Source organism: Pinus tabuliformis, chromosome 5_2 (genome assembly GCF_031772625.1).
Source record: "Pinus tabuliformis cultivar Carrire ecotype Pingquan chromosome 5_2, CPIR1, whole genome shotgun sequence".
Taxonomy (NCBI): domain Eukaryota; kingdom Viridiplantae; phylum Streptophyta; class Pinopsida; order Pinales; family Pinaceae; genus Pinus; species Pinus tabuliformis.
In genome coordinates this window covers 384,235,231-384,307,319 of record NC_142306.1, presented here as the reverse complement: position 1 = coordinate 384,307,319, position 72,089 = coordinate 384,235,231, and the positions used below count along the sequence as shown (strand labels likewise).

The 72,089-nt window shown below is 39.2% G+C and overlaps 1 protein-coding gene and 2 pseudogenes across 1 annotated transcript; 1 reads left to right on the top strand and 2 right to left on the bottom strand.

Annotated features, from left to right (window-relative positions):
• Positions 1–13,823: 13,823 nt before the first annotated feature.
• LOC149159086 (uncharacterized) lies at positions 13,824–14,532 on the bottom strand. The gene is made up of 2 exons (XM_089433438.1): positions 14,288–14,532; positions 13,824–14,205 (listed from the first exon to the last, which is right to left on the bottom strand). The coding sequence occupies exons 1-2, from the start codon at positions 14,523–14,525 to the stop codon at positions 13,925–13,927; spliced, it is 519 nt and encodes a 172-aa protein (XP_089289564.1). The 5' UTR covers positions 14,526–14,532; the 3' UTR covers positions 13,824–13,924.
• A 4,546-nt stretch (positions 14,533–19,078) lies between these two features.
• LOC149159085 (BTB/POZ and MATH domain-containing protein 4 pseudogene) lies at positions 19,079–20,440 on the bottom strand (annotated as a pseudogene).
• Positions 20,441–31,636: 11,196 nt separating this feature from the next.
• Positions 31,637–54,565, top strand: LOC149159084 (cyclin-dependent kinase G-2-like; annotated as a pseudogene).
• The last annotated feature ends 17,524 nt before the right edge of the window (positions 54,566–72,089 follow it).

The window sequence follows — 72,089 nt, the reverse complement described above, 5'->3', positions numbered from 1 at the left end:
AATATTTAACAAACCTAGAGAAGGAGTTCTTTGGTCCTATGATAAACTACGAGTCCATCAATGTTTGATATTTTAAAAAGTCCAACAAATTTATAACTCGACATATTTTTCATGTTTATACCCTTTGAAAAAGAGGAGAAATATTCTCTTGAGTATGAGAAGGTAGAAAATCATACTCAGGAGAACCTCTTAGCCATGTTCGACTAAGGTATTCCTTTTTTGTAGTGAATATATCTCAGTTCAAAAAAGAGTGAAACTTATACTCACTAGATATCTTTTAATTTACTTTAATGAGGTCGAAAAGACAAGTGCTCGACAATATTTTCATATTTTGGGAGTCTAAAAAGAACTAAAAGAGGACTTATCCTAGAGGAATGAGTGGAATGTATGGATAAAAATTGGTTTTGGTCATGATGGAACTGCTCAAAACATGCAAAGGTCAAGACACTGGCTTATGAGACCACTCATTGCAGTGGTTCCTCAAGAATAGGTAAAACAACCAAGTGAAAGCATATGATTGGCCAAGTAGATGGTAACAATGGAATTAGAAAACCAAGGCTCATCTGGAAAAAATAGGATGATAAAAAATGGTAATCACACTAGATAGGATGAGAATGGTTTCATTTTTACACAAGCCTAAAACATGGGAAACTATGCATGCGAATACTTGAAGATGGTTTCATTTTTTCACATTGTTTCATTTTTTCAACGAGCTTGACACAAGAAAATGAACTTTTCTCTAGACCTAGTTTCATTTTTTAATGAACTTGACAAAAGGAAAAGAACTTTTCTCTCTACTTGTTTTTTTTTTAACGGGCTTGATACAAGAAAAATAACTTTGCCTCGACACCTTAATTCATCTTTTAAGGAGATTGACACAAGACAATAAAATATTCTTTGGGAACGTTGATCATGACTTGCAAAAGGCCATGGCTTCCAAGAGATTCTCATCATATGAGAGAACGACACTCTAGAAGGGATATATATTAAGTGATCTAATGGAAATATCATGCTCCAATGCCCCAAGTAAATCATTCACCATTTCACCTACTAGATCTAGGTCAAAACAAGTTGAGGAAATAGTGAAAGGATAATATTCATTAGTAGGTATGTGAATGGGATACATTGCCACATAATTAATCTGTGGCAAGATAGATACCACATGAATATAAGGTCCATTTACAGATTTTCATTACTTAGGAGTGAAATTAGGACCAACATATGAAAGTTGGTCAATGGTCATGATTTTTCTTTCATGCGGGAAACACATCACATGAAAGAGTGAAAAAACGAGAGCTCCCATGGTATAAACATAGTCACACCCATGAAGAACATTGAGTTTAGTCAGGATGTGACATTTGATGAAGATGCTTCCTTTGGAAAAGGAAGGGACTTTCCCATCCCCGCCAACACTAAAACAAGAGATGATATTATTGATGTAGATGTAGAGCCATCCATGTCATTGCTTGACCTTGCAGATGAGTCTATGTGTAACCACCCCTCCCATATCTACATAATTTCACTATCTTTTTAGGGTAAACATGAGTTGAGGGCTACTATGACATGACATAACCTCCTAGTTCACCTTAAGGAAATGGGTTTAAAAAATGAAACCCTATTAACCTTCCTCAAGAGCTACAGGACCTCCAAGAGGTAGAGCACCACTGCAGATGACCAAACCCTGAGTCATATTTCTTTTTCACAGACTAATACTTTCAGCCGTAGGAATAACACTGTATCCATGAGACTATACGCCTTCAGTCAAGTTCAAAACCTTGCAAGGTAGCGACTGCAATCCCATTTTCTTAGTTCTAATTTTGCAGCCTCAGAATCAATAGCACCTTTTAAGGGCTTGTCTCCATACCATTTCCAAGAACTTAATGAGACTTTCCAAAATGATAAGATACATCAAGAAAAATATGGATATAGAAATTTGAGCCACAAACTTGACCCAACCATGCCTAACCATGACATTCATTTCGTCGAACATATTGGGAACATGAAATCTATAGTTCACTAATACATATCTGAAACTAGGGCTCTGATACTTATATGAGAATAATCAGGAAGTTATAATTCCCTCTCAAAGTAGATTCCATAACATCTATTAGGTCATGCATTCAATAACCATTAATTTACCAATAAAACATGATGAGAGGCATGACTAGAATCTGTTATAAAACCATGCTTCTAACTTGCATATAACTAGATTAATAAGAATGATAGAACAACTATTAAAGAAACATATTAACAAGTAAATCTACTCATTAAATGCAAGAGGAAATAACTCCTATTAACATATTCAAAATCTAATCAAGCTAGGGACTTCCATGAACCACATGGCCGTAGATTAAGTTGAACTAAACATTTCTTTTAGCCAATCACCCCTATTCTAGATTCCAAGCATGAATGTGGTACCTCATTGTATAAACCAAGAAATAAACGACCAAGGGAATATATAGGTTAAACCACTTCTAGCCTCACACTACCGTGATATCACCTAAACTGGTCCTAAGATCATGAAACCAAACCAATATTAGATGCATTAAAATTCCTTCACCATTCCTTGAGGAATCTTCCTGTCTCTACCGAACTATTAGGGGATTCCAAGAGAAGCCCATCTCCACCCACAACCCTTGGGATTTTCCTTAGTACACATCACCTAGATCCAAAACCTTCCAACAATCTAAAGCTCAACCGAGAATGAATCCCATCACACCATGGCTATCCCGAAATGGCAAGGCAAGGATCAAACCACTGTCAAACTAGACAAAACCCATGCTAATGATAGTAAGATAACCTAATACACACATGCATGTACCATTCATGCCAAAACTAGCAAGGAATCATACAAGCAACTTTATACCTACAATCAATCCCACTGTAGCCTCTTGATCCATCTATTCCTTGCTTGATCCTTTCTTTTCTTTGCTTTCTTTTTCTTTCTTCTCCTTCCTTTGCTTCCTTTGCTTCCTTGCTCATCTTGGTGCTCTTCTCCTCTCTGAAAGCAATTCCCAAAACTAACCTGATAAATACTATGAACTGATCCTCAGAAGCCTTTTTATTCTTGAGGCCTCTATTTCCTTCAATTTCCTCTATTTTCCCTTCAATTTCCTCTCATGCAAATATGTTACTCTTCATCTCTATTTTCTCCTATTTTCCTTTATTTTCATAAATGTAAATAATTTCCATTTTACATTTCCAAAGCGTTTGCCAATTTATTTAGCCATAATAATAGAAAGTGACACCAACTAGGATGTTTTCTCGACATTCAACTTGGAATACGTGCCCTATGACCTTGTTCTTAGTTTTCATTTATTAACCTTATTATATGAAATTTTAACCCAGGGTTGTTACAGATGTGCCCCTTAGGGGAACATCGTCCTTGATGTTCAATGAGACCTATAACTAGCAATATCGTTGGGAACCAAAACATGCTTCCTATGGAGCTTTATAATCCATGTTGTTGTAGTATTTACAATGACCACCGCTGAAGACATGACAATCATATTGTTTATTGGAGATTTATAAAACAACTCATTACGATATTTAGAATAAAAACCACATATATACTCATGCACATTTGTTTCATCCAAGAAATAATCATAATATCTATGGATATTTATAACCAAAACTCAATACCATATTTACAACGATATACAAAGATAACCACCTATCTATTCATCTTAAGATAAAGGACTTTTACTGTTACTAGATGCCACTCTTATTAGTTGCTTCAAAGCTTGAAGTAATGAACCTATTCTTCATTCAAATTAGCTATAATAAAGTTGTACGCCTTTAAAAAACTTAAATTTTATTAAAAAAATTATTATTTTCCTCCTTTACAATTCAACCCAAAAAATTCATTGTCTTAGACATGAATTTTGTTGATTTCTAGGGTAGCTATAGTCGATATTCCTAGCTACTTAGGTGAACCCTTTAAATAAATTAAAAGGAAGAAGTTTAACATTTTAATTTTGAATTTAATTTGACTCCAAAATATTCATTTCAGATCCAAATGATCAGGTCATCCCAGCCATAAAGCTGCACCACTTGGGGCACACTAATACACTATAAATTAGCATTTGAACTCATCACTTGGAGATTGACTCAGATCATGAAAAGGAGCATGTAATATTTTATTCACACATGTGAAGGAGTCTTGGAAAGAGGATGAGATTTATAAGGGAGAATTTTATCTATGGAAACCAAGTTTGTCCATCTTTTGACCAACATTGACCTCACACATATGGAAACACCGACATATTGTTTGACTGAATTTTCTCTTTGCAAGTTCTAGGTAGCTGACCAAAATTCTAGGTAGGTTGAACAAACTTATTTGTTAGCTCCAGGAGGTCAAATTTCAGCTATATTGAAAAAAGGTTGACCGAAATGATGAGTACAAACAAGAAGGATGAAATTTGATTTATTTGACAAGGACTTGTTAGATCTGTGTGGTCAGTTTGACTTAAAATCAAATTGTACCTTTTGTTGAATTGAAGAATTTATCCAAATAAAAGATTGTTGTTTTTCTCTCAAAGTTGGGTTTCCCAGGTCAATTTTTTTATCTCAATTTTGTGCTTGGTTGTCTCTTTATGCTATAATCATTATTGCACTATTATTGGGATTTTCTATTTATAATTGCTTAATATTACATGTGATATAAGCAACTTGATTAATAAATCATTAGAAATTAATTATCAAATTAGAATATTAGATTCTCCTTAGAAAATCAAGATGGTACCAAATCTAATATTTTTAAAGAGAAACCATTAGTTAATATAAACAAGCTTAAAGACTAGTCATTTGATTTCCCCAGAAGGAAAACTTAGATTGGACTATGGAAGAGTCAATTCGCTAACTATAGTTTGAATGAAAAAAATTCTTAATATTGATTTCATGAAGAATGAGTTTTTTTGTCTATAAAAGGTGTTAAGTTTCCATGATTAGGAGGAGGGTCAAAGTCCTAGAAGTAAGCAATAATCCTCATATCTGCCATAAAAGGGTCGAAAGGCCTCAACAAATAAATGAAAGGTTCGAGAAAAGCATCAACCTATTCGAAAAAAGATCAGAACAGAACCATAGCTAGCTTGTTGGCCTAGAAGAAGATGAAAGGTATCATACCCTTGAAAACATAGTTTGAATTACCGATGATAGTAGTCTAGCAAGGTTAATTTGGGGATGTTGTTCTACCATAAAGTGATTGTTAAGTGTGCATGTTGAAGTATAAGACTCACCTTAACTTAAGAAAGTTTGACCGAGACCTAGACCTGGTAGGCTAGTAGAGTTGGGGAAACACTTGAAGTTGATTAGAGTTACCCCAATGAGCTTGTGTCTCCTTAAAAAAAAATACTTATTTAGGAGAAATAAAAGGCTTTGTTAGTGTGATGAAATTGAAAACGTATGTTAGGTGCCTATAATACTAGTGTATTCTCATTGCTGTTATTAGTGTAACCCCCTATTGTTATTGTTGTTTCCATGTATCCCCGATGTTGTTATTGTTGTACCAATGTATCACCCATGTTATTTTTGTGCCCCATAGAAGCCATCCATGTCCCCTTTTAGTTCCTCTTTGGTTTCTGTTTGTGGGAGTGAGATTTTTTGCACATGGTCCGATAATTTTGATATACCTCCTTTGTATAGATAGGAGTCTAAGGGGTCATGATATAATCAAAGACTACATAAAATAATATTTTAAGGGCCAATAATAACAATAGTGGGCTTCTACGAGGCACAACAATAATAACATGGGGGATACATGAGAAAAAAAATAACAATAGGGGGCTACAGTAATAACAAGGGGATTACAGTGCTAGTATTATAGGGACCTAACAAGGTATTTGCTAAAGAATGTGACTTAATCCTTCAATGTCACACGAAAGGGATTACATGATTAGTTTTAATCATCTCTACAATTTCAAGTTGGTGGAAGTTCTTAGATGAACAATCAAAGGGTTCAACAACCAATTTTCGGCACTTTACTTAAGTTTCCACACTCACACATCTCATCAAGGGAAAATAACAACCTAGTATAGAAAGTCCTTTATTAATGCAAAGAATGACTCTAGAGTGGAATTGATGACAATTACGTTCAAGCAGGGAAGATATGGTGGGGCATGGTCATTCACAAATGGAATTATATCATGATTGCAAGTTACTGGCCATAAGTACTTATTGTAGCATTAAATGCATGAAAGGGACATTGCCTTACAAATGGAAATTTGGATCATTTATCTTGATACATTTTTTTGGACTGATATTGGTAGTTTGACTCAGATGGAACATCCTTCATTGATAAAAAAATATGAGAATGATGATAAATGCATCACACAATAAGGTTATGACTTGAATGTGAAAGTCATAAGATACCCAAGAACACAATAAAGAATGTTGAATGCTACTAGGAGTGTGTTTTTGGTAACATGAAGATGTCTCAACTTACAATTGAGACCTTCTCATGGATAGATAACTTGATGATAAACAAACCCTAGCTCATAAAATTCATGCAAGGAAGAAAAGTGAAGCTACATGAATTAATAAAAAAAGATTAGGATGATGATAAGAATTTATATCTTGATGAAGTTGTATATGGATTTCAATGATTTTTTCAAGAAGGAAAGGATCAAGAGGGAGTTGACAATTCCCTAGAATCCTCAAAAGACAAGTACTTTATATAATTTTTCCATGATTATTATTGTAGCTCTTTTGATCGGCCTCTTGTCCTTTTATCTTTTACATGGTCATAATAATATCTTCCATGACCTTCAAATGAGGCTTGTAGGTACATCATTAAGGATGCCAAGTCTTTAATAACATATAGAATCATAAGGAAAAAATAAGCAAAGTTTGTGAAAAGAAGATTCTCCAGAGGATTAAGTTCAAGAGAGCGCACAAGACACGAATAACACATCTAAATTATGCTTCAGTTTTGGGTTATCCTTTGATATTATGGATAAGTAGGAAATATACATCTATCACACTCAACACTATAGAAGCTGAGTATATTGTAGCTAGTTTGGTGAGTTGTGAAGCAGTTCATCTTTGAATCTACTGGCAATATTGTTTCATCACGTGCATAAGATGGCCATGATGAAAAGTCACAACACATTGAGATCAAGTACCACTATTTTTTAGACATGGTACATAAGGAAGCAATGTGGCATCAAGGGGAAGACATTCTCCCTAGGTTAGAATACTGATGGAAGACATTCTCCCTAGGTTAGAATATTGACATTTTAATAGTATTGACTAGGGGACATGTAATGTGGCTAGGGTGAATCGCTTAAAGATCATCAAGGGAGAGAGTGCTCCCTGAGCTAGAATATTCTAACCATATTGCCAAGAGGTACTTGGCTAGTTGGTAGAGTGAGTTCCTTTAGCATTGGTAAAGTGTGTTTCCGTTCAATTTGCATGAAAGGATGATAATTGGCCTAGGGCTTCACCATTTCTAGTTAAAGGAATTTACCTTGCTCCAAGTGACGACTTGTTGCGCTAGTGAGCAAGGACTAGTCTTATTCACGTTAGAAGGCCAAAATGTATTTGGCTAGGGGGTGTCTAGATCTTGATGTTGATGCAAGATGTTTTCCATGTGATTTTATATGACAAAATGAAGTGGATCGATACATTAATGTAGCAAGCTCATTCAACATTTTCAGAGGAAACACATGCTCTTAACCATTAGGCCCACTATCAAAACCTCAAAAATACAAAGAAGATCATGACCTCTAGTTTTCCTCATAGTTTGCAAATAATGCTCTATAAACAATAACCAGATGACCTCATGCAGTAAAAATAACTCATTTTCGACTTAATGTTCATTAAAACCTTCACTGGTTACAGATGCCTACAGGTATGGTAATCCATAATTGAATGCCTCAGGCGTAGAGTATCCATCCTCATCATTTAATCTTGTCCTGTGATCAAGGGGATTAATTATTAGTAAACATGGATAATTATAATTAGAGGTAGGGATTTAAGAATCCCCAACAAAGTTAATCTTGTAAATAATAAATTTATTTTAATCACTACCACTATATTTTTTAGTTAATTATTAAACAAATAATTAATAAATCATTTTATATATATATAATTGAAGTAATTTAATTATATTTTGTAAATTTGTTGAACTAGTTGACTGAGATTTAAACTTGGAATCTCCTACTTTATATATGTAACTTTTGACTATGCCTGTTACACAGTAATTTATCACTGCCTTCCTGTCAGTCACCCTGCTGTGTCCAGAAGTCACAATCACTAAGTGTTTGATCCCTGAACTGGCTTAAAACCCATTTTTCCAAAGTTTTGTGCATCAGCGCGTCTGTTCCTAAAATAACCGCGATGACCAGCGCCTCACAGTGTATTTCGTGCGCTGCCATCGCGGAAGAACATCACTTTTCCGCGATGACGCACAGCGCGGCTTTCCCGTGTTCTTCCGCGCTGACATGACTTGTTCAGTTATTGTTATGTGCTGACAGCGCGGCAGTCTCCATATAATCCGCGCTGATCCAGTTTGGGCGAATTTGTTCAAACAACCAGCCTTCCAGATCTCTCCAGGCTTGGTTGTTAGCTTTGTGAATATCGACTCCCTTCTATGGCATGTCTGTTCGACCCTTTGCAACAACTCCCCTTGAAGATAAGCTCATCCTTCCACCTTTTTAGGAGACTCCTTCTACTATATAAACTTCCACCATTACCATGAGCAGCTAGTTAGAAACTAGTGGGAACTAGCTAGACTTAGCTTGGATTGTACAGAGCTTGTAGTGCTCAGATTGCTGCTATAGGTTTGGTGTGTTAGGATTGGAAGTGATTCATTGCTTGGGGAAGTTTGTTTGTGACATTTGTGTGAGAGAGAGAGAGTTGTTTGTCTTGGGAGAACCATCCTCAAAGGTGAATGCTTGAGATACATGCTGATTGATCCCTCCTGAGAAGTTTATCGACGTCAGAACATTTGGTTGTACTCTTCTCTATTCTGATTAATAATAGATGACTGCTATTATTGTTCCATTCTCGTTTGTTTATGCAATGGATAAATGTGAATTATGTCTTTTCTGACTGGCATATAGTTACTTTTACAAGATTTCACGCTTGCGTTTGCCTTCTCTTCGTGTGTGCAGGTGTCCGTTCGCGGGGATCGCGGAGGACTGTGACCAGCCGAAGCGAAGGGGCGAAGGAGACATCTCTTCGTCCAACGACAGCGCAAGAATCCAAGTAGGTGCTCTTTACTTCTTGTTTAATTGTAACTAGGAACATGCGTGGCAGCATTGTGTGATTGTTGCTAGACCCCTATTGGGCTAGTAGGGATCGCCTCTATCCGTAGAGGGGATTTACCTCTCCAACAATTTGGCGACTCCGCTGGGGAGCAGCCTTTTTGTCTCTTAGATCCACCTTTGTGTTTGGCTTTGATTGATCTCTTTTCGAGTTTTTGGGATTGTCTTTTTGCTTATGAACTTTCTGGGCATTTCTGGGAAGCATTTTTATCATTGAAAAGCTCCTGCCTTTGGTTTGGGAAGTTTTATTTCAGTTTTCCTTGTTTTTTGCTCTCAGCGCGTTTTATTTCGGAACAGTCGCGCTGACATCGCGACTCTGTTCTTTGGTTTTCTCTTCATCGCGCCTGTACGTCTAACAGCCGCGCTGACCTCGTTTTCAAGGGCAGCGCGCTTTATTCGTGTTCTTCCGCGCTGACATCGCGCCCACTCTTCTTTGTGATTTTGGTCGTCGCGTCTGTGTGCCTTATATCCGCGCTGACCTCGTTTCTTCTAGGGCAGCGCGCCTTTTCCCTGACTTTCCGCGCTGACGTCACAAAGTTGCTGAAGGCCTCCCCCTGTCAGCGCCAAGTTGCTGAAGGCTACCCGCGCTGAGCCTGAAAAACTCATTTTTGTCCAAATTGACCTCCTAAACCTCTTGCTGTGACTTTCCCTTCTTCTCCCCACTTGTCTGATGACTTGTTTTTCACTCTCTGAACTTTGAACTGTTTGATTACGGAGCTCAACTCCATAGGGTTTCGTTTTGCTTGGTTTTAAGTTTGCAAACAACTTCCCTTCTAGCTGCTTGGTTCGTGTTTTCATCCTTACTTTTGCGATTACTGGATTGTGTTTGGGTCTCTAATTGACTGGTTGCGACTCTGGTCCGTCGGATGTTTGTTTTTCTCTATTGATTTCGCACTCTGAACCCTAGGACATCTAGTGGCCGTGTGTGTGTCAAGCCTCCCGTGAGGATCCCTGTTTGCTTGATTGACCAGCTCGTTCTAGACTCGTTTTCGCATTTTTTCAGTGATTGTCAGAGTGTATTGGATTGTGCTTCCAAGTGGTCTTTTTCGCTTCCTCCTTGCTTGCGATCCTTGCTTGTTTTGCAGAGCTTAGATCACATAGCTCGTGCATTGCCTTGTTTCCTTTTGATTTCGAGACTTCGGTTGAGTGTTTTTGGGAACTTTGTGTGCTCTCATTAAGTAGTTTACTTGGTGTTCAGGTTCCTCCAAATTCCTTTAGGTGTTTTATGTCACTAAAAAGAAAACGAATTAGTAGCTTGCTTTAAAATTCGAAAAGGAAAAGAACATTTCATTGATTTGCATTTTCAAAAGAAAAGTTTCCTTTTTCTTTTTTAGTTGCATTTAGCTGCTTGTTTGTTTGTATTCGTTTTGTTTAAAAAATTCTTTGCTCTCTCGTAACTAGAATTCATCGAACGAAACGAAATTCTTTTGCATATAGATTGCATCTAAGTAATTGTGAGCGAACATACGATAGAGCTTGAAATCGAAACTTAATCTCAAGATCAACTATAAAATGAACCAAATGAATCTAAAAACGCATTGGAACTAAACGCAAATATTTAGAGGTCTAGGTTAGAGACGTGTTCCGGCGTCTTAAAACATAGTCACTGTTGTTTCACATTAGGTTGGGTGATTCCTCCTTCTGTGACTCGATAGTGGTCTAATACGGATTGCGCTCCCACGTACCGTCGAGTATATAGGGAGACCCCACTAGGCTTTTATCCTTTATCCATAGGAAGCCGAGTCGGCCACCCTACAATTCGCAATGCAGTGAACACAGCATTCACGAAGATTGACCACCCGTACCCTAAAAAGTATTCTGTGGTTTTGCGAAGAGTTTGGCACACCCTCTACCTAGAGTTCCAGAGCAGTCGCTTTTGATCCTTTTCGGACTCCCTAAACGAAAAGGTGCCTGTGAGCGTCTTGTCACTTCGTGCTCATTAAACATTCAAAGGAGACTGGAGTCATCTTTGTCCTTTTCTCGACTCCTGAAATATGAAAAGGTCAAGTTTGGTCCTTGCGTCTTAAAATTAATTTGGCCACGATAACATCACCTGGTTAGATCTTGTGTGCGTTAGCTTGAGTAGGTTTCGTTTTCGTTTGCTATGGCAACTTTTCCAGGATTCACTAACCCAGGTTCCCCTCTGATGGGAACCCAGGACAATTCCCTCCTCTTGGGAATGTTGGTGCCCCGTATATGGCGACGTTGTCCCTACCAGGGTTAACTGTCGGGTTGCCTGTGTGGTTGTTTTCAACCTCTTTGGTCTCTACCGTATCGGCTGTTAGTCCATCAGTCCCTCCACCTGAACAACATCATGTTGATCCTAAGGTGGATCTCTCCCCTTCGACGCCTACCTCTACGTCTTCCTCTTGTACTTCGCCTGGTGAAAGTCTCGATTCGCATAACCAGGTGGCTAAGAAGAAGAAGAGGAAGACCAAGAAGAAGAAGTCCCCTAAGGGAGAGCCTACACACATAGTTCCCCCCTCAAGTCCAGCTATCCACTCCAGTATACCTGAAGTCGGGTCACCTTCTGCTCCTCCGCGGAAGGTCAAGTTTCCTTGTCGATTATGCAAGGAGGACCATCTCCTTCGTGATTGCCCTGGCATTCCCAGGGTATTAGAAGTTTGGTCTCACGATTTGGCCCGCCCTCCATCGTCCACTGATGATCATGGCGATGCTACCTCATCAGCTAGGAATGGTAAGGAGAAAGGGAAGTTTCGAATCCCCTGTCGACTTTGTGAAGGCAAACATCCCCTTCACCTTTGTCCACTCATGGATAAAGCCTCTGTTGTGTTGGAAAGTCTTGCTGCTCCTTCGAATCCACTTCCCGCTGGTTATCAGCGTCTTTCTACAGCTATAAATCGCGCCCCTGTTGACAAAGAGATCACTTCAGATTCCTCTCTTGTCCAGCCCCCTCTTCCCGAAACCGGCTGTTCCCAGCCCATCCCAGACCCGTCATCGGTCGGACAGAGCATTGAATCGAGTTCGCCACTCGCTCACTCTGTTCCGGAAGAGCAAAATTCTCATGTTCTTCTTGTCTCCTCAGATTCTCCTGAGCTTGATAAAGGTTCTCCTGAAACCTCTCCGGAGAATTTAGATTCGGTTCTTTCGGAGCAGGGGGGCAACCATATGGTTCCCCCACCAAGTAGTTCGGTCATCTCCTTTGACTGGAGTCGTTTGACTGCCCCTCCCCTTCCGTCCCATGTGCCTTTCTGGGTCACCGCCTATGCTTGCAGTAAAGCGCTGCCCGGCACTGTGTTAGACGAAGGAGCATCGGTTAGTCTCATGCCCGTTACTACTTGGCGAGCTTTGGGTTCCCCATCGCTCGTACCTGTCGCGCCGCATCTCACCGCGTTTGATGGAGGAATGAGTCAGCCATTAGGGATCCTCCCGAAGTTTCCTATTACTTTGGGAGGCAAGACCGTCTATATAGACGTCTCAGTTACCCAAGGTTCTTTAGACTTCAGTCTTCTCCTTGGTCGTGATTATGTGTATGCCATGGGAGCCCTTGTTTCTTCACTTTTCCGTGTGGTTTGTTTTCCACACGATGGAAGAATCGTGACATTCGATCAATTATCGTTCGTTCGTCCACAAGCCCCTCCGGCGCACTCCTCCTTCCCTCCTGGTTTTCATCCACAAGTTGCATCTGCCTCACCGCAAATCAACTACGTGGCCACCCAACCCGTGCCCGTACCCAGTGACGACACCATCGTACATAGTGTCCTGGGGGCATTAGGTCCTGATTTCCAAGATGTTGGACTCCCCTCCGGAGCCACTTTCTTGGGGGCCTCCACTTCCCGTTCATTATGATGAAGTCCATTCTGAGCACAGTTCCTTGTCTTGTGTCAAGCTCGCTAAAAAATGAAACACGGCGTTTGGAGCACAGTTCCTTGTCTTGTGTCAAGCTCGCTAAAAAATGAAACACGGCGGCCCGAGGATAGTTTTTACCTGTGTCAACCTCGTTAAAACAATGAAACATAAGCTCGTGCAATTCGAGCGCAATAACCATTTTGTCAACCTTCAACCCATTTTCAATGGCTTGAAGCTTGGGGGGCATGTACCTCGAATTGAGACACGATGCTGGGGGCATGCCCGTTCCTTTCCTATCAAGCATAGTTTGCATGTATATACGTGCCTTTAAGCTTGCATCAAAAATAAAATCCATTGTTCAAAGCATAGTTTGCATACGTGATTATCATGTGTGTTTTCAAGCTTTCATAAAAATAAAATATGTGCATATTTCACGATGGGTCGTTTGTTATGCAAGTAGATACATCAGATAACATGTGTGTCGAACAGTCGCGTAACATATGAAACACATCATCATATGTAAAAGATCCATCTAAGAATAAGCATACATAAATCATTTCAAGCATAGTTTGCACGTGTGTGTTTTTAAGCTTGCATTAAACATATAAAATCCATGAGTCGAGTGTCGTGCAAATTCATACATAAGATCACAAATTGTACTGAACAAACGCATAACACAAGATAACACATCATCACATGTAACAACGACTCATCCAAAATCGGTATGTATATATATATATATCGTGTGGCGCACTGAGGCGCTCAAAAATAGAAGTACATGTCCCAAAATCTCAATACATCTGAGTCATAATGTCTCAAAATAAACAGTGGAAATAAAACCTAGGTGACTAATCGGCTGGATGGTGCTCTCTGTAGTACACAGCCGCTCGTGCCACCCGCCTCAGAAGGCGGTGCACTCTGGGTTCCACACCCACTGTGTGGATCTGATGCTCCACAGGAACCTCCTCGACCCCCTGGAAGTCCGGCACCCCCTCCAGCAACCCCTCAAGGTTGCGAGCCACAATCTCTGGTGTGTTGGCCCCTGGAGGGGCTAAGGCCAAAGCTCCGGCTCCCGGGCCCTCTCTCCGTGCCGTGGCAGCCAGGCCAATCGGTCTAGTAGGCCCCACATCTGCATGACAAGACATTCATTAAGACATGTACATAAAAAATTAAAAAACAATACAAAACTCAAAAGACAAAAAGTGTCATACCTGCATCATCCCACTGTTCACCCGGAGGCAGCACCAAGTCAGGATCATTGCGGAAATCCATCCCCGCATATGGCCAATCCTGTACGAAGATCTCCTGCTGGTCCAACCAGTCTCTGAAAAATGCCCCCCAGCTATGTGGTCGGCCGCCACCCCCACGTGGCATAATCCGAGCCCATCGTGAGGCCCTCGTCTCTCGAGGATCTCTGGGGGCATCCACAGCCATAGACTGCAGTCGCATGGCTGGTACTCGCTCCAGAATGAGTGGGACCAGGATCGATCCATAGCCGAACTGCTTCGTCTCCCCACGACGGCAGTTGCTCAATTGCCTCTTCATGTTGTTGACCACTGCTGTGCACCAATCAAACACGGTAGGCTCGAGGCACTCGAGAGCTAGTAGGAGATGGGTCTTGGACGCCTCGTGATTCGCCATGCTACCTGCCGCCCGGGTCACCATGAACAGGATGGTGCGCAGCACTATGTCTCTCACTGTGGGGATCGAGCACTTCCCACTCCGCGTTTTCACCGCCCCCGGGCAAACCTCAGCCATCAGGTCATCCAGAGTACCGCCGCTAGGTCGCTGCCCCTCCAAGATGGGCCTCGCACCTCGGCGCGACAACCCAGTCAAGAAAAAGATATCCATGTGGTCAAACTCAATGTCGTGACCACGGATGGTGAATTTTTGGTCCACCGGGTTCCATGCCCTGATCAGCAGCTCCAGCAGATCATGTTGGGCCCTCAGACACGGCGTAAGGAAGAATTTCATGAATCCGCACGCCCGCATGGCGTTGCAGCAATTTACGTCTCCCCAAGCAGCCACATCCTCTACATCGTGAACTCTCTCTTGCCATTGAAAGGCCATGATGTCCTGCATGAACAATAAAAACCAATCAGAATTGTTTTCATGGAGAAGTTTACGTTCATTTATTAAAAAAACAAAACTTTTCCGTGCCATCGCGGCTGTTTTAGGGACAGCCGCGATGACCATGGCGGCTCTGTGTAAAAAATGCGAGGTCAGCGCGGAAGAACACACCTTTTCCGCGCTGACCCGAAGTTGGTTACATTGGCTATTTTTCGGTCAGCGCGACCCCGTGGGCAATTTCCGCGCTGACCGAGGGCGCACCCATGCAAATAAAAAATGCCCGATTGGGCCCATTCAACCGTTAAAAAACTCCTAAAATGAACCAGAATGCAGGGCAAAGGAATGAGAACCTACCTGGAAGAAGCAGATCTGAAAATGGTCTCCGGATGGGCTGGAAATCGCTCCGTCAACTTTTTGGCTTCTCCACGTTCTTCGCACTCCAAATAGTAAAATGGTAAAAATGACTTATTACCCCCCTATTTATAGTAAAAACTCCTAAATTACCATATTTTTTGGGTTTTTACCATTTTTAGCCATAAAACTAGCCTTGGTTCTGTTTTCAAGCATGTTTCAATATGTTTTTTACGTATATCGAATGGATTTATGCGGGTAATGCCCTTGTGCAGGTACAGGTATCGCAGCTTGGTCATGACAGTCCACAATTCATGTGATTCCCAAAGTGTCGTCTCTAAGCTCTTTTCCGACGTTAAACAAGAGAAGATGGCCGAGCTCCCTTTCAGCTCGTTAAAGGGAACGAAAGGCGGTCGTTTTTAAGCTCTTTTTTCGACCGTTAAACCAAAAAGATCGCCGGGTGTTTGTCGTTTCGCACTCGATATTGGCTCTAAAACGACGTGTCTTCGACCACTTTTTTACTTTTTCCGGTCGGAGACACTATTCATGAAAAGTACTCCTCGGTTGTAATGACCGGGCGGTTCTTTCGAGCACAGTTTTATACTTTTTCGGGCTCGAGAGACACAACTGTACGAAAAAGGACCCCCCTGGAGTCTCCTTTTCCGCATTCTTTTCAGACTCTCGAAACAAGAAAAGAAGCCGAGTTTTTCCTTTGTCAGGCTCGTTAAACACTCAATGACATCGGATATTGTCAACATGACACACATCAAGCATATGTTACCCCCGTCAAGCTTGTCATCCAAAAATAATCGGGGTACCTGCCTGCAAAGGTGGGGAAAATGGAACTTTGATTACAGTCGTCTCGGCAGTACGTCACTCTTGAACATGGCACTCCGCTGTTTCGTGTCTGGGTGGGGTCATCTCATCCCGTTTTCACTAGCCTCCATGGGTTTGGGATATTCTATTTGACCTCTCATCTGTTCATTGCCGTCATCATCTTATCCGCTGCTCATTTGATGTCAAGTACTGCCAAATCCGTTATAGTGCCGTTATATGTTCAAGAGAAGTTGTCCTCTGCCCCAATGCAACCTCGTTCGCTATCTCGTCGCAAATCATTATATCTCTGTCTCGTGTCGATGATGTGGAAATCATCATGGCCCACCTTCGATCAAGGCCACTTCTCGTCGACTTCAACTCATTATCCGAGAAAGTGACTTAGAGACTCCTTCCAGGTGCCTTGGAGCCTGCATGCCTCAATGGCAGGTTCCTCGTGTTCGACGCAAGGTTTACATCATTGACCTACGATCGAATGATTCCGTGGGTGTTCGACACCAGCTCACTGATTCACACGCCACGGATTGTACCTATAGTACCTCGAGGGCCATTGTCATTATTGGTGGTACCTCTCGCGTCTGTTAACGGTTCTCATCATTGGCCGGTAATCAGACGATGTTCATGCATGTTCGACTCCAACCCCTGTATTCACATGTGTGGACTTGTACTCTGTTCGGGTCGAGATGGAGCGCAAGACCCTGGATCCTTGCTCACTGTGGTCCAGGTTGCGATTTTGTGGATAATCATTACATGACTCATTGATGGATGGCTGCGCCCATACCTGAGTCTTCATGGATGGCTGCGACCATACCTTGTCATTATTATGGTCTCTTTAGCTGGGTGGCTGCGTCCATACCATAGACTAGTCTCGCATGTCTTTTGGATGGCTGCGCCCATGCCTAGACTGCATGTATATGATTGTCAGAGATTTTTCGGTACTTCCTGGTGGTGTTCCAGTTCGGCATGTGTTGTAAAGCATTTCACCCCTCCCACTCTCTCGGTCTTCATGCTTTAGGGGGCATCTGTTACACAATAATTTATCACTGCCTTCCTGTCAGTCACCCTGCTGTGTCCAGAAGTCACAATCACTAAGTGTTTGATCCCTGAACTGGCTTAAAACCCATTTTTCCAAAGTTTTGTGCATCAGCGCGTCTGTTCCTAAAATAACCGCGATGACCAGCGCCTCACAGTGTATTTCGTGCGCTGCCATCGCGGAAGAACATCACTTTTCCGCGATGACGCACAGCGCGGCTTTCCCGTGTTCTTCCGCGCTGACATGACTTGTTCAGTTATTGTTATGTGCTGACAGCGCGACAGTCTCCATATAATCCGCGCTGATCCAGTTTGGGCGAATTTGTTCAAACAACCAGCCTTCCAGATCTCTCCAGGCTTGGTTGTTAGCTTTGTGAATATCGACTCCCTTCTATGGCATGTCTATTCGACCCTTTGCAACAACTCCCCTTGAAGATAAGCTCATCCTTCCACCTTTTTAGGAGACTCCTTCTCCTATATAAACTTCCACCATTACCATGAGCAGCTAGTTAGAAACTAGTGGGAACTAGCTAGACTTAGCTTGGATTGTACAGAGCTTGTAGTGCTCAGATTGCTGCTATAGGTTTGGTGTGTTAGGAGTGGAAGTGATTCATTGCTTGGGGAAGTTTGTTTGTGACATTTGTGTGAGAGAGAGAGAGTTGTTTGTCTTGGGAGAACCATCCTCAAAGGTGAATGCTTGAGATACATGCTGACTGATCCCTCCTGAGAAGTTTATCGACGTCAGAACATTTGGTTGTACTCTTCTCTATTCTGATTAATAATAGATGACTACTATTATTGTTCCATTCTCGTTTGTTTATGCAATGGATAAATGTGAATTATGTCTTTTCTGACTGGCATATAGTTACTTTTACTAGATTTCACGCTTGCGTTTGCCTTCTCTTCGTGTGTGCAGGTGTCCGTTCGCGGGGATCGCGGAGGACTGTGACCAGCCGAAGCGAAGGGGCGAAGGAGACATCTCTTCGTCCAACGACAGCGCAGGAATCCAAGTAGGTGCTCTTTACTTCTTGTTTAATTGTAACTAGGAACATGCGTGGCAGCATTGTGTGATTGTTGCTAGACCCCTATTGGGCTAGTAGGGATCGCCTCTATCCGTAGAGGGGATTTACCTCTCCAACAATGCCCAAATAAACCAAATACACTAATAATTTTATTTCAAAAAAGATAATTGATAATCAGTTACTAAAACAACCTGTATTTCTACCTCAGGAGACACCAGCAAAACCAAAAATTGCATGAGCAAACAAATAAATTAGAAAAAGACAAATAGTTTATGCTTCCCCATCTGAAATAGGAGAAAACTTATTAGTATAATAAATTTATGTTATGTTCGAAGAAAGTAGAGGCTGATAATACTGTAACAACAATGAACCTGATATAACCTGCTGCCAACCTGCTGCCAGAGAAGTTTACAAGGCGAAGAAATTTCCTTATAAATTGCTCAAAAATAAGAGTTAAAAGTGTGAACACAACATATGACCGAAGAGCAATAATAGGCTGTACCTGCCGAATGCATATTTCCCCTGCTAGGATTATTAATGGCAATAGTGTAGACATCATTATTAAAAAAAAATCATATACAAGGTCTATCTTAAAAATGTGCATCATAAATCCTCCAGACTTAAGTTCAACTTTCTAGCCATTGCCCTTCTCAGCATTCACAGACAAACACAAACAGTGATAGTCAGCCTCAGTTAATCTTCAACAGTGTCGTTACTTTCATAATCACACTCCACAGAGAAGTCCAAACTCTGAATGCTATTTCTTGGTCTTACTCTCCTGCCATTAATATCAGTACCATCGGAAGGTTGATCGCAGACACGCCTGCGATTTTCTCTGCTGCTGCAATCATCCTCAAATCCAACAACTGCCTCTCTGCTGCTGCAATCATCCTCAAATCTAACAACTGCCTCTCTGCTGCTGCAATCATCCTCAAATCCAACAACTGCCTTTAGAAGTTTTGACACAAGTAAAGGGTATTTCTGTTGCAAACACTCAAAACCCTTTGAACGCATAACCTCAGGCAGATTTTGTGTGGAAAATTTGAGACATGCAGCTTTCAAGCCAGTAGCATGGCAACTTTCAGCCAGAGCAAGAGTGGAGGCAACTGTATTTACAGATATGTTTCTGCATAATTTTGATTCACAGAGTAGCCTCAATCGCCGTAAACCATACGCATCTGCTACGGCAAGCAAGCGCTCTGTCAATGTCCCAGTTGTTGAAGAAGAAGATGAATTGGCTGGGGAAGGCTCTTCATCAAGAAGGGTTTCTGTATAAATATAATGCAGCATAGCCTTGAACACTCTAGGCTCCATCTCTGTAATAAGAACTTCATTATTCTGCTCCGAAGAAGCAAAAAAAATTGATCTGAATACTGGGGATCGTGCAGCTAAAACAAGCTTATGAGCACGAAATTTCTCCCCAGCCACATCAAAAGTTACATCCGTGGCTTCTTGATTTTCTAAAAGTTTACCAAAATTTAAACCTAACTCTGATTCGGGAACAGCTATGGAGTGCAACCCAGCGTATTCGTTGGCAGAGACCACAACACGTACTGTGCAATGTAATATCACGCAATCATCCTTGAGGTAATTTGATATTTCAAGTGCAGCCCGTTCGATGAACCGGTTGTAGCCCCACGTGCTTCCTTGAACGTAAAAAATGTGAGGGCCTCTCTCCCCCCCGGGACGCGCATGGCTGTAGACGCTTTTGTCATTGCCCTCCCCGCTTTGATCCACCAACGTTAGTACGAGGGTAGCGCGAACGTTAGTGCCCTTGCTGGCCAGCCCTATGAAAACCGAAACATAACGCGATTTATCATGGCTACTTATGCCGTCCGGGTAGAAATAAATGGCCCACTGATAACCTCCCGCAAAGAAAGTCTGGCTGGAAATGCGCCTGCCAACGCCAATGCCCTTGACCAGTGAATAACCTTCTATCACGAAATTGTGCGACCCATTGGCAGTGCTGGTAACCGATCTCGAGGTCGAAGCCGATCCATCGCAGTTCTGAATTCCATACTGCATTCTGGACGGAAATATGTACCCAAGTGACCTTTTAATTGCGAAGGGCCAGCCCAAAAAGACAAAACAAAACAAAAAACACAGAAAGAAACGCTAAGCTGCCAAAATCGCCCTAATTCACAGATAACTCAGCCGCTAGAGACCCATTAGATATTCCCTAGTTTATCGTCGATCACCTCCCAATGCCACTTCACCCAAGCGGTTTTTGAACGATTTCGGGGGAAAACTTCCTGAATATTCACAGCCTTTGTAGAATAGCCAATATAGATGTCGACACAGACTCGTGATGGCAGACAAGATAATAATGCTGATTATGACCTCCGAATTCTCTCTATATATATTGCAAGTTATAATCAATCTAGGTCGGTGCGAGTTGGAATATAGGGGTAAAAATTGATCGGTGGTCCTTGAAAATGTGCCATGCTAGTCTTCCATGAGATATGGTTAACTTTCACAATAGGACAATATGACTTTTTCCCATGTAAAAAAAATCTTTAAAAAAAGCTCTAGATTTAGTCCAGGAAAATCTTATTTAATTTTATTGGTTAAAGAAAAAACAAATTAGTAACATTAAATCCTATACAAATTAATTAGTTTACATTAAAATTTTCAAATTTTTAGTTTATTTATAAATAATTATTTTATAGATGGTAGAGATTTAGCTACCATAAAATATTGTAAAATATTTTTGATAGTGTCAATTCAAAGGTTATATGTATTTTAAAAACAATTATATTTTTTTCGTCCTTTTGACTAAATGTATTAATTAAAAAATGTCATATGAAATGCAATAACTTATGGTTTCTTGGACACATAGTGTTGATAAGCCATATTATTGACTTGTAGAATTGTAAGAAAATACCTCCATAGTAAGTGGGATGAATCTCCATTATTAAGAATTTTGATACATTTAAATGTATATTTATTTAATTTATATATTATTTTCTTAACAAATAATAGTAATAATTTAAAATAAAGTTAAAATTTAGTTAATTTTTATGACCTTTTTAACCTCGGTGAAGTGAAATGTATTATAAAGTAAGTGTTTTGGTGCTTCACATGAATGATGCCTATCAACTTTTACCAACTATTTATCTTAGGTACTACAATATTATTAAAATATTTCCCCTTGGTACTGTATATCGTAATAGACCGAATAAACTCATAACAATAACCGCTCACAAAACATTTATAGTTGGTGTACTTTAACCCCTTAAAAGGCATTTATAATTGTTGTACTTTTTATATTGATACCCTTGTATATTTTCAAATAGGGCTTCTCGAATTTTAATTTAATTATCAATAAATAATAGGTGGATGATAAAGGGCTTAAATATATCTCAAAGTTAATTATGCCCCTTTTACATTTCAATTCAGCTAGTACAACTATATAAATTATACACTTGGTGAACATGGAAAAGCATCAAAACACATGCCTCATCATACATTTCATATTGTGAACAACAAAAAATTCACAAAAATTAATTAAATTATGAAATTATTAGTATTTATTAAGAGCATAGATCCATCTTTACTATAGATTTACCAAGTTGGCATATAAAGATATTCGATCCCTCTAGAGGCTTAGTAGATCCAATGTAAAGATGGATCTATGCCGGTTTAATTTGCCCTTTAAATATGCTACATTCCACGTGAATACCATGGGTCAATACCATGTGCCATCTTTAGTTTTATTAATATTAATATTAGGGTTAATAATGTTTTTTTGCATGGTGTTAATGGTGGCCAACTTCTTTTTTTTTATTACGGTTTCTTCCCGATCTGCTCTGCGGTTTCTTCCAGATCTGCTCTAGGGCTGTGGTTTCTTCCAAACGGTGGCCAGCTATACCTCTTTCAAACGTGTGGGCTATATACCTGCGGTGTGAGCTATATATTTGCGTTTCTTCCAAACGATGTCGAGCTTCTTTTATGGGAGATCACCGTAGATTTGGCTAGATGCGCATAAGAAGAATCCAGATCTGTGAGCTATTAGTTATTGGAGAAGTTTTCTACTCTTTCTTCTGTTTTTGCATGAGTAGATCTACAGCTCTTGTTGTGGTGTACAATTTAGTTATTGAATAGATCTGCAGTATATGTTAGATCACCGTAGATTTGGTTAACTCTTATGACCTTCTCTTCAGCAATCTTTTATACGCAGCACGAGAGCATTCTCCAGATGGCTCCCAGCTTCGCAAAAATAGCTGTTGGCTCAGTTCCGTCCACCTCTGGGGGGCAAGCTCCAGCCCATATCGTGAGTGAAGCCCCAGCTCCCACTGTCCAGGTGGTCCAGGCCTCACTCGATGAGGCTTTGAAGTTCTCTGAAAGTGCTCTAATTTGTCGATTCAATGGTTTTTGGCCGCGGCTAACAGCTCTACACAATTGGATCTCGGAGGTATGGAAGCCTCTAATCCTTGATGCAATTAATATCTATCCCTGTGCTAAGGGTTTCTTTATAGTAGATTTTGAAAACCCTGAAAGCAGACAATGTATTCTAGATTCCGGCCCTTGGTTTTGGGAAAAATCAGGCCTATTCATGAGGCCATGGAACCCATCTTTCGATCCCTCAACAACAGTCATAACCTCAGCACCAGTTTTGGTGAGACTGCCAAACCTACCGTTTCATCTCTGGAATTTCTCTTCGCTAAAAGCCATTGGAAATGCAATTGGAAAATTTTACTGCAGGTGCCCAGAAACAGAGGAATATACCAGAACCACCTATGCATGCATCTGTGTGGAAATGGACTTCAGTGCCAGATTCCCAGCTGAAATATATCTAACAAGTAAAGACTATGTGTGGAATCAGAAACTCGATTATGAAAATGTCCTCTTCAGGTGTTGATCCTGCTTTGAGACAGGCCACCTAGCCAAAAATTGCCCAAAAGCCTCCGAGAAAAATTATGCTAGAAAAAATCACCACAGATCTACATGGTGGGAAGGAACACAGAGAGAACACTACACTGTCATCAAAGAGGAATACTCTTGAGAAAACTCTGAATCACAAGAAATCGAGCAAGAGAGAAACATATTTCAAGGCAGCAGGGGTAAAGCCCCGCCCAACAACAAAAGAGTGAACTCAACAACCCCTCAAGCATCAACAGTTATGAGGACTCAAATACCGCACAAAATAAATCTTCATTTAACAGCGATGCAGATCTCTTAGACCAAACTTCTTCTCCGACTATCTTCAAAAAGACGAACACATTGGATCACGAAGCTAAGACACCAATGTACCAAGAATCAAAAGAGATGAAAGAGATGCAAGATAAAGAAAGCTGGAAGACCGTACAAAAAAAAAAAGAAAGCTACAACACCAATCTCGCCAAGAAAGACGAGGAGCCAGAGAATTAGAAACTAAGAAAATTATAGGTCCGATAGAGAAATTTGGTCTGAGTGGACGTTAACCATCATCATCATCAATAATTTGACCCATGGCATTTGGCACATAGGCTTCACCTAAATAAAACCTCTTTTTTTAGTATTCATAAATATAAAGTGAATTTGGATTAAATATAATTTTTTTATTTAATTATTTATCATACCTCTCATTTATTTATATTTTTATTAATTTACCATACCTCTTTTATAAATGTGGTATTTGGCCCATGTTATTTAGCCCATTATATTAAAATCGTATTTGGCCCATGTTATTTAGCCCATTATATTAAAATCGTATTTGGCCCACACGCTTCACCTAAATAAAACCTATGTTTTTAGTCTCCTTATATATAAAAAGATTTATGGAGTAAATATAGAAAAAGGTTTTATTTATTTACCATACCTCTAGTTTATTTATATTTTTATTTATTTATCGTATCATTGGAGTATGTATAGAAAGAGGTTTTATTGATTTAACAAATCTCTAGTTTATTTAATTTTATTTCTAAACAGGGTTTAAATGTTAAACATTACATGTTAAATGTTTACGTTTTCATTTAATTTTACATTTATGTTTCCGTTTACACATGTTTACGTGAGATCTACCCCATAAAATGAAATAATATATGAGTTAAACATATATAAATTTAAATAAAGCTTGTAACAATATTTTTAACCATGAAAATTTACCCTATCTTTGCCCTTGAGATTCTTAACATGTAAATATGTTTTGTTAGCCCCAGATTACTAATACCACATGTCCAAACAACCATAAATCTTATTCATATGCATTTTTTTAATTAATAAATTCAATTAAAATGGAAGAAAAAATATAACCACTTGGGATATAAATCTCAACCTTCTATTTATGACTACTACTAAGAATATTTTATGGAGTTTAAGACTCTATCATGTATCTAATAATTATGATAAATGAATTAAAATTCCTTTATTCCCAATACTAAGAATATTTTATGGAGTTTAAGACTCTATCATGTATCTAATAATTATGATAAATGAATTAAAATTCCTTTATTCCCAAACAGATGCACTTATCTACATATGTTATTAACTTCTGAATAATATTTGTTACAATACCATGGGCTAATATCATGGCTTATGAATACGAGATTCTCAAAAGCCATAACTTATTTCATAATCAAAATATTTTATAACGCTATGATAAAAATCTTAACCATGGATATTCACCTTAACTTGTAAATGGGATTTGTTAAAATGCCATGGGCCAATACCATGGCTTATCAATACCACATACCCAAAAAATATAACTTATTTCACAATCGAAATATCTAGTAACAATATGACAAGATTCTCAATCATGGATATTCACCCTCACTTTACTATGGATATTATTAACGTGTAAATATATTTTTTTACAATACCATGGGCTAGCACCATGACTTATCAATATCACATTCCCAAAAAACATAACTTATTTCACAATCAAAATATCATATAACAATATGACATATTTAGTAACAATATGAAAATATTCTCAATCATGGATATTCACCGCCACTTTACTATGGATATTTTTTTTTTCCCTGGGAAAAAATCGTAATTTCTATTAAGTATTAAGAAATTACATTTTGCAGATGCCGAAGCATATTCATATGGAGGCAGCATTGCCTGTCGAGTTCAAAAACTGTAGTTCTGGAGAGAGAAAATCCAAGATGTCTCCACGCAGGGAGCAATTCCAAAAAAAACTAGTATGTCTATCAGTGTTCAAAATTGTAACTATGCTCTTCGCAGAGAGCAATATATATACTGAATATAAACAAAAAGATTTGAGCTGAACTCATATCTGGACAATCTATGTACATGCTATAAACAAAAAAGTTACTGATAAAGTGTGGGCTTTATAGCCCATCGTCCATATGGTCATCAAATGGTCTGTGGTAGTGCTGGTAGTATGTGCCGTCGATTTCCTCCTGGATCAACCTGTCTTCTCCTTCTCTGTGCGCGGCCTCTTTGGAGAGCTGGTCGGCGACGGTGTTTTGTTCCCTGTAAACGTGATGGAAGACAAATGATTCAAAGGAAGTAGTCAGTCTCTTTGCTTCATCAAGTATGTGTCTCAAAGAAAATGTATGACAATGAGATGCATCATTCAGCCAATTGCAAACAATTTTAGAGTCTCCAAATAGCTGTAGGTGTCTGCAGTGTTTATGGATAGCAAAGTGGATGATATGTTTGGCCGTGCATAGTTCAGCATAATTATTTGTGCCTCTACCAAGATTGATTTGAAGCTTGAAGCAATGCCTCTCATTGAGATGGAGAATAGCACCACCCCCACAGCCCGCTTCTTGGGCCGAGCCATCGAAGAAAGCCCATGGAATTGATTTGTCAATGGGTACAGGTCTGATGATTTGAGGTGGGGTGGGGGGATCCTCTTCAGGTAGCATGTTATAATCAGCAACCGTGTGGAGGATTATAGATGGCCAGTGAGGGGCTTTGAGATTAAAGATTGCCTGATTTCGTGCTATCCAAACGGCCCAGCAGGCCAGCAGAGGCAGGTTGATAGATTTCCCTGTGTGATTATGGCACCAGTTATTCCATGCTTCAGTGAGGTTGTTACCATGCCATTCTTTCAAAAGCGGGACTTGTGAGGTGAGAGATTGCCAGAATTGAAGAGAAGAGCGGCAGAATAGGAACAAGTGATCAGTGCTTTCTTCTGCCCTATGACATAAGTGGCAGTGAAAAGGTCCATAGAAGGACCTCTTCATGAGATTGGTGCCTGTAGGAATTTTGTCAAATAAGATGTTCCACATCAATAATCTTGTCCGGGGAGTTGACTTAAGCTTCCAGAGCGCTTTCCAGGTGGGATGTAAGTCTGGGGGCTTATAAGGTTCCATGAGCCTTAGGTAACCCACCTTTGGGGTGTAAACACCATGCTTGGCGAACGCCGAGATGATCTCGTCAGGTCCTTCTGTGAACCTGATGTGAGCTTGAGTGAGAGCGATAGTATACTCCGTCCATTCGTTTATCCATTGTTCGGGCAGTTCTAAAGCTTGGGCGGTTAACCATGCTTGCTGGAGGAAAGAGGAGTTTGCATGATCTCCAATATGTTTAATGTGAGTAATCCCGCTGTTATGGAGATATCTAATAAGATCAGCAGATAACCTGTGGGCATTTCCACATCTGACCCATGGGTCCAGCCCAATGCGAACGACATTTCCTTCCTTTATACGCCATGTGATTCCTTCTCGTAGCAGAGGTAAGGTGTCGATGACCGCTTTGCAGATATTGGAGATATGGTGATTTGTGCCATGCTGTGTACAGATCCAATCCAAAACGGTTTGTGGCTTGATGTATTTTGCATATGCGACTTGAGACCATAGACCGTTTGAGGTGAGAAGACGCCATCCGAGTTTGGCAGCCAATGCCTTGGAGAAGAAATCCAACCTCTTGATGCCCCAACCACCCCATCTCTTGGGATTGGCGATGGTATCCCATTTTACCCAGGCGAAAAGTCTCCCCGTCTGTTGGCTTTTCCAAAGAAATCTACAGCAAATACTTTGGAGCCTATTCAAAATGCCTTTTGGAATCCAGGCTAGGGCCATCCAATAGACTGGTGTGGCTTCAATAACAACTTTGATAAGAACTAATCTGCCTGCTCGAGAGAGATATCGGTGGTACCATACCTGTAGCCTCTTTTCCACTTTTGCTATTAGCCATAACCAGTCAGCAATTCTGTAGCCAGATGGTTTAAGTCTAAAGCCGAGGTACTTTATTCCATCTGTCAGATTCAAAATGACAAAGGGAAAGCGCTGAGTAGCATAGGCGGATTCATGAATGGTGCAACCAACTGTAGTGATCGTGAACTTATTTTCATTGATCTTCATTCCAGTGGCTTGCTGGAATAAGAGAATGGAATTATGAAGCGAAGTAGAGTCCCCAATGCTGCCATTCAAGAAGATCAAGATGTCATCAACAAATAACAGGTGTGTAAGGAAGAAATTGTCCACAATTTTGATGCCTGTCTCTGGCAGATGTGATAATTCTACTTAATCCTTCCATGATTAGCAAGAACAATAGAGGTGAGAGAGGACATCCCTGTCTAAGTCCTCTCTCTGAGGTAAAGAAGGAAGTAGCTTCCCCATTGAGTAATACACTGTATGATACATCGGTGATACAGCTCATCATCCATTTAATGAAACCATAAGGGAAACCAAGATGAGTAAGCAACAACCTTAAATACAGCCAGTTTGTTCTGTCAAATGCCTTGGAGAGATCCACTTTAAGGATCATTCCCTTCAGTTTTTTGATCTGCATAGAGTGCATGAGTTCTTGAGCAGTGGCAATGGCCTCATGGATCTGTCTTTGATGCAAGAAAGCGAATTGTTCAGAGGATATGTGTTGCGAGAGTATGGGCTTGAGGCGATTGGCAATAATCTTGGCAATGATTTTGTAGAGGCAATTGCAGAGTGAAATGGGCCGGAAGTCATCAAAGGAGTTCGGGGCATCGGATTTAGGTATAAGGGCGATGAAGGTGGATTTGATAGCAGAGGATATCCTACCTCTCCTCCTACTATCTTCCACAATCTTCAGAAGGTCATTCCCCAAGATGTCGAGGAAAGCGATGTAAAATTCTATGGACCATCCATCGGGGCCAGGGCTCTTATCTTTTTTAAACCATTTCAGTGTGGCCTCCAGTTCCTCCATGGATACTTCCTTCTGTAGCTCATCCGACTCTTCCTGTTCAACATATCTGGGAAAGAGTTTAGCCACTCTCATGATCTCCAAGATATTAATGTCTCCAGGGGCTTTATATATACCTCTAAGGTGCTCAGTGGCCAGTCTGGCCAGGTTCTGTTGAGATGAAACAGTATGGACACGATCATCTCTTAATTCCCCAATAGTGTTGATGGCTTTGCGTCCATTGGCGAATTTGTGATAAAACTTGGTGTTATTGTCACCCTCAGAGAGCCAAGTAGCCCTGCTCCTCAGCCTCCAACTTTCTTCTCTTTCTTTCAGAATTTGAGAGCGTTTTGTGATGAGAGTGGTATACAGTTCCTTGCTCTCCTGGGTGGGGAAGGTCCCAGATGATGAATCCTCAAACTCAGCAATGACTCATTCCGCCTCTTTCAGAGTGTGATTATCCTGGATGCGCTTTTGGTGAGCCCAAATTTTGGTGATCTGCTTGAGTTCTGTAAGATTTCTAACAAATCCTGCAGAGAGTTCCTCATTATCCCTGATGGGATTGTTCTACCAGTAATTATGGACCAGCTGAATATACGAAGGGTCCTGAAGCCAAGATGCATTAAATTTGAAGGGGCTCTTGATTTTGTGATTAAGGCCTTCAGCCTCCAGGAAGGTAGGCCTGTGGTCGGATATGCCACCAGATCCAACCCATTGGCGAATTCTGGAGAGGCTGTTATGTAAGGTCTCCTTAATAAGGAATCTATCGAGCCTCCTGGCCAAACTCTGATCCCCACTCCTATTATTAGACCAGGTGTATTGTAATCGAGCAGATGGAATGTACACCCAGTGATGATCCTCTAGTAAGATGGAGAGGGTATCGGAGAGGGAGTCCACCTGTGCCATATGCCCCCATGATTCGCAGAAACCCAGGGAAAAATTTAAGTCCCCTCCCAATATGATGTTATCAGCTTGAAGTAGATCAGATTCCAGTAAGGATCTCCAGTAGTTTGCACGGTCAGTGCAAGGGCCGTAGACGTTGATAATGCGAATATCCCTTTCAACAGAGTGTGCAAAAATGTCTAGGCCAATGAAACCCCTGCCTCCCCAGAAATTCCGGATATCCACAGCTCTGTTGCAGACCCCAATAGCCAATCCACCGGATCGCCCGGACGCATCCAGAGCATGGAAGGTCCAGTTAGGGAGCCAGGAGGAGAGGGTGTGAATTAGGGGATCAGCCAAGCAGAGGGTTTCTTGCAGGAATATTATGTCCAGATGAGTCAAAGTGAGCAGCCTCCTGAGCGCTAGTTTTTTGGTTGAACTAGCAAACCCTCGGCAGTTAAAAGATAGAATCTTCATGAGGGGAGGGGAAGAGGGCCATCCTTTGCTCTAAGGGCCCTAAAGATTGTTTGTTGTCGCCCGAGGGCGACCTCTTCATCGGCAGTGTGTCTAGCTTTGGTAATGCGGGAGGGTCGACCACGGGAGGTCTTAAGTGCGTAGGGGGCACTCACAGAGTTGAGACCAACGACGTCAGGACCCTTGTCTTTCGTCCGAGGTCACAACGAGTAACGAGGAGATGTCTGAGTCGATTGAATGGATAAGGATGCGAGGGTCGATGCGATCAACAAAGGTGGGGCCAACGGAGGAGGGAGTGGAAGGGAGCAAATGAGGGATGAGTGTGTGTGAATAAAATGTGATGCGGGAGAAGATATAGTGGATAGAGGATCAGAGCAAGGTGAGAGTGGAGAAATGCCCGATGATATGCAGGAAGCAGGAGATATTAGAGAGGGGGGAAATAAAGACATACCCGTATTCGGTGAGTCCTCTTGAGGAGGCGCTGAATGCACAGGAGTTGATGAAGTTGGAGGAGGTGCAGTGGAGACTATGGCAGTATCAGCGGCCTCTGGAGTGCTCCGGGGGACACCATCATTCTGATTGTGCATTTGAACCTCTTGAGTCTGTACTGGATGCTGATTAGGGGAGGTGACCTGGGGAGGGTCGACCCGTACTTCAAAGCCGTTCATTGGCCCTTTCCGGAGGAGAGGGCAGTCCCTGTAAAGATGCCCTACTTTGTGGCACCTACGACAGCGATAGGGAACAACCTCATAGTCAATGATCTGTCTGCGAGCTGAGTCTCTCCACTGTATAGTAATGTGCTCATGAAGCCCGCCCCTGGTGTCCATATTGATGAGGATCCTGGCATAAGCCATCATGCCTGTCTGATGATAGGATTTGTCGTAGCCCATGTAAGTGCCAAGTGCATTACCGATACGTTTGAAAATATCTTCAGACCAGTACTGGAGAGGTAACCCTGGGAGCCGAATCCAAACTGGTCCAATACATATCCACTCTGTCTCAGGATCAAATAAAGGGGTCCATCTCTTAAGGAGCACAGGAGCATGCTCAAAGTGCCAATAGGAGGACAAAACCCAATTAGTGTGGTCAGCACGAGCGAACCTCAGTGTGAACCATCCCCTCACGAAAGTCTGCACAAATGGGATGTCCGCTAAATGATGCCCCCAAACTTCAGCTGCCCAAGTCTTCATTTGTGCCGCCGAGTAGTTGCGACCCCGGATGTGACCGACTAGGACCCGATCTGCAAAGTCCATCGCTTCTCCCCACTGAATATCCTCTTCGAGTCTGAGAAAAATATCATCCTCCTTGGATTTAAAGCACTTGTATTTCCTTTTAGGGCCGCGAGGAGGGGGAAAGTTCTGTGGTCGACCGGAGGGCGGAGCTGTAACATTCAAAGGTGCCGAGATCTGATGAGAGGCAGGGTTTCCAGTATCAGTACCAAAAGGGGGGCCCGAGAGTGGGGGGACGGAAGTGAAGCTTCCGAAGGAGGGACCAAGGGAACCCGAGAGTCCGATAGAGGAAGAAAGCAAGGAAGGGTTATGCGGCGGTCGGGAAAAAGAGTCGGCTGTTGGGAGATCTAAACCAGGGTTAGGGTTTAGGCATCCACAGACAAAACCGAGGGTTGCTAAAGAGTGAGGGGGTGTAGAGAGGGCTGGCCAGGTTGGAGGATTATCTGGAAGGACCACAGGCTGAGTCCTCGACGGTTCACCAAACGAATATTGTGAGAAATTTCCGGAGAAGTCTGAGTTGTACATACCTTATGAGGTGGAAAATGGAGTTCGCCAGATGGAGACCCCTTCTAGCGGGTCAGCTGTATAATCAACGGCATCCAGGTCCTCCATGGCCAGCTGCGCCTCGGAACGACGGACACCTTGTGGAGTAGAGAATCCCGGAGAAAAAGATAGGTTGCAGTTAACAGACCGAGCAAGGTAAATTCGAACCGTCACAGGTATTATCGGAAGGCACGACATAGTAAAAACACCTCGGCGAGGAGCTATGAAACCGAGGTTGACAGTGCTATGGTGGAGAGGTAGACGGTGACTGCGGTAGCGGCGGGAGGAAATGGAGGGCGTCACGGTTAAACTGCAGCATCAGGGTTCAGAAAAAACCCTAACCAAACCTTCACGCGAAATTTCCCGGCCCGTCTCCATCAGAGCTCCTCTTCTTTTCCTTTTTCTATTATTTCCATTTTCAATCTTACTATGGATATTATTAACATGTAAATATATATTTTTTTACAATACCATGGGCCAGCACCATGACTTATCAATATCACATTCCCAAAAAACATAACTTATTTCACAATCAGAAAATCATATAACAATATGACATGATTCTTAACCATGGATATTCACCCCCACTTTTCCATTTATATTATGAACTTGTGAATATGCTTTGTTACAATGCCATGGGCCAATAGCATGGCTGATCAATACCTTATACCCAAAAATCATAACTTATTTCTCAATCAAAATATTTTATAACAATATGACAAGATTTTTAACCCTGGATATTTTCCCCCACTTTATCATGGATATTATTAACTTGTAAATAGGCCTTATTACAATAACACAGACCATGGCTTATCAATACAATATTCTATAAAATATTTTAATTTAATTTAATTTAATTTTATGACATTTTTTTAATTGAATCTAAAATAAAAAATGTTCTAATTACTTTTGAGATATATTTAAACTCTTTATAGTCATGGATATTAAAATTTTCTCATATAAATTAAATCAACTTTTTAATAAAATAAAAAAATTTGAATACTTTTATATATAAGGATGTGAAATTTATATATAAAAGTATTAATCTAAGATATAAGTTTAATATTTTACAACCAATTGAGGTATAAACATAATACAATGGACCAAATTTAAGAGATAGGGGGAGAATGGGAAGAGAGATAGGGAGGGAGACACAAAGATGGAGGGGAGAGAGGAGAGAGAGGGAGAAAGTGACAAACTTGGAGGGAAGAGATAAAGCGAGTGATGGGGGATAGATAGAGGGAAGGGAGAGAGAAAGGGAGACATAGGAAGGAAGAGAGAGAGGAATCAGGAGAGGGAATGAGAGAGAGATGGAGGCTGAATGATCCAGGTGGATGTTGGTGGCCACCCACCTATCCCATTAGGACCCCCACAACTATCTCTTTCAGTTTTTCAGTTTCCTTAATTATAGCGTAGTTTACTATTTTTAGCAGTTTTTCAGGTCCTAAACTGCGGGAGCCGTTTTGAGGCCCTAAACGACGTTTTTTGGAAATCTACCTCCACGATATTTTAGGTAAAAAATCGTCTTTTTCGTCGTAGTCCTCGCAGAGATCTTTCCAACAGGGTATCATGCGCGTCAAATGGAGATCGTATGCCAAAGTTATGACCCCGGGAAGTTGATGTACCAATTTACCCAAATGGGGCCCATAGTTTGGTGTTTCATCTTCTAGGGTTAGTTTTTGTAATGTTAAGGGTTTTTCATTGTTTCTCAATAATAAATAGGCCTTCGAGCGTCATTGTAAAGACAATTCAAAACAGTTCAGAGGCATGTAGCCAACACATCTCTTCTCAGAGATAAGCTACCATCGCCCTAGCTAGGTTATTTATATTTGTAAGCATATTTTAGTATTCTCCATTAATGAAATAAAGTATTATTTCCGTTGCATCTCTGTTTTTATGGTTATCGCATCTCTGTATTTATGGTTATCTCTGTAATCTATTGCGTTCCTGCTTAAATCCGGATCAGTGGTATCAGAGCGGTCTGCTTTTTCTCTGTTTTTCTTTGCATGTCCCCAACGAGGTCCAGATATGAGTTAGGGCTTGAATTGGTCGAACCTTTGCAAGACCAGCCTCACAAATCTCGACGACCTCCCATGGCGGATGAGAAGAAAGACGAGGGGGTAGGAGATCCTATCAGAATCTTTCTCGAAGAAGCCCTCAAGCGGTAAAGGAACGCGATGATGGATAGCTTTGCACAGATCATTTAGTGGCTACCCAGAGGCGGCGCATCGGCTTCCAACAGCTACTCTGGAAACACCACACCATTAAGGTACAAGTTAATTTTTAAATCCCCATCTTCGAGGGTCAAATAGACGCAGATGCCATAGATAAATGGTTAAATCTGCTAGATGGGTATTTTTCTGTTCATGAATTTTCAAGTCGGGAAAATATTGTTTTCACTGTTCTCAAAGCAGCCCCCCATGTCAAGGACTGGTGGGAAACATACTGCGAGTAGAAGGATGAAAGTACAGGCTCACTGTTTTCAGTCACCCCCACTTGGAATGACTTCTGGGATGCCATCAAGGAGAAGTACTACCCTGTCAAAAGCTATGAGGACAAATGCATCAAGTGGACCACACTGCGGCAGGGACGAGACCAAGATGTACCAAAGTTCACAAATATTTTTCATATCCTTCGCACACAGTTGCGTATCAAATATTCTCAGCTGCATCTGGTACTCAAATACCACGGCTGCCTACACAGATACATCCAGGAAGAGATGGAGTTCTTGAACATCTCCTCACTCGGCACAACATACTGATACGCTATCAAAATCGAGCAAAAGTTCAAACAGAGGAAGCGAGACTTTGGATCTGCAAATCCGAAGCCTAAAGGGCAAAGCCAAGGCGGGGTGACCCAAGAAAACCCGTCTAAGCTGCAAGAAAAAAACAACACCACGAAGCTGAAGAAGGACACTGGAAAGTAGTGTGAGTTCCACAAGAGTCCCACTCATAACACAAGTGAGTGTCGGACTAGGCAGTCATTGGTGGCCGAGTTGAAGGCTTCCGAATCAGATCCATGTTCTGACTCTGAGCCAGAACCCGACAAGGGGGATGGTAAAGGGAAGAAAATCATTGATGAGGATCCTAGTGCCACTGCTGCCACTGCCAAGATCCAGAAGAATGAGCCCGAAGAGCCAGAGGAGGGGGAACGTCTTTTCCACTCACAGATGTGGCTGAAGGGTTCGCCGCTGCAATTCATTGTCGATAGTGGCAGCCAAAAGAACCTCTTTTCAGCAGAGGTCGTGAAGCGGTTGGGCCTACCAACTACACCACACCCACAACCATACAGTATCGGGTGGCTTCACGAAGGAAGAGATCTCAAAGTTCACCAGCAGTGTCGCCTTCCCTACAGCATCAAGCCCTTCACAGATGAGGTATTGTGTGATGTTACACCTCTGGATGTTTGTGATGTACTATTAGGCCAGCCATACTTGTGGAGGCGACATGCTATGTATGAGTCAAGGCCTTGTGCTGTCATTATTTCTTTGGATAATTCATTATACAGGAGACCAGAGGTAGCTCCACCTACCACCACCTCTTTGATCACTACTAAGAAAGGTAGTAATCTCATCTCATAGACTAGGAAATTTATTTTCTCTCTGGTTCACTCCCAAAGTAAGGGGAAGATCGTTGCTACATCCATGACCCCCGCAAAGGGTTCCTCCATGCAGCAACAGCAATATAGGGATACAGTCATGACAGAACACAAGAACAACTTCTCCTTACCTAGAGGGGTACCACACAAGTTTCAGGTGGGCGAAAAAGTTTAGTTACATATGCAGAGAGAACGCCTTACCAGAACCCATCAGAAACTCAGACCGCTTCGACATGGTCCTTACACCAGTAACAAGGCTGTGGGCAAGAATGCTTTGAAGCACATCATTCCTCCATTCCTTTTCTTTCACCGATTGTTCAATGTGGACCATCGTCGACCATGCTTCCCACCATTTCTGGACACATCAGAGATTGTAAAACAACTCACTGGAGACCCAGCTCAGCAGAAGCTTCCTCATCTCAGGGAGGAACTCAACGCAATGGGGACCATTGCTTCTTAAGGGGGGAGGAATGATCCAGGTGGATGTTGGTGGCCACCCACCTATCCCATTTGGACCCCCACAACTGTCTCTTTCAGTTTTTCAGTTTCCTTAATTATAGGGCAGTTTACTATTTTTAGCAGTTTTTCGGGTCCTAAACTTCCGGAGCCGTTTTGAGACCCTAAACGACGTTTTTTGGGAAATCTACCTCCGCGATTTTTTAGGTAAAAAAATTGTATTTTTTGTCATATTCCTCGGAGAGATCTTTCCAACGGGCTATCATGCGCATCAAACGGAGATCGTATGCCAAAGTTACGACCCGGGAAGTTGATGTACCAATTTACCCAAACGGGGCCCATAGTTTGGCGTTTCATCTTCTAGGGTTAGGTTTTGGAATGTTAAGGGTTTTCCATTGTTTCTCAATAATAAATAGGCCTTCGAGCCTCATTGTAAAGACAGTTCAAAATAGCCGACACATCTCTTCTCAGAGATAAGCTACCATCGCCCTAGCTGGGTTATTTCTATTTGTAAGCATATTTCAGTATTCTCCATTAATGAAATGAAGTATTATTTCCATTGCATCTCTGTTTTTATGGTTATCGCATCTCTGTATTTATGGTTATCTCTATAATCTATTGCGTTCCTGCTTAAATCCGGATCAATGAAGGGGAGAGAGGGGGAGGGAAGAAGAAAGACAAAGAGGGAGAAAGGCGGGGAGAGAGAGTAAGGGAGAGGGAGATATATAGATACAAAGAGAGAGTGTGTGTATGTTTTGGAGGTGAGCTAGAGAGAGGGAATAAGAAAGAGACACATATATATAAATATAGATATTATATAGTATTATATAACCATCATAGATCCATCTTAAACTTGGATCTATCGAGTGCCAAGAGGGATTAAATTTCTTGAGGTGCAAACCTTTCCTCAAGTTTTACAATAAAAAAAATGTTTTCACCTCGAGATATTTGATCCCTCTCGACACTTGATGGATCTTGGGTTAAGATGGATATAGGGTAGTAACAATAAAAATAATTGCATAGTTTAGTGGATGGAAGTTATTTTTAGGCATCTCAAGTCTATTGTAGAGTTTAGTGAAGGTCATTTTTCCTATCTTTATGGTGGATTTAGAAGTAAAGCTCCTTATAAGAAAGGAAATTTATGGAAACCTCGAGATAGTTGTATTCTAGATGATGATGATAATATTCAACCCTAGTTAACACAAAGAATAAGATAATAATTACATTCAAAGAGCCAAAAAAATAACAAGCATAGGCACCCCTTCTAGCCAATGAAGAAGATTGTATTGAGAAAATTATGTCCTAGTCTCCAACCAAGGAGGTAGACTCGAAAGACCAACAAGATTGTGAATTTGATGGGCTATTATTGAAGGAAAGAAATATCTAGTGACATGTCACTTTATTTAGGCATTCATGGAAAACCTATACAACTTAATAGGTTAGGGTGCATATCAGATGAATCATTAGAGTCTCGTGCAAAGTGAGAAACCTTTGATGTTGAATATTTTCGTCAAGCAACCCTTAACTATAATTTTCATGGAAAATGAGAAACCTTTGATGTTGAATATTTTCCTCAAGTAGCCGTTAACTATAATCTTAATTTGGATAATGCTGTTAAGGAACAATGTTTCATAAAAGAAAAAATGCATCTCCTTAATGTACGATGGATATTTGAGTTCAAATCTCATAGGGGGTGTCATGTTGTTCGTTATATCTCCCCTACAGGTCAGAATTATTGTTCTCTTTTACAAGCATGTTTGGCATGGAAGCAAGAAAAAGAATTATAGGGAGTAATATAAGGAAATCATGATGATAATGTGTAGGGGATAAAAGGTCAAGAAAATTATTTTGATGTTGTTTCTTCATTTCCTCGTCTGCAGAAAACTTGGGCATGGGCTCCAAGAAACATGTTTTCAAATTTTGTATGTCCAAATAGGTCATGGAGAATCTATAGTTCTAAGGATGTAGTAAAAATTGAAAACAAGGATAACTAATCTGTTGAGGATGATTTCAAAACTAACATGGGACTAAAGCAATGAGTATTTAGGAGACAATAGATGCATAATTGTGTCAATAAGAGGATGCATGTTTTAGAGGAAATGTTTCCTCTTACAAAAAATATACTAGGATAAAGGAATATACCTTTGAATCAGGGATATTTTGTCGGAAAAATGTGATGATAAGTGAAAGTTCACAAGGACCGGAACTCAACAATTCAAGGCAAGGTCTCTTATCAGTTTCTGCAATTGGTAGTAGAAAGCATAAAGTTGGTTTACAAGATTTTCTTGAAGGTAATTGGAAAGATAAGAAAGGAAGACCATGCCCCCTTATGAAAAGAAATGTTGACAATATGTGGAAGTGGTTGATAAGATGCACAAACTATTTGAGAGCCCTAGAAATAAAAAATCAATTGCATAATATGGTCATCTTGACAATAGATGGAAACCAAAATACTTAGTGCATGGAAAATTTAGTGTCTTTAACCAGATTTCTCCAAGCGACTCTGTAGGAATAAACTCATATGAGTTTGGATCAAAATGACTGACCCCTTCCTTCACACATCAAGGCTGTGAAGGTTATGTTTCTCCATTTTTGGTTGAACTCCGAGCTCCTCACTTTGGAGGCAATGGAAGTGACGTGAAAGAAGAGGGTATTTTTCCAATGTAAGAACAAAAATCTACTCATCATAGGGTGAGAGGGGACCTGGACAGATTTGTGATAGTTCAAATCTTGAAGATGAGGAAGAGCCTTTCCAGCCTCACTACATTTTAGCTTCTTGCTGGGTAGATGAATATAACTCTCTTAGAGAAGCAAGGTCTGAGAATGAGGGCACAAAGAAATGGAAGAGATGTTCAACCAACATTGACAATGAGGGGAGGTACACTTCAGTTTGCAATGACATTTAGAATGGCAATGGTCAAAGTATTTCTCCTGAACCAGGAGAATACGTGGGAAAAAGATCAGAGGGTGCAAGAGGAAAATCAAAAGTTATGAGGATGATAGAGTTGAAAGTATTAGTGGTGTCTCATTTGGGTAGTGTTATATTCTTTCCATGACTACCCCATGCACAAGGGGGTGGTAGCCCTGTCTGTACATTGTACGTTATGTCCGGCACTGCTAGGGGGTCACAAGGGGGTTGGTTGCCCCCTGATGTGAGGGGGCCATAGTCCCCTTCCATGGGGTCTGGGGCAGTGGCATGGGAATTTTTTTTTAGGCACTATATTAGGTGGGTCGACATATCTATGTTTTTTTGCATGGATTTCTCACATGGTTTTGGGCATGTTGGTTTTCTATCCATGGTATTTTGTAGATTTAGTCAAGGGAACTATGGTTATGTTCTAATCCAAGGTTAATGGATTGGGGTTTATAGATGCTTTGACATGTATATATATGTATTCTAACATTGAAAGGAACATAATGAAAAGCAATCTCATAGTCCTGGTTTTGGGATCTAGGGGAAAATCTCTATGTATACCTATTTTATGTTTTATGCTCTTTCCATTTTTTTCTTTTTTTTTTTAGAATTTGCATGCAGGTCATTTATGTATGATGTTAAAGCCTACATTTCAAACGAGATTTGTTTTGGCTCCACGAGGACGCCCTTTCTGTTGAGGGGTTTTTTGCTCGAGCCTATGGTAGACCCTGTTCAGTGGGAGATTCATGGGATCGATTCTTGTGGTGAAAGAAGATGGCGAGCAGTGGAAAGATAAAGATCAAGAAATTTAATGGTCAAAGTTTTGGTTTTTGGAAACTGAATATGGAGGATCTGCTGGTAGATAAAGATTAGTAGATCACAGTAGATCCATGTACTAAACCAAGAAATATGTTATTTGAAGACTCAAAAAAGTTTTATTGGAAGGCAAAGAGCACAATACGATTGTGTGTCTCAGATTCAGTATTTCTTAATGTATCAGGGGTTGTGGGACAATTTAGGGACATTGTTCCAATCTAAGTCTCTGGTTAATAAATTGTTCCTACTGAAAAAGATCTATAACCTGAGGATGAAAGATAGAGACTCTATGAAAGAGCATCTGAAGGCATTTAATAATGGGATTATAATATAGTTTTTATTTGTTGATATTAAAATTTTAGATGAAGATAAGTGCATCAGTTTGTTGTGTTCTCTACGAAATTTGTGGGATAGTCTAGTTGTTGCAATAGGTAGCAATGTAGCTTCCTTGGAGTTTGGTGAAATAGTCTCATCCTTATTATCAGAGTAGATGAGATGGGAAAATATGGAGGGCCAGAATGGTGATGCCTTGTCTATACGAGGAGGGTCCCAGCCTAGAATCAAATGTAAGTCCTTGAGTGGGAGATCTAAATCTAGAGGGGACTTATAAATATCCAAGAAAGCATATAAAGGTGTCTTGGAAATGCGGAAAGCAAGGGCACTTGAAAAGGGACCGTAAATCTAAATCTCTTGAGAAAGGAAAGGGATATTATGATGCTCCTTCTCCAGATTCTTTTTGTACTCCAGAAATGACATGATGATCTAGGTGGATATTGGTGGCCACCTGCCAAGTCCACCTAGACCCCCACCATTGTTTCTCGCAGCATTTTCAGTTTCCTTAATTGTAGCACAACTTACTATTTTTAGCAGTTTTTTGGGTCCTAAACTTCTAGAGCCGTTCTGAGGCCCTAAACGACGTTCTTTGGGAATTCTGGGAGTGCTCAGATAGATCTTTCTAACGAGCTATTGTACGCATCAAACAAAGATCGTATGTGAAAGTTACGACCCCGGGAAGTTGGTGTACCAATTTACCCAAACGGGGCCCACAGTTTGGCATTTCATCTTCTAGGGTTAGGTTTTGGAATGTTAAGGGTTTTCCATTGTTTCTCAACAATAAATAGGCCTTCGAGCCTCATTGTAACATACTTCAGAGGCATGTAGCCACCACATCTCTTCTCAGAGATAAGCTACCATCGCCCTAGCTAGTTTATTTCCATTATTGTTTGTAAGCATATTTCAATATTTTACATTAATGAAATGAAGTATTATTTCCACTGCGTATATGTGTTTATGCTTATCTCTGTAATTTGTTGCGTTCCTGTTTAAGTCCAGATCAGTGGTATCAGAGCGGTCTACTTTTTCTCTGTTTTTCTTTGCATGTCCCTAACAAGGTCAGGATATAAGGAGTTAGGGCTTGAACTGGTCGAACCTTTGCAAGACCAGCCTTGCAAATCCCGACGGCCTCCCATGGAGGATGAGAAGAATGATGAGGGGGTAGGAGATCCTATCAAAATCTTGCTCGAAGAAGCTCTCGAGCAGCAACGAAACACGATGATGGACAACCTTGCCCAAATCCTTCAGCGGCTACCCAGAAGCGACGCATTGGCTTCTAGCATCTACTCTAGAAATGCCACGCCCTTTAAGGTACAAGTTAATTTTGAAATCCCCATATTCAAGGGTGAGATAGATGCAGATGTCGTAGATAAATGGTTAAATCTGTTAGAGGGTTATTTTTCTATTCATGAATTTTCGAGTCAGGAAAAGATTGTTTTCGCTCTTCTAAAAGAAGCCCCCCACGTCAAGGACTGGTGGGAAACCTACTGTGAGTAGAAGGATGAAAGTACTGTCTCACTATTTTCATCCGCACCCACCTAGAAATCATTCCGGGATGCCATCAATGAGCAGTACTACCCTGTTGGAAGTTATGAGGATGAATACATAAAGTGGATCACGCTGCGGCAGGGAAGGGACCAAGACGTGCTGGAGTTCACCAATATTTTCCATACCCTTCGCACAAAGTTGGGTATCAAGGATTCGAAGCAGCATTTGATACTCAAATACTGCGGCTGCCTGCACAAGTAAATCCAGGAAGAAATACAATTCTTGAACATCTCCTCGCTTGGCACAGCATACCGATATGCTGTCAAGGTCGAGCAGAAGTTTAAACAAAAGAAGCGAGACTTTGGATCTGCGAATCCAAAGCAGGGGAAAGGTGCCCCTAAACCACAGAACAAAGGACAAAGCCAAGGTGGGGCAGCCCAAGACAACCCGACGAAGCTGCAAGCAAAGAACAACGCCGCAAAGCTGAAAAAGGACACGGGAAAATGGTGTGAGTTCCATAAGAGCTCCACTCACAACACAAGCGAGTGTCGGGCCAAGCAGTCACTGGTGGCTGAGCTAAAGGTTTCAGAATCAGATGCATGTTCCAACTCTGAGTCAGAACCTAACAAGGGAAATCACAAAGGGAAGCAGATCATTAATGCGGATCCCAACGCCACTGTTGGTACCACCAAGATCCAGAAAAATGAACCCGAAGATCTAGAGGAGGAGGAGCGTCTCTTCCACTCCCAGATGTGGGTAGAGGGCTCCCCGATACAGTTCATTGTTGATAGCAGGAGCCAAAAGAACCTCATTTCGGTAGAGGTCATGAAGCGGTTGGGCTTACCGACCACAACACATCCACAACTATACACCATCGGGTGGCTTCACCAAGGACGAGATCTTCGCGTGAGCCAGCAATGTCACCTTCCATACAACATCAAGCCCTTCACGGATGAGGTATTGTGTGACATTGCTCCCCTTGAAGTTTGTGATGTATTATTAGGACAACCATACTTGTGGAAGTGACATGCTGTGTATGAATCAAGACCCCTTGCTGTTATCATTACATTGGGAAATAAGTTTTACAGGATACCAGAGGTAGCACCACCTACCGCCATCTCTTTGATTACTGCAAAAAAATGTAGTAAGCTCATTTCCAAAACTGGGAAATTTGTTTTCCTAATGATACGCCCTCAAGGAAAGAAGAAGACAGTGGTCGTGACCTCCAGATAGGGCCCCTCCGCACGACAACTACAGATGGACAAGGTTGTGGAGGAGTATGAGGACATCTTCACCTCCCCCGCAGGGGTTCCTCTGCACTGCCAGGTCAAGCACTCCATCGATCTGACCCCAGGTACGCCACTACCCAATGGACCAATTTATCGGCGCTCCGTTCTGGAGAATGATGAAATTAATAGGTAGATTCAGGAGCTCCTGCAGAAAGGTCACATCCATCCGAGTTCATCGCCTTGTGGGAACCCAATCGTGTTGGTACAGAAGAAGGATCGGACGTGGAGACTCTGTATTGACTATCGAGCGCTGAACAATATCATTGTCCGTAATAGGTACTCGATCCCATGGATTGATGACGTCCTCGACCAACTAAAGGGTGCAAAATATTTCAGCAAGATCAATCTAAAGTTAGGATATCAGCAGGTACCAATCGAACCCTCTGATGTGTGGAAGACTGCCTTCAAATCCAAGGAGGGCCTTTTGAATGGTTGGTTATGCCTTTCGGATTGACGAATGCTCCTGCAACCTTCATGAGGCTAATGGCTGACATCTTACGGCCATTCACCAACTCATTTGTAGTAGTATACTTGGATGACAGTCTGATCTTTAGCCAGAGTTGGGAAGAGCACCTCCACCACATCCGACAGGTTGTCCAAATACTGCGGCAACTTAAGCTATGTGCCAATTTGGAGAAATGCACTTTTGGCATGACCTAGGTTCAGTATCTGGGATACATCATTGATCAACAGTGGGTGCATATGGATCCAGCCAAGATCCAAGTCATTCCGGATTGGCCATCTCCAACCACTCTAACAGAGCCCCGTAGCTTTCTAGGTCTTGCCAACTTCTACCACAGGTTCGTGTTGGGGTTTTCTCATATTACTTGACCCTTGAGTAAAGTCACTATGGGAGGGGCGAAAGCAAAATTCTTTTGGTCTAAATCTCAACAAAAGTTATTCATAGAGTTGAAGGATCACCTCTGCATGGCACTAGTTCTCGTGTTACCAGATTTACAAGAACCATTTGAGTTCGAGACAGATGCCTCTGACTATGCTATTGGGGCAGTCCTTACTCAACATGGACATCGAGTGGCATATCAGAGTGAAACACTTTCAGACACAGTCTAGAAGTACCCCACTTATGATAAAGAGATGTATTCCATTGTGCAGGCCTGTCGACAATGGAAGCATTACATTTTGGGGAAGAAAACGGTCATCCACACAGACCACAGACCCCTGCAGTTCATACAAACCCAAGGGAAATTGCAGAATGATCACCATGATAAGTGGTCTACATACCTGCAACAGTTCCACTTGAATATCAAGTATAAGAAGGGTAGAACCAATAATGTTGTAGATTGCCTCAGTCGACCACCGATCATGGCGTTAACCACCGTGCTCAACTTTTGTGGGCACGAGACTTCTGATTAGCCACTTCTCTACAAAAGCGACCCAGAATTCAGCCACACATACCAGACACTCTTGGAGGGTCAACATGTTCCATATTTTCACCTCCAAGATGCCCTGTTATGCCACCTGGGTCACCTTTGTGTTCCTTCAAGCGAGCGTGCCAAGATGATTTCGGAAGCACGCTACAGTCGGGCTGCTGGGCATTTCAGGGTCGAGAAAATAGTGGCAGTACTGCAAAATTATTTCTATTGGCCGAATCTTCGACAGGATGTTTGGAAGTACATCAGATCATGTACTGCCTGTGCCATTTCCAAACCAACCATTAAGAAGCACAACCTCTATACCCCCTTGCCTACCCCTAGTCGACCTTGGGAATCCATCTCCATGGATTACATGTCAGGCCTTCCTTCCACTAAGCATGGAAATGACTGTGCTTTTGTGGTCGTTGACAGGTTCTCGAAGATGGCCATTATGTCAGCTTGCAATAAGAATATCATAGCAGAAGCCACTGCTAAACTCTTCTTTGAACGAGTGTGGGTGCACTTTGGGATCCCATAGTCTATCATCTTAGATCGGGACAATCGATTCCTCAACACATTTTGGTCCAGTCTCTGGTCAATTCTGAACACCAAACTCATGAAGTCCACAGCCTTCCATCCTCAAACTGATGGCCAGATAGAGGTTGTCAATAGGATGGTTGTGCACATTCTACGCATGTATAACTCAAAGCATCCACGCACATGGTACAAGAGCCTCCCCTGTGTTCAGCACAGCTACAACCGAGCTCTTCACAGCTCCACTAGCCGTAACCCTTTTTAGGTGGGTGTGGGATTCCAGCCACCATGCCCCATTGATGTGGCCATGCCACTTGCAGCTACTCACATAAATTCGGCTCATGTCCAGTCCGAAACAGATAAGGCCACCAGCTTCATTGAGTGCATCCAGCATATTCACCAGCAGGTCCATGACATTCTGGAGAAATCAAATGCCAAGTACAAGTAGCGACATGATCAAGATCGGGTGCCACATAAGTTTCAGGTGGGCAACAAATTCTGGTTGCATTTGCAAAAGGAACGCCTTACTGGAGCCTATCGGAAACTGAGACCACTTAGATATGTTCCTTACACCATTACTAAGGCTATGGGAGACAATGCATTTGAGCTTAGCATTCCCCCATTCCTTGGCTTTCAGCCAGTGTTCAATGTGGACTGCCTTCGGCCATACTTTCCACCATTGCTAGACACATCCGACATTGCAGAACAACTCACACCCACAGAATTAAATCCAAATTGCATGGAACAAGCTGCAACTGATCGGATCATGGACACATAGATCAAGAACACTCTCCAACAGAATATCAAACTGTATCGAGTTGTCAAAGCAGGCCAACTCCTTCACCAGGGCAAGTGGCTCACCAGGGAACAAGTTCAGCAAAAGTTTTCTCAACTCATGGAGGAACTCAACGCAATGGGGACTATTGCTTCCTAAGGGGGGAGGAATGATCCAGGTGGATATTGTTGGCCACCTGCCAAGTCCACCTGGACCCCCACCATTGTTTCTCTCAGCATTTTCAGTTTCCTTAATTGTAGCACAACTTACTATTTTTAGTAGTTTTTTGAGTCCTCAACTTCCGGAGCCATTTTGAGGCCCTAAACGAAGTTTCTTGTGAATTCTCGGGCAACATGGCTTGATGGAACCACGTTGCCTCACAAAGTGGTAGTGCTCAGATAAATATTTCTAACGAGCTATTGTACGCGTCAAAAAGAGATCGTATGCCAAAGTTACGACCCTGGGAAGTTGGTGTACCAATTTACCCAAATGGGGCCCACAGTTTGGCGTTTCATCTTCTAGGGTTAGGTTTTGGAATGTTAAGGGTTTTCCATTATTTCTCAACAATAAATAGGCCTTCGAGCCTCATTGTAACACAATTCAGAGGCATGTAGCCACCACATCTCTTCTCAGAGATAAGCTACGATCGCCCTAGCTAGTTTATTTCCATTACTGTTTGTAAGCATATTTCAGTATTTTACATTAATGAAATGAAGTATTATTTCCACTGCATATCTATGTTTATGGTTATCCCTGTAATTTTTTGCGTTTCGGTTTAAGTTCGGATCACATGATAAAATTCATTCAATGAAATAGATGGAATTATTTCCAACATCTTATATGGGTTTTCTTTTCTACTCCAGAAATGATGATCAAATTCATTCAATGAAATAGTTGGGATTATTTTTCAACCTCCTTCCAAAGCTTCTAGGTTTTGAAAAAATTCAATAATGGTTGGAAATATTGAGTGAAATTGATTGAAATAAAAGCCTTGGTGGTTGGGTTTACTTTGAGAATTATTTGCAAACATCTAAAGTCTATTGCATATCTTAGTGGAGGGAAGTTCTTTGTAGACATCTGAAGTTTATTGCAAAGCTTAGTGGAGGTCTTTTTTCCTATCTTGCTGGTGGATTTAAAAGAAAGGCTCCTTATAAGAAAGGAAATATATGCCACTTCAGGATAGTCATATTCTGGATGACGATGATGATGATGATGATATTCAACCCCAGTTAACAAAAAAAAAAAGATAATGACATTCAAAGAGACAAAAGAAGAACAGGAACAAGTACCCCTTGTTCTAGCCAATGAACTAGATTGTATTGATCAAATTATGTCCGAGTCTCCAACCAAGGAGGCAAACTGGAAAGGCCAAGAAGAATGTAAATTTGATGGGGTATTATTGAAGGATATAGTAGTGGATTGGAGGAGACAATGACATCTTCAATGAGGAAAGAAATATGTAGTGAAATGTCACTTTATTTAGGAATTCATGGAAAACCTGTATAGGTGAACATGTTAGGGTGCATAGAAGATGAATCATGGCAGTCTTGTGCAAAAGCATAAGCCTTTGATGTTGAATATTTTCCTCAAGAAACCCTTAACTATAATCTTAATTTGGACAAGACTTTAAACAAACAACCTTATATAAGAGTGAAAATGCATCTCCTTACTGTAGGATGGATATTTGAGTTCAAATCTTGCTAGGGATGTTATGATGTTCGTTAAATCTCTCCTACAAGTCAAAATTATTATTCTCTTTTGCAAGCATGCTTGGCATTGAAGCAACAATAAAATGTTTAGGGAGTAATAGATGGAAATCATGATGATAATGTGGAGGGGATAACAAGTTAAAAGAAAATGCTTTTGGGGGTGTTTCTTCATTTCCTCCTCTATAGAAAACTCGGGCATGGGTTGTAAGAATCATGTCTTCAAATTTCATATGTCCAAAGAGGTCAAGGAGAGTTTATAGTTCCACGGAAGTAGTAAGACATGAAAACAAAAATAATTAAATTGATGAGGATGCTTTCAAAACTGACACAAGACTAAAGAAACAAGTATTTATGAGATAGAAGATGCATAATCATGTCAATAAGAGGATACATATTTCAGATCAAACGTTCTGTTATGAAACCAACTCACAAAAAGATAGAAAAGATCGATCAAAGCCTTAAAATTCAACCTCTTCGAGGGGGAAACCTCCTTTACATTAGACAAATGAAAAATTCATGGATGATTGAAATGACAAAACCTTCTTTCTATATAGAGGGATTCTATGGGGCACAATAATAACAATATGGGGACAATAGGGGCACAACAATAATAATAAGGGATACAACAACAATAGTAATGGGGGAATCACTAGCATTATAGGGAACTAAGATGACCCTCTCCTTCAAAAAAGTGTTGTCCTCAACGCTTGAGTAGTTCTGGATGCTTCTGTATAAAATTCTCATCCTCGCATGTGGAATCTTCAGTAGATAAGTTATTCTACTTGATGAGATACTCCAAAATTGATCGATTTCATAGCTATCAAGTTCTTGTCTATGTGACTACTTCCGATTCCAATATAGTTTTTCCTTCCTCGCCAAGTTCTGGCAATATTGTTTCAACTAGGAGCTTGTCGCCTACAACCTTCGTTAAACATGAAACATGGAAAACTAGGTGCACCCGAGAAGCTACAGGAAGCTACAATTTGTATGCCATAGTACCAATCTCTTGCAACACCTTGCACAAACCATAATACTTTGGTGATAATTTATTATCCTTCTTAGCTTGCTTTAGGGAAATTTTCTTATATGGTTGTAGCTGTAGGAATACCCAATCACCTACATTAAAACTTCTTTCGTTGTGTTGTTGATCTGCCTGTTGTTTCATTCTATTCTGTGCCAGCATGAGGTTACCCTTTAAGAATTGGAGAACTTGTTGTTGATGCTTGATGTGATGTTCTAGTCCTCGAACCTTATAATTTTCTCTTAAATATGATGTGATGGATGGTCACTGATATCCATAAAGTGCCATAAATGGGGTGATTTTTGTTGCAGTATGGAAGGAAGTGTTACACCTCCATTCAGCCAGAGGAAACTATTTGACCCGTTGTGTCTATTGTGTCTAAAAATTTCCAGTGAAAATGGGATCTCTGTCACTTACAATAATCATTGGGTTTCCATGTATCTTTTGAATTGTTTCCATAAATGCAGTAGAAAATGTACTGGCTTTAAATGGATGTGATAATGCACAAAAGTGTGCATACTTGGTAAGTTTGTCAACTATCACCATGATGACTCTTTCCTTCAGACTTTGGTAAACCTGTGATAAAATCCATTGAAACCTCCTCCCAACGTTGGCTTGGAATGGATAAATGTTGTAATAGACATGGGGTCTTAATTGTTTCAACTTTATTTCGTTGGTAAACCAAACATTCTGCCACAAATTTTTGAATATCCGATTTGAGGCCATGCCAAAAAAATTCCTTCTTAATGCTATGCTATGTTTTTAAAAATCCTGAGTGCCCTCCTAATGGAGAAGTGTGCAATTCCATAAGAATCTTTTGTTTTAATTGGGAATTCTTATAGAGTTATAAGTGATTTTTGTACCATAACGAATCATTTTTCCAGCTAAGTGTATCAGATGCATTGGAATCTTGTAGTAACTTTTGAATAAGTGCCCACACTTCTTCGTCATTCTTCCATTCCTCCCTTACTTCGTTTATCCAATCTGGTTGGATAATAGAAATGGTGCACAACAATGCTTCCACATCGTCACCATTTCTTAAGTGCATGTAGTATTGCAAACATTTCCTTCTCATAAATAGCTTTGTGTAAATACTTTCCCTTGATTGGATGACTTTCGAAAGAAATGGGTCTTTCATCTTGCATTGAAACAACAACAATTCCATTTCCTGAAGCATCACATTCCACAATAAAGGCTTTTGTGAAGTCCGGTGTAGCTAAGACCGGTGCTTGGCACATTGCCTCTTTAAGATGTTCGAAGGTCTTTGTTGCTTCTGGAGTCCATGAAAATGCATATTTCTTCAATAATGTTGTTAGAGGTGCTGCTATTCTCCCATAATTCTTAACAAACTTGTGATAATACCCTGTCAACCTAAGAAATCCTCGCAAATGCTTTATGGATGTGGGGATTTTCCATTGCTTAATGGATTTCATTTTTCTAGGGTCTACCTTAACACCTTCATGAGATACAATATGACCTAGATATTCCACCTCTTGTACTCCAAAGAAACATTTGGAGCTTTTTGCATATAATTTATTCTCCTCCAACAGTTGTAGCACCCTGTCAACATGTTCAACATGATCCTTCCAAGACTTGTTATAGATTAGTATATCGTCAAAAAATACTAACACAAATTTTCTAAGGAAGGGTTTGAAAATGGAATTCATCAAACCTTGAAATGTAGAAGGTGCATTGGTAAGGCCAAAAGGCATGACCAAAAATTCATAATGACCCTCATGAGTTCTAAATGTTTTTTCCGAAATGTATTCAATCTTCATTCTGATTTGATGATATCCTGAATGAAGATCGAACTTGGTGAACTGAATTGATCCATGCAATTCATCCAATAATTCGTCAATGACAGGAATGGGAAATTTATATTTAATGGTGAGCTTGTTGAGCTCCCTATAATCCAGACACATGCGCCATGATCCATCCTTCTTGTGCACCAATACTACTAGTACAGAGAAAGAACTTTGACTGGGTTGAATTATACCAGCCTCTAGCATTTCAACAACCATACGTTCAATTTCACTCTTTTGGGCATAGGGATATCTGTACGGCCTGATGTTTGGAGGAACACTTCCTAGAATCAAATGAATAGCATGATCATGATCATGAAGAGGTGGCAGACCTTTGGGTGTCTCAAATACTTTGGAATGACTGTCCAAGACTTTTTGGAGATTTGGAGAAATAGATGATTTCGATGTGGAAACATCTAGCGAACATAATTGTGCAATTACTCCTCATTGTTCATATTTTAGAAGCTTTGTCATATTGTTAAAGATTATTATCTTTCCCCGTTTCCCTGAAATACCCCTTAATTCAACTTTCTTTCCTTCCGTAGAAAATTTCATGAAAAGTTCTTAAAAATTAAAAGCCACTGTACCCAAGGATTGTAGCCATTGGAATCCTAATACAACATGAGCACCTCCCATTGGAATGGAAAGCATTGCGATATTCAATACATATTCTTTCATGGATAACTTGATATTATGGCACTTTCCAGAGAAATTATGGTTGCTCCGCTTGCAACCATCACTTGAAACTCTGGTGTTGAATATAGGAAGCAATTCAATTCTTTTGCTACTTTACAATGAATAAAATTGTGGGTACTTCCTAGACCAATCAACACTATTACCTATTTCTTCTTGATATGTCCTTCTATTTTGATAGTTTGAGGAGTGATAATTCCATCTAATTCATTACAAAATATGGTCGGATTCATTTCTTCTTTATATAGGGTTTGTTCCTGGAGTATATACTCTTCTTTCGACATTTCTATTTCCTTTTCTTCCTCCTCTTCACAATCTATGTAGAATAATTTCTTCTCAACACACTTATGACCTTTAGTGTATTTTCTATCAAAACTGTAACAAAGCCCTTTTGCTATTTTTTCTTCCAATTGTTGTAGTGTCATCCTTATAGGTTGTGGAAGGCTAGGGGCAACAACACTTCCATCTTTATAGTTTTGAGTTGTAGGCTTCCTAGTTGCCATAATTTTTCTTTCCATTTTTCTTGCTAACCTAAATGCCTTCTTCAATGAATCAGGTTCCTACAGGCGAATATCATGTTGGATATTATCCTTCAAAATCCCTTTGAACACATCAATCCTATGCTCCTCTAGAATATCTTTTACTGTTATGTTCAATTTTTGGAAGTTCTCAATGTGCTCCATCATTAAACCCTTTTGTTTGAGACTTATCAATTGGCTAAAAAAGGTGTTGCTTTTGTATCCTCATAATCTGTTGTCATTTATTCCTTAAAAATTGCTCAAGTGTAAATTTGTTTACGAGAGCAAATCCATTGATACCATACAAACTGATTTGGTTCCAAATATAAAGTTTCAATATGTAGCTTTTGTGTGTTTTTCACATTATGGAGATCGAAAAATTACTCCATCTATAGTATCCACGTTGCAGGATCCTTTCGATCAAACTTCCTCATAATGATTTTTCGAATATGGTGGGTCTTCAATCCAACATTAGAGTCTATGAAATCATGATTAACATTTCTTTTGTTCTCATCATGAGTTTCCTTTACTACCCTTTCACCATTAGTGACCATTTCTTGTAGCAACTTATTCAAATTTATCTTCAATTTTCCATCTTATTGTCCATGCCATCCATCTTAGCTTCCATGCCATCCATCTTAACTTTCACGCCATTCATCTTAACTTGCATTCCATTCATATTAGCTTCCACACCATTCATCTTGGCTTCATTTACCTTTAGTGACAGTGAAATTTGTTGTACTTGGTCTTGTAATTTTGATATATCATGTTGCATTTCTTCCTCTTCTTCAAGAGTCATGCAAGAGCTTTTAGGTTGCTTACTAGGTGTTTCCATTTCCTTTCTTTAGGAAATTAATTAATGCTAATAATTCTTCACTATTCCCTTTGAATTCCTTCAAACTAATTTTTCAAACCAAGCTTATGCAAAAATTTAAAAAAATCTACACACATTTTTTCACTCTATAGGAGCTCGATATTGCATCTGATGTATCTCTGTAATTTCGTTACTTCCATTGTGACTTGTAGTAGCCCTCTGCATCCTCTTTCCAATGCCACTAGTCTGATTGAATTTAGATTCTCGAAGGAACAATTACGCGCAATATCCCAAGATGACCTGATTATATACCTTTTAAGAAGAGCGAAATTGTATGAAGTGCCATGTGTCACTGTTTTGACCTTAGTATCTGGAAAATATACAGGAAACTACAGTCCGTCCTCTTTCTGTAAATTCTTACGAAATTTTAATCTGATACTAAAAAAAATTATGACGATTTTCCCCAGGTCACCTATTTGGAATGTAATTCAGGAGGCTGCAAAAAGGCCAACTTCCTTAAATCATATCTCCACAAATATAGTGCAAAAAGCTCTATAATTGGGACCCAAGCTTTAGAATGATTTCAACCCAAATGGGTTTTTTTTAGCATCTGAAATGTTGCATAAAAAAAGTTATAGTGCAAATACCACAATAACGTGTTTGGAGCAGTGAAACCCTAGAATCCAAAGCTCTGATACCAAATGTTATGAAACCAGCTCACAAAAAGATAGAAAAGATAGATCTACACCTCAGAATTCAGCCTCTTTGAGGGGGAAACCTACTTTACATTACACAAATCAACAATTCTTGGATGATTCAAATGATAAAACCTCCTTTCCATATAGAGGGATTCTATGGGGCACAATAATAACAATATGGGGACAATAGGGGCACAACAATAATAATAAGGTCTACAACGACAATAGTAATGGGGGAATCACTAGTATTATATGGACCTAACATGTTTCCTCTTATAGAAAAATGTACTCGGGTAAAGCAATATACCTTTTAATCAAAGAGTTTTTTTCCAGAAAAATATGATGAGAAGTCTAAGCACACAAAGACCGAAACTCAAAAAGTCCAGACGATGTCAATTAACAGTTTATGCAATTAGTAGTAGAAATCATAAAGTTGTTTTATAAGATTTTCTTGAAGGTTAGAAACGTAAGAAAGAAATACCATGCACCATTGTGAAAATAAATGTTGAAAATTCATGGAAGTGGTTGATAAGATGCACAAATTGTCTCAGAGCCCTAGAAAAGAAAAATCAACAACATAATGTGATCATGTTGACAATGAATGGAAACCAAAATACTTGTTGTATGGAAAATCCATTGTATTTAACTAGATTTCTCCAAGTGACTTTGGAGGCAGGAACTCACATGGGTTTGGATCAAAAGGACCTACCCCTTTCCTCACACATCAAGGGTGTGAAGATTCTACTTATCCACTCTTAGACGAACTCCCAACTCCTCACCCTAAAGGCAATTGAAGTCATGGAAAAGAAGAGGATATTTTTCCAACATAAGACCTTCAATATATGTCATCGAAGGATGAGAGGAAACCTAGACATCTGCTTGACATTTTGAAGCTTGAAGATGAGGAAGAGCCTTTATAACCTTTCTACATTTTAGCTTCTTGCTAGTCAGATGAATATAATTATCCCAAAGATGCAAGGTCTGAGAATGAGGGCAAAAAGAAACGGGAGAGACATTCAACCAACATGGATAATGAGTAGGGGAGGTACTCTTCAGAGTGCAGTGGCATTAATCATGGAAGTGGTCAGAGTATTTCTCCTGAACTAGGAGAATACATGGGAAAGAGATCAAAGGGTGCAAGAGGAAAATCAAAAAGTTTCGAGGATGATGCAGGTTAAGGTATTGGTGGTGTCTCGAGGAAAGATGATGTAAGAAGAGATGCACAATCTGACTTGGAATTGAGTTAATGAGAGCTTATGGAACTAGATGATGGCAACAATAGTGAAGATGATAATATTGGACAACAACCAAGTCCTCAATTCAACTTGATATTCCACTCGCACAAGGAATGATTGATATGATACAATATTGTATAAATGCCAATGAATTGGAGAGGCCTACCAGGATAGATGAAGGCACATATGGAGTTGTCTATGGATCTAAGAATAAGAAAACTAGGGAGATAGTCACTCTGAGAAAGGTAAAAATCGAAAAAGAGAGAGATGGATTTCCGATGACTTATCTAAGGGAGATAAATGTCTTTCTATCATTCCATCACTCATCGATTGTTGATGTAAAGGAAGTAGTGGAAGGAAGCAACTTGGAAAACATTTTTATGGTGATGGAATACATGGAGCATGATGTAAAAGGACTCATGGAAACCATGAAAAAGTATTTTAGGTAGAGAAAAGTTAAATGTTTGATGTTGCAGCTCTTTGAGGGTGTTAAATACCTTCATGATAATTGGGTTTTTCATAGGTACAAGTTCCTTATGTTTTCAATTACATTCTCTATTGTTTTTAAATGATGCGCATTATGCATGGCATGTGTGCCTTGATATCTTTTTTTTGGGTGTTTTCTTCATCTATTTATCGAAGATAACATATAAGCGGTCTTTTTTCCATGCCATTTATGCACTTGATATATTTTTTTATGTTCTTTCTTCTTCTATTTATCAAAGATAAAATAGAAGCATACTTATAGATTTTTTATAGAAATCGATGTTGAATGCATCTATCTACTTTGTTTATTTTTTCTAGGGACTTGAAGACCTCAAAGCTTCTTCTAATCAATTGTGGTGAACTTAAGATATGTGACTTTGTTTTGGCTAACCAGTATGGCAGTCCTTTGAAACCTTACACACCAATGGTTGTCACCTTATGGTAGCTTAATAATTGTTCTAATATATAGTTGTGTGGCTTGCATGTTGATTGCTTGCAATACAAAAGCTTGTTGAACATTTAATTTTTCATTTAAAGACCATACCAAATAAAATTTTAAACATTTTTAGTTTACTAATGTTGATTCTTTGTCACTAATTTCTTGTAGATATGAAAAATAGTAAGCTAGTCAAGAATTAATTACTTTAGTGTTCATTAAGTGTTTGATTATTTTTGTACTCCATAAATGAGACGATAAAAATCAGCTGATGAAGTATATGGAACTATTTCCAACCTATTCCATGGGTTTTATTTTCTACTACAGAAATGACAATCAAATTCATTTAGCGATAGTTGGGATTATTTTTCAACCACCTTCCAGAGCTTCTTGGTTTTGCAGAAATTTAATAGTGCTTGGAAATATTGAGAGAAATTTATTGACCTAAAACCCTTGGTGGTTGGGTTTACCTGCGGAATTTCTTTGTAGACATATGAAGTCTTTTTCATAGTTTAGTGGAGGGAATTTCTTTCTAGAGATATAAATTCTATTGTAGAGTTTAGTGTAGGCCTCATTTCCTATCTTGCAAGAGGATTTAGAATAAAATATCCTTATAATAAAGGAAATTTATGGCCACTTCAGGATAGTCATATTCTAGATGATGATGATGGTATTAAACATGAAGTAACACATAAAAAAATAAAATATCACTCAACGAGCCAAAAAAAGAACAAGCACAGGTACCTCTTGTTCTAGCCAATGAAGGAGATTGTACTGAGAATTACCAAGAATATTATGAATTACCAACCAAGGAGGCACACTAGAATTACCAAGAATATTATGAATTTTATGGGTTATTATTAAAGGATCTAGGCACTGGATTAGAGGATGCAATTACCTCTTCAATGAGGAAAGGAATATCTAGTGGCATGTCATTTTATTTAGGCATTCATGGAAAACTTGTACAACTAAACAAGTTAGGGTGCATATGAGCTGAACAACGAGAGTCTCCTGTAAAAGGAGAAACTTTTGATGTTTAATATTTTAATTGAGAAACCCTTAAATATAATCTTAATTTGGACAATACAGTAAAGAAGAAAACTTACATAAAAGCGTAAATGCATCTCCTTATAGTAGGATGGAGATTTGAGTTCAAATCTCGCAGGGTGTGTCATGATGTTCATTATATCTTCCCTACAAGTGAGAATTATTGTTATCTTTTGATATCATGTTTGGAATTGAAGCAACAACAAAATATTCAGGGAGTAATAGATGGAAATCATGATGATAAAGTGGAGGGAGTAACAAGTGAAGAAAATTATTTTGGGGGTGTTTATTAATTTCCTCCTCTATAGAAAACTCGGGCATGGGCTATAAGAAACATATCTTCAAATGGTGTATGTCCAAATAGGTCAAGGAGAGTCTATAGTTCTAGGGAGGTAGTAAAACATGAAAACATGAAATTGTTGAGGATGCTTTCAAAATTGACACAGGACTAAAGCAATGAGTATTTAGGAGATAGAGGATGCATAACTATGTCAATAAGAGAATATATGTTTCAGAGGAAATATTTCCTTTCATAGAAAAATATACAAGGGTAAAGGCATATACCTTTGAATCAAAAATAATTTTCCAAAAAAATGTGATGAGAAGTGCAAGCGAACAAGGACCGAAAGTCAAAAAGTCAAGGCAAGGTCATTTAACAATTTCTACAATTGGTAGTAGAAAGAATAAAGTTGGTTTATAAGGTTTGCTTGATGGTTAGAAACATAAGAAAGGAAGACCATGCCCCCTTGTGAAAATAAATGTGGACAATGCATGGAAGTGGTTGAGAAGATGCAAAAATGTTCTCAAAGCACTAGAAAAAAAAAATCAACTATACAGTATGATCATGTTGACAATGGATGGAAACCAAAATCCTTGTGTGTCGATAATATATATATATATATATATATATATATATATATATATATATATATATTATGTGAGCATCATAACATGAAACATGGAGCTGTATGCCAAACAATTCTGAAAACTTTCCAAAAAGCATACAAATTAACAAAAAGAGTTTGTTATCATGTGAGAATTGGAGACAAAAATAAATTTAAATCAATATGGATGTAAAATACCTGCATAGATCTTCCTATTTGATATGCAAGATATAATCAAATATGTTAATTCACATCATTTGAGGAAGATATAAACCAGAAAGATTCAATTTTCAAAAGTGATGAATGGTATTAAGAGATTGAAATAAACATAGTTATAGTTGTTGTATGATTTAATCAGATAGGATAATTCACATCATTTGAGGAAGATATAAACTAGAAATATTCAGTTTTCAAAAGTGAGGAATGGTATTAAGAAATTGAAATAAACATAGGTATAGTTGTTGTAGAATTAATTGGGGAGGAATTTAAGCTCACACAAAATCATTGTGGTTGATATAATTTCCATGGGCTCTATTGCAACAGAAAATGATAGCAAAACATTACAACCATCACACCAGACTACCAAGAAAAAGGACTTTAAAAAAATAGACTTAGGCATATTTATACAAACAACTGACATGAAAGACAATTTAGGAAAGACTATTGATTCGAGACTATATTGTAAGTATCACTGAGAATTTTACAGAAATAAATTTATATTAGAGTAAAAAATCAAGAAACTAGATAGCCCAAAAGGATATTGTGGTTGGGTATAAGCAAGGGGTTGTGTTTGGGCCTTGAGCTTTTCCCATTCAAAGTCATTTTCCAATATTTTAGTGGGAAATAAGTTCATAAAATTTTGTATTATGTGATACACAACCCCTTCTTGCTTCCATAATTAAGATTCTAAATGCTCATAATTTCTAAAAAGATTAATGTTTTCTAGAAAAAGGGAATAAAACAAAACTAAAGGTACAAGTACATTGTTAAAACTACTAAGAATTCCCTCAATTTTCATATTGCAGTACAAATCAATAGGATAACCAAAGGGGAGTTCACTTTACTTTTAACACCATGTTATTTCTCTCACTGAAATTATAACATAACACATCTCTCTTCATCTATGCTCTTTCTCCATACGTTATTTCCTTATGATGTTCCTTTGCAACATTTGGTGCAATTGCTAGTTTATAACAGCATGAAAAGAATCTTAACCATGGATATTCAACCTGCTTTACTATAGATATTATTAACTTGTAAATGGGGTTTTTTATAATACCTTGGCCTAGGTAAGATGGTTTATCAATACCACATACCTAGAAAATATAACTTATTTCACAATCAAAATATTTTATTACAATATGAAAATATTCTCAAGCATGGATATTCACCCCCACTTTACCATGGATATTATTAACTTGTAAATAGGCTTTGTTAAAATACCATTGGCGAACAACATGGCTTATCAATACCACATTCTCAAAAAACATAACTTATTTCACAATCAAAATATCATATAACAATATGACAATATTCCTAACCATGGATATTCACTCCCACTTTTCCATTTATAATATGAACTTGTGAATAGGATTTGTTACGATGCCATGAGCCAATACCAAGACTTATCGATATTTTATACCCAAAAAATCATAACATATTTCACAATCAAAATACTTTATAACAATATGAAAAGATTTTTAACCATGGATAGTTAACCCCACTTTACCATGGATATTATTAACTTGTAAATAGGCCTTGTTAGAATACAAATGGAAAATACCCTCGCTTATCAATACAACATGCCCAAAATCCATAACATATTTCATAATCAGAATATTTTATAAAATATTTTATTTTAATTTAATTTCATGATTTTTTTTAATCGAATCTAAAATGAAAAATATTCTGATTAATTTTTAGATATATCTAATCCCTCTCTCCTACCACATGCCCAAAAACCATAACTTATTTCACAATCATAATATTTTACAAAATATTTTATTTTTACTTAATTTCTTTACATTTTCTTAATCAAATCTAAAATGAAAAGGATTCTAATTAATTTTGAGATATATCTACACCCTCTCTCCTCATGTCTATTAAAAATATTCTTATATAAATCAAATCAAAGTTTTAATAAAATAAAAGTGCGAATGCTTTTATATGTAAAGATGTGAACTTTATATATAAAAGTATTAATCCAAGATATAAGTTCAAAATTTTACAACAAATTAAGGATTCTTAATTTATATAGAGATAGGGGGTGGGGGTGGAAGGTGGGCCTAGTGACAAAGTTGGAGGGTGGTGAGAGAGAGAGGGGGTGGAAGAGAGAGAGAATGGCAGAGAGAGGAGAGACAAAGAGATATAGGGGGAGAAGGAGAAGAGAGATAGGAAGACACAAACATGGAGGGGAGAGAGAGAAGGAGAGAGAGAGGAAGATAGCGACAGAGTTGGAGGGAAGAGAGAAAGCGATGATGGCAGTATAGACATAGGGAAGGGAGACAGAGGAAGGAGGAGAGAGAGGACTCAAGAGAGAGAAGGAGAGAGAAATGGAGCTGGAAAGGGAAGAGGGGGAGGGCATAAGAAAGACATAAAGGGAGAAAGGTGGACAAAGGGAGGGAGTGACAAGGAAGAGATGGAGAGAGAGCAAGGGAGAGATATATATATACATATGGAGAGAGAGTGTATGTTTTGAGGTTGAGATAGAGAGAGGGAATAAGAAATTGAAACATAGATATAAATATAGATATTATATAGTATTATATAACCATTATAGATATATCTTAAACTTGGATCTATCAAGTGCCGAGAGGGATCAAATCTCTTGAGGTGAAAACCTTTCCTCATATTTTACACTTAAAAAAGAGTTTGCACCTAAAGATATTTTCTCCCTTTTGGTGTTTGATAGATCTGGGGTTAAGATGGATCTAGGCTGGTAATAATAATAATAATAATAATTCCACTAAGAGATGTTGTAAGGTCATGCCATGTTATGTGATGTTATGTTATGTAAACATTTTGATTAGGTAAAGTTAGATAAGAATACAAATAAATGTAAAATACAATTTAAAAAAGAAATAAAATTACTAATTATAATTATTAATTCAAACATTTTGACTACATCAAATCAAATGGAATTATAAATATAAATTGAATTAAATTAATAATTATAATGATAAATTATTAATAATTAAACCATCCTAGATCCATCTTAAATCTGGATCTACCAAGTGTAGAGAGGGGTCAAAGTTCTTGAGGTGCAAACTTCTTTTAAAGTGAAAATAAATTTGATCCCTCTTGGTGCTTGGTATGTCCAGGGTTATGATGTATCTAGGTTAGTAATATTAATTTGTATGAGATAGAATCATCCTATTATTAAATCACACTCAGTGTATGTTTATAAAATTTGTTCTAGGGAGAGTTTCAAATAATAAATATTAGATTATTGAGGTTGACGTTCTTTTGAAATGAAAATAGAAAAAGAAGTAAAAAAAATGCAAGTATTGGGTGTTTCTAAACTTGTGATAGATTAGGTTACCCAAAAGGCTTTGGTGGGTAATGTTAAACTTGAACCCATCCTTAGAGACGTCAAGAATTCTTTTATTTATTTTGAGTGGGTGTCCTGTAATGATATCATTCACAAATTGAAATATATCATTTCTAGATGGTACAATAGACCTTTATGTGTTCATTGATGTGGAGGAACTTGAGACTATAAACTCTTTTTTGTAATGGATGCAGAAGTTAATGTTTGTAGATGCGATTATAAGGATGTCTAACTCATTGTCCATGATTAACTTGATTAATGTATAGGCTGAAAATTCAAGGTTGTGTGAGAATTTTGATTCTATAGGTAAAATTATGATAAATTTATCAAAGTATGGTTGTAGAGATACAAACACATATATATTCATTATCCTCGATATATAATATTTTTTCCAATAATAATAATGATAATAATAATAATTTAGTATGTTTTTGTAGGTGTTGGCATATCTGCTAACTACTTACGTTTCATACATTCAAATACAGAACCAGCTATAGTAGGTATGTATCTCAACATTTATTTGACTTTGCATCGTTACTCCTTTTTAAGGATAACTTGGTTTAAGAAAGACTTGTTAAAATATTTTCTTAAATTAATTATCCTTACACTAATGTTAAATACTTTTAGAATTAATTTTGATGCAAAAATAATCTATTAACATAATAAATAAATAAATTGATTTAGTTTTTAGTTATTTTTTTCTTTATATAATAACTTAAAGTGGATGTTGAACTAATTTATTTGCATTGAAATTTTTGTAAATGTTACTATAAATTATATGTTGATGACATAAGAATTTATACATCCCTCTTATACCAATTTGTGAAAAAATTATTGCAACAAACATTAAGTCTTTTTTCAATACAGAAAACAATATTATTACTTGCTTTGGTTTTCACTAGAGAAGTCGATAAAGAGAAAAATTGAAGTTGTTTCAACATTTAAAATTGACAAAGTGTAAGGATATCAAAATTACAAAAAGTTTGGCTTAAGGCCTTTAACTTTCTATTACCACTATAAATTGAATGCTAAGAAACCAATATGTAAACTAATAAAAACAAGAGCAAATTTTAACCATCATATAGACTTGGGGATTCTGAATTTTTTAATGTAGTTGGCTCAGTGTTGCCCTTAGTGAGCAACATGGGTCTGGAGGGATTCCCATGTTGTTTGAATTGGAAACTAGGGCCAATTCCCACTTTGGAAAAATCATATGATGGAGATGATCATTACATTGAATTCCTCTTTCGAGAGCAATACCAAAATTGACATAAAGATAATCAAATTTGGACAAGAGAAATTGTACTTACGAAGAAAAGCCTGCACATACACATTAGAAAAGGTCGACCCTAATGGTAAATTGGTTACCCTTGGAAGCCTATAGAGACAAGTGAACTCGAGCTCATTTGGACATCACCAAGAATATTCTCCTTTTCTTCTTCATTGATTGGTTGAGACAGGTTTGAGGGTGGGTCAACAAAAGAAGTTCATAAAAGTCTAAAATTATAGTGTCCGAAGCCCACATATTTTTTGAGGTTTTTGGGTTACAGTTGATGGCTCGTCAAAGGATAAATTTGACTGCATTTGCTGGCATGTAGGCTCAAGGGAGCGACTAGAGCCCTTCAGTCACTTACACAAATCCTCCTCCCTACAACTAGGAATTTTGACTAAAATTTGACCATTGACCAAAGTCGATTGCAGTTGACCACACACAGGGAAAGTTGTCTCTGATATATATTGATGTTGGAAACATATTTCTCAATTTTATTGGGTTGTTTTGTTGAATATTGTACATCAATCATTGTATTGTCTACTAAACATTTTATGACAATCTAATAGAAGAAGAATTTCAAAGGGTTCTCCCCTTGTGGGGTTTATCCTTGGTATTTGACAAAACCTTGTGTATCTTTTTGATGTGTTGATTATCTCCTTTTTCATTGCATTTATTGTTCTATCTTCAATTATTGTTGATGACTAAAAAGATTAATTTTTTTTGGAAAGATTGTTGTGAAGTGTTGAACTAAGCTAAAGTAATTGATACAACATAGAACAATCTGAAAATTTAATATGGTATCAAAGCTAAGGTGAAGGAAATCCCAAAAAGGAGACAAGAGTTTAAGCAATCATCTTTGGAAAAGTTGAAGGACCCAATCTAGCTGGGTCAAGATGTCTTCCTTCTTCAAGGAAAATGAGAAGTTGGGTGACTCATCTAACATTGTTGAATGCAAAGTGGTTGGATATCCATTATGGGAGTTTTGAGGTATGAAATGGGCTTCCTAAGAAATATTTAAAATAATAAAATAGGATTAGATTACATCATCAAACTTTAGAGGGAAAAAAGAAAAACATATTTTTTCAACTCGTATTTTCAACTTATCGCTCTATCGATTTACTCAAATTTCAAGAAGAAACACTCGTTGGATGCCCAGTTTGATTCCTCATCCAATGAGTATGCATGTTCCATAATTTTAATGGACCTTACTACACGAAAAATGAGAAATGCATCAAAAATGTGATTTCAATCACGTTTTTCATGTATTTTTCATTTTTCTTGTAACAGGGCCCATCAAAATTATGTAACATGGGTAATGTTTGCATGAGGAATTAAATTTTTCATCGAACAAGTACTCCCACTTGAAATTCGAGTAAAATCTTAGGGAGATAAGTTGAAAATAGGAGTTGAAAAAGTAGTTTTATTTTTTATTATTTTTTAATATTTTAACTTTTTTACTCCAAAAATGGTGAATCATTCCCATGGTTGACATAATCATATTGAATCCTATTTGTTCTTTAAGTTTTATTTTTTTTGTCTACTTTTCTTAGGATGCCCATTTTAGACCTCAAAATTCACCTAATGATAGCTAGCAACAATGATGTTTTTGGCTACATTCAAGGAAAAGTGCCTGAGCCTCCGGAGAATGCTTCTACTGTTATCAAGAACAACAACAAGAAAGGTGAGTTAAAACAAAGACAAATTATAACCTATGGCTTACAAGATAATTTAATTGCATATGTTAGAAATTTTACGAAGTCTAAGGACATGTATGATAAGATAGTTGGCATGTATGAAGTCAACAATTTGAATGAAATCATCTCCTTGAAAGACTAACTCAAAGACACCAAGATGAACAAAGGAGAGTGATCCATATTAAAATAGGAATGAAACGAATTATAGATATAACTGTAAATATAAAGATGTAGGAGAAATAACACTTCATTTCATTAATATCAAATACTGAAATATGCTTACAAACATAATGTAAATAAGGCTAGCACGGGTGATGATAGCTTATCTCCTAGAAGAGATGTGGTGGACACATGCCTCTGAATTTAGTTACGATGAGGGTCAAGGGCCTTCTCATTATTGAACAATGAGAAAAATCCTAAACAACTAAAACCCTAACCCGAGGAGATGTAATACCAAGAGTTTATGGGTCCTTTTTTGGTTAGTTGGGAAACCAACTTCCCAGGGTCGTAACTTGGCCACATTAGCTTTCTTTGATAAATATGATACGTCAAGGAAATATCTCTTTGAGGACTACCACTGCTAATTCCATTTCCAATGAAGTCGCTAGATGCATTTGGGCAAAAAATGTCGTTTAGGGCCTCAAAAGGGATCTGAAAATTGAGGACCCGAAAAACTGCCAAAAGTAGTAAATTGTGCTACAATTAAGGAAACTAAAATAAACTAAAAGAAAAATGTTGAGGGTCCAAGTGGAATAGGCAAGTAGTCACTAATATCCACCTGGATCAGTCTTACCCCCTTAGGAAGCAATGGTCTCCATTTCATTGAGTTCCTCCATGAGATGAGGAAACTTCTGCTGAACTTAGTCCCTACTGAGCCATTTGCCTTGGTGCGGGATTTGGATGGCTTTGACCAATCAATATAGAGGGATGTTCTCCTGGAAAGTGTTCTTGATCCGTGTTTACATGATTCGATCAATTGCAACTTGTTCCATGTAGTCTGGATTTAACTCTGTTGGTGTGAGTTGTTCTAGAATGTCGGATGTGTCCAGTAATAGTGGAAAGTATGGCCGAATGCGATCCACATTGAACACTAGGTGCAGGCCAATGAATGGGGTAATTATGAGCTTAAAATCATTATCTCCCACAACCTTGGTGATGGTGTATGGCATATATCGAATTGGGAGAATCTTGTGGTGGGGCCCAGCGAGGCACTCCTTCTACAGATTTAAACAAGCTTTATTTCCCACATGGAACTTTTGTGGCACCCAATGCTAATCACGGCACTACTTGTACTTAGCATTGGATTTTTCCAATATGTCATGCACCTATTGGCAGATGTGTTGAATGAGTTTAATGAAGCTATTTTCAATGTCAGCTTCGGGCTGGACATGAGCTGAATCTCCCTGAGTTGTTCCAAATGGTTTGGCCACATCAATGGGACATAGTGACTAGAATCCCAAGACCACATGAAAATGGTTGTGGCCAGTAGAGTAGTGGAGAGTCAAATTATAGTTATACTAGACATAGGGGAGGCTCTCATCCCATGTTTGTGGATGATTTGAGTTGTACATGCACAAATTGTGTACAATCATCCTGTCGATTACCTCTGTCTCACCATCAATTTGGGGATGGAAAGTTGTGGACTTAGTGAGCTTGGTGTCCAACATCCACCAGAGACTAGAACAAAATGTTCTAAAGAACCTGTTGTCCCGATCTGAGATGATAGATCGTGGGATCCCAAAGTGTACCCACACTAGTTCAAAGAAGAGTTTAGGAGTGGTTTTTGCTGTGATATTATTCTTATAGGCCGCCATAATGACCATCTTCGAGAATATGTCGACAAACACAAAAACAAAATCATTAGCATGATTAGTGGAAGGAAGACCCAACATGTAATTCATGGAGATGGATTCCCAAGGTCGACTAAGGGTAGGCAACGGAGTATAGAGTTGTTGGTTCTTGATGGTCGATTTGGCAATGACACAGGAAGTGTAGGATCTAATGTACTTCCTGAAATCATGTCAAATATTCAGCGAATAAAAACACTTCTACAGTACTACCACCATTTTCTTTACCCTGAAATGCCCAAAAACCTGACTGTAGTTTGCTTCCCAAATCATCTTTGAGCACTCGCTTGAAGGAACACAAGGCTGTCCCAGATGGCATAACAGAGCATCCTGGAGGTAAAAATCTGGAACTTGATGAACCTCCAAGAGCATATGGTATGTGTGGCCGAATTTTAGGTCGCTTTTGTAGATAAATGGCCAATCAAAAGTCTCTTTCTCACAAGAGTTGAGAACGATGGTTAACGCCATGATCTATGGCCGACTAAAGTAGTATGTAACATTATTGATGCTACCCTTCTTGTACTTCATATTTAAATGGAATTGCTGGAAGTAGGTGGACCACTTCTGATGGTGATCATTTTTAACCTTCCCTTGCATCTGTATGAACTATAAGGGTCGATGGTATATGTGGATGAATGTTTCCTTCCCTAAAATGTAATGCTTCCATTGTTGATAGGCCTACACAATGAAATACATCTCTTTTTCATAAGCGGGATACTTATATATTGTTTATGAAATTGTCTCACTATGATATGCCACTATATGCCCCTATTGATTAAGGATTACCCCAATAGCATAGCTAGAGGCATATGTGTTGATATCAAATGGTTGTTGTAATTCTGGTAATGTGACCATTGGTGTAGAGTAGAGGTGATGTTTCAACGCTGTGAATGCCTTCTGTTCAGATTCATATCAAAGGAATTTCTCTTTCACTCCTCCCTTGGTGACTTGACTCAAGAGAGGAGTGATACGAGAGAACCCCAACATGAACCTACGGAGAAATTGGCAAGACTAAGAAACTTCTGCTGCTCTGTCAGGGTGGTTGGGGCTGGCCAATTTGGAATTAATTAGATCTTGGATGGATCCACATGCACGCTTTGTTCATTAATAATGTATCCCAGATACTAAACCTAGGTCATGCCAAAAGTTCATTTCTCCATATTGGCACACAACTTGTTTTGCCAGCAGAGTTTGGAGAGCATGTCGGATGTGGTGGAGGTGCTCTTCCCAATCTGGCTAAAGATTAGGATGTCATCCAAGTATACCACTGCAAATGAGTTCTTGAAAGGCCGCAAGATGTCATCCATTATCCTCATGAAGGTTGCAGGAGCATTCATCAACCCAAAAGGAATATCCAACCATTTGAAAAGGTCCTTCTTATCTTTGAAGGTAATCTTCCACATATCGAAGGGTTTGATTGGTACCTGGTGATATCTGGAATTCAAATCGATCTTGCTGAAATATTTCGCCCCTTGAGTTGGTCTCGAAGGTCATCAATCTATGGGATCAAGTACCTATTCCATAAAGCGATCTTTTTCAGCACGCAATGGTCAATACAGAGTCTCCAAGTCCCATCCTTCTTCTGTACGAACACGATCAAGCTCCCATATGGCAATGAACTCTGTTGGATGTGACCTTTCTGTAGTAGCTCCTAAATCTAACTCTTGATTTCATCATTCTCTAGAACAAAGCACTGTTAGATTGGTCCATTGGGAAATGATGCACTTGGAATCAGATTGATAGAGTTCTTGACTTGATAGTGCAGAGGCACCCTTGTGGGGGAGGTGAAGATGTCCTCGTACTCCTCCATGACCTTTTCCATCTATTATTGTCGTGTGGAGGGGCCCTGTCTGGAGATCATGGCCACTGTCTTCTTATTTCCCTAAGGGCGTATCATAAAGAAAACAAATTTACCAGTTTTGGAAATGAGCTTACAGCATTGTTTTGCAGTAACTATAGAGATGACGGTAGGTGTTGCTACCTCCAATATCCTATACAACTTATTTCCAAAGGTAAAAGTAGCAGTGTGAGGCCTTGACTCATACACAACATGTCGCTTGCACAAGTATGGTGGGCCTAATAATACATCACAAACATCAAGGGGAGAAACATCACATAATACCTCATCCGTGAAGGGCTTGATGTTGTATGGAAGGTGGCACTATTGGCTCACGTGAAGATCCTATCCTTGGTGAAGCCACCCAATGGTGTACAATTGTGTGTGTGTTTTGGTCAATAAGCCCAGTCGCTTCATGACCTCTGCTACAATGAGGTTCTTTTAGATGCCAATGTTGATAATGAACAAAAAACTATCCTTCTAGTAGATTTAACCATTTATCTACGATGTCTGCACCTATTTGGCCCTCAAATATGGGAATGTCAAACTTTAGTTGTACCTTAAAAGGTATGGATCCTCTAGAGTGGTTGTTGGATGTGGATGCGTCGCTGGTGGGCGATCATTGAAGGATCTAGGCAAAGTTATCCATCATTGCATTCCTTTGTTTCTTGATGGCCTCCTATTGAAATATTTTAATAGGATATCCTTCTCCCTCATATGTCTTTTCTTCCCCCATGGGCGGATGTCAGGGTTTATGAGGCTGATCTTGCAAAGGGTCAACTAGATTGAGCCCTAACTCCTTATATCCCGACCTCATTGGGGACATGCAAAGAAAAAGAGAGAAAGAGCAGACCGCTCTGGTACCACTGATCCATATTTCAATAGGAACACAAAAAATAACATATATAACAATAAATATAGAGATGCAGTAGAAATAACACTTCATTTCATTAATATTAAATACTAATATATGTTTACAAACAGAATGGAAATAAGACTAGCTCACGCGATGGTAGCTTATCTCTGAGAAGGGATGTGGCAACTACATGCCTTTGAACTCGATTACAATGAGGCTCAAGGACCTTTTCATTATTGAACAATAATAAAAAAGCCATAAACAACCAAAACCCTAACCAGAGGAGATGTAACACCGAGAGCTTATGGGCCCTGTTGGGGTTAGTTGGGCAACCAACTTCGTGGGGTTGTAACTTGGTCATATTATCTTTGTTTGACCCTTATGATACCTCATTGGAAAGATCTCCGCAAGGACTACAGTTCAAAATGCAATTTCGATAGGTAATTGTAGATGCATTTGGCCAAAAAAAATTCTTTTAGGGCGTCAAAACTGCTCCGGAAGTTCAGGACCCGATAAACTGCCAAAAATAATAAATTGTGCTACAATTAAGGAAACTCAAAAAAACTAAAAGAACAATGGTGAGGGTCCAAGTGGAATAGGCGGGTGGCCACCAATATCCATGTGGATTAGAAAGAATGTGCAATCCTACCTTTTGAGGATATTTCATCTTAGAGATCAATTGCAAAGAGTATGGTAATTTATGGCAAATAGGGAACTGGTGATTGTGTCTCTAAGAGGTCTACCACCTATTTTGGAAACATTCATTAATATTATAATAAAAACAATACCCTCCAATCATTTGATGAAATTCTTGGAGATATGAATCAAGAAGAATGAAGGATGATATCAAGAGGAATGATTCAAGAGCATGAAGAGGGAGATCTCACTCTATTTATCATTGAAAACAAGAAGAAAGGAAAATGAGGTCCATCTAATTCAAGAAAGCCTCCAGCTTGAGATGAAAAGAGAAGGAATAATAGATCATCATCTTACATTGAATGCTACAATTCTCGCAAGAAAGGTCATTATTCTCGATATTTCCATAAGAAGAACGATGTTCCACACTACAACACTAGAATCAACAACAATAGGTTTGATGATCGAAGATGAAAGGAAGACCAAAGTAATGATGGAAATGGAAGAGATGGAAGAAGAAGATGAGATGGTCCTAGTGAACATGATGAGGATCATCATCCCCAAAAGCATTCAAGATTCTCCGGGTATGAAAGTAATGTTACAAATCAATCTGAATATATTCTTATTTATGCCCTTACTATTTCATCTCCAGATTAATTTTGTGGGATAGTTGGTTGGTTGATAGTTGTGTCACTCATCACTTTTGTGGATACAGGGAAATTTTCTCTAATTTGGAAGGGAGGGAGTAAAATTGGAAAATTATTCTTGAAGATAACTCCACTCATCCCATCAAAGTCTTTGGGTTTATCAAATTTCACATGAACTTTAAAGAATCTATTTTTCTCAATGATGTGATGTATGTCCTGAGATTTAGGAATAATTTGGTATCAATATTCACTTTGGAAGACAAAGGGATGAGGTTTTCCTTCATTAAGGAAAAGGTTATTACTTTTCTTGTTGTATAACCTATGAGATATTCATTCACATTAGGATCAAGATATGAAGGAATATATTGGGTTACTTGAAGACCTATTCTATAATTGATCCATGATAATATTCATATAAGTGAGCTATAGCACCAAATATTTCCCCATATACATTACTATGCTCTTTTGGAATTTGAGAAATTTAGTCTCAAGGATTCCCAAGGCTCAAGCTCAACATGATGGAATATGTCTAGGTTGTGCCGCTAGAGAGAAGACAAGGGGACCATTACCCTCTAGTGAGAAAAATACAAATTACGTTCTCCATATCATTCATTTTAACATATATGGTCCAATATTTGTGAATTATATTGGTGCCCATCTCTATTACCTCACCTTCATTTATGACTTCTCAAGAAAGACAATGATACATTATTTGAAGCACAAAGATGAAGCCTTTGAAATATTCGAGGAGCTCAAGAAGGGAAGAAAATAAAAATATTCAAGTATGATAATGGCAGAGAGTACACATATAAGGAGTTCATTGATTTTTGGAAGGAAGGTAAATAAAAACACAATTGTGCCATATACTTCTAAACAAAATGTAATGGTTGAAATAAATAATAGGTCCATTATAGAAGTTGCATATGACATGTTCCATAATCAAAAGTTTCCAAAGCTCCTTTTGGGAGAATCAATGAGTGTTGTTGTATATGATGAGCCCCAAAAATGGACAATTATTTGGGCTCATTCAACCTCCTAATTTGACTTAATCCACCATTCTCATTAGTTTATTGCATGTTTTGATTATATTTATGTTAATAGAGTGAATTTAGTTAGTCATTATGCCAACAAGTCTAATGGGTGCTTTGTGTAGCCTTTTTGGCCAACTTGGAGACAAAATTGAAGGTCTTAATGAGCACTTGACAGCCAAATTCGTGGGAGAACAAGCTAGAGGATTTGTAGGAAGGTTTCGCCTTCATTTATGGGCCCTTACCTCGAATTCTCCACCATCAGCTCGGAGTTCAAAGGCCACCAAATCAATGAGCACAAGGGCAGCCAAGCAAGTCAAGTAGGACTGCTGTTAACTACAAGTCTTGGGCAGCCAAGTCCCTAAATTTTAGGAGGACTGTTGGGTCCTCAAATTGTATAAATAAGAGGGCTTAAGACCTCATTTCAGTTAGTCAATTTGGTTAGCTAGTTAGCCAGTAGATAGTAGCTAGTGGTTAGTCATGCTGTAGCTCTGTTTTTGCTCTTTGTAAGCCAATTTTGGCATGTTGTTAGACTCATGATCATGATATTTTAATAAAGGCAGTGAGATTTGGATTCGATTATGAGTTCTTAGGGGAGCTATAGCTCTCAGGTTAAGGGCCCAACCTGAGAGCAATAGACCTCCTTTCCTTTGTATTGCTACTTGTTTTTTTGTCATTGCATTTCTTTCCTTTACTTGCACTTGAAAAATACAGTTTGTTGAGTTGACTGTTTCGGTTTGGTTACGTAGGTTAGTTTCATGAATGAAGTTGTTTCATTAGTTCAGAATTAGCATAGGGAGATTGAAGTTAAGTTGAGTTCAAAAAGGTTGAATGCATGCTCACTTTCACCTCTGTTTGGGGACCGGAAGGGTAGACCTTGCCAACTGCCAAAAAGACACTGTTTCAACATATGCATGCAAGTATTGATGTAATGTTTTCGATTGAAGAATTGTTCATGCGATTATATCTTGAGTAATGACTCTTTGGTTCAGCTTCATGCACGAATTCCTTTCAACTTACGTTGCTGTTCTTTGATTCCTAATAAAACAGTTAGAATAGGTTGGTGAACTTTCGTTTACATGCAAGATAAGGGTGATTTGTTTCACTTCCACTGCACAGCACCACTTCATCGTGTTCTTCTCTTTCTGAACCGTGCCTAAGCCAACTACTCATCCTCTGTTCAGCTCAGTTGTCTTCCAACCCTTCTACTTCTCACGTAGCTCCATCTTTTAACTTTTCATTGCTTCCACCCTTCTATCCACCAACCAACTTTATCCACTCTTTCTCCATCTTATCTCTCTGTCCCTGAGCCATCACAACTCCATCTCCATCTTACCTATCCACCCATACCGCTCCATCACTTAACCATCACCCAAAACTCCCACGGTAGAACATTCTGTAGAAGTTAGCAGACTTCCTGTAGAATTCCTGAGTTTCCTGTAGGATCCCCTGCAGACATTCGGTAGAAGCCTGCAAACTCGGTTTCCGAGCACCTGAACGTTGTGGACTTCTGTGGACTGATGCTAGGGATCCCCTAGGACCTCTCCTAGCCCCCCTGACCTTTCCCAACTTTTCCTTCCCTTCGCACCACCTCTGCACAGCCAAACCCTAATAAGAAACAAAATCATAATCACTCCAACCACTTAAGAAAAAACAAAAAACAATTTTCTTTTCAATCGAAGTAGTTTAGGTTCATGCATTTCATATTACTAGAGGTAATGGCATCATTCTTAGACATTTGCACTCCCACCATGGCATCATAGAGATTAAGCTAGTCAGATTAGGGTTTACTAGGGTTTCCATGTTTTGGTTGGCTTTCAGTTCTTATTTGCAAAGTAGATTAATTTCCTCTGAGATAGCCTTCGTCCATCATTTAGCAAGCTTCTTCTGAGAGCATATAGAAGTTGGCTTGAGCCCTAGCGGACTTGTGCCAGCTGACCAAGTGACAGCTGCGACAAGAGCTAGTACTTGTGCATACAACATCGTCGCTTCCAAGTTTGTACGAACTACCGGGTTGATAAAATTAGAGATAGGAAGCCCCAGGAGTTGTAGCGTTATTGCTACAATACTGGAGCCCACCATCTTTTTGGCGCCGTTGCCGGGGAAGCGGCAGAGTATTGGTGATTGTTGCTATTCTTCTATTTTCTACTACAACCTTCTGCTAAGTAGTTTATTTCATTTCCATTATGCAATTTCATTTATGCAAAAGTAGATTAGCATTTCTTGCTTTCATA

Coding starts and splice junctions, on each gene's coding strand:
- LOC149159086 (XM_089433438.1), bottom strand. CDS start 14,525: ATGCGACTGCAGTCTATGGCTGTGGATGCCCCCAGAGATCCTCGAGAG. Junction 14,206..14,287: donor TGAACAGTGGGATGATGCAG/GTATGACACTTT, acceptor CTTGTCATGCAG/ATGTGGGGCCTACTAGACCG.